Genomic DNA, 65,018 nt, shown 5'->3' on the forward strand with positions numbered 1-65,018 from the left:
GCACTCCTGGGGAAAGGAAGAAGCTGGCGCCTGTGCAGGGGAGAGAAAAGAACACTAAAGATAGAAAATGCACTTCCATCTTTGGTGCTGACTTATAGTTCTAAATTGTAACCTCAGGGTGGAGAAGCCTGGGCACAGCGTATGGTCTTTTCAGACACCCCAAGACCTGGCAAACTTGCATTAGGCTGTCAAATGTGGTGCTTTTAGCTGCCTCTCTGGTCATGGGCTCACAGGAGTGTTGCAAAAGATGCAGTTGTCTTGGCTGGCTAAGCCAGACTCTTTATAAACAGTGTGAAAAAGGAGGATAAAAGAGAAGGAATAAAGTGGGGGAAGGAAAAGGACACATGGGGGGGGGGGCTGGCAGGAACCCAAGTCTCACATTCCAGGTGGTGTTCAGGACTTAGCCAAAACTGGTGGAGGTGACTGTGTCATCTAGAGCTCACTCTCTGGTCCAGTCTACCCAGAACACCTTTTCGGATCAGGGCGATAAAGGCCCAATGGTGTCACAATGGATTCTGGGTTGGGGCATCATTTGCTATGAAGCAAGGGGGGGCAGTTGTCTCCTCCCAGATTGTTCATAAGTCTGTGTGCTCCATTATATCTTCCACTTTTGTGGGGGGGGTTGGGGGGGGGGGGAGATTTTGCAGGATTCAATTTATTCACATAAAATGTTTTATGCTGATGCAGGTTCCCCCACAACCCCTGGATTTATCTGAAATGACACCTCTGCCTAGGGTCCCAGGAGATGGTGACTGCCACGATGGTAAAACTCATTTCTACCAGTCCAACCATCCACAATTCCCACCAGAGTCTCTCTTTCTTTTTTTTTAAAGGACCTTAAAAGGGGGTGGTGGGTAGAATGGCGCATCTCCTCATTATTTCATTCACCGTTAGGCCTAATTTCCAATACACCAATTCCATCCTCCTTTTGTTTACCACAGATAATCTCATCACAGTCCTTGGGTGGTATCAGCAGACCTTTCTGTTTGGGCTAATTCAGGCTGGCTGTCTTTAACTGTGGGCTGACTTTTATAAACAATTGTATGTAAGAGGCTGAGTTGGACTTTTGTTACCTTGGACAACGTAGAGTACAGGCCTGTGCACAACACCACGCCATGATGTGGCACTGGGATAAAAGCATTAAACATATTAGTGTTTGTGGGGAGGCATACCCCATGGAGCAAAGCGGGGCAGAGCTGGGTGCTGGACAGAAAGGCACTAGCTGTGGCTTTTGCTGGTCAGCTTTGATACCTGCTATGGGAAAAGTTTTTAAGTGTTTACATTTTTTTCTTTAGTCTGTGGGCTACCAGGGGCCCACCTTATTGTGGGAGGATGGAGAAGGCCAAGATGCTGGTGGTAAGTCTTGTGCAATAGGAAAAGAGCAGGAAGGGTTGGTGCTTGAAACAGATGCCCTACTGCTGGTAGTTCCATGTGATTGCAGTAGCAGCAAAAGTCCATATAGGAGCCTGATCCAACTTCCATATGAGGGACAGGCAACTGAGGAGCCTAGAAAGGAAATAACATGCCAGGATGTGTCCCCAAGTGCGGTGTTGCCAAGATTCACCATTTTATTGCAAGTCTCACAATATATGGTGTTTTTGTCTTAAAACCCCAGCTACTGGAGTCATGTGACTACATGAGACCCCCCCAACTTTAATTTTGTTTAAAAAGTAAATTTCTAGTCTTCATGGTTGCAGTGAAAAGCTTATGTTTTAACTCTGATGATTTCTAAGCCAATCATGATTTGGGTTGTCAATACTGCAAACCTGATCATTAGAACTGGGTGAGAGAGTTCATCTTGCAATCAGAATGACGGGTTCTGGCATGATGATTGGTTTTTAGTTAACATGCAGCCTAACTGGCTCCCACTGTAGCTTTATATTGACGCTAACAGCAGGTTACGTGGATCTTAAAGCCTGGATTCTTTTGCTTTTGCTTTCTAAAGGAAACTAAAAACACCCAGGCACTTTGTAATCTTAATTAGAGCAAACCTCCTGCATTCAAAGCATTTGAATGATTCATTTTGGGTTGAAGAAAAACAGACAAGCCAAGAGAGAGCATAAAAAACCTTACATCAGATAAGGTTCATCTGGTAGTCTTTCAGTCTACTTCCTCTTCTATCTCGCTCCTCCACCTCTTGCTCATCCATCTAGGCAGGTTTTGACAAGACTGGCAAGTCTAGTTAGCCCTTTGTGTCCACTGATTGACATTCTTCAATCGCAATTGCAGGCAGTTATAAGTGGATGTAAAGTCCCTTAGTTCACAAAAGCACCAGGGATATTTGCTTCAGTCTTCATTTGCAGTAAGACACCTGGCTTACACTGTAAGCTCTTGAAAGCAGGAGCTGCCTCTTAGTTATGTCTTTACAGTCCCTAGCACAATGAGGGTCCTCAGGCCCCTAGGAGCTACCATAATGTAAATAGTAATATTACCTGGCTAGCTTTTTCAAGTTCCCTACTAGAAGAGAAAGTTGTAAAGTCTCTAGGCCACAAGCCTTGTTTCTTTATCAACAGCAAATTAGAAAGAGAATATGGAAAGAAACTGAGGAGACATGATCAGGTTGGAAGCCAGGTCTGTAAAGGTTTGGGTTAGGTTCAGAGAGGTCCAATTGTTATTAAGTTTAAGCCATGACATCAGAGAGTTTGGGTAAAGTAAAATGATAATCAATAGCACTCAGTCACATAAATGTTATTGCATTTTAACATTGTATATTAATAACAACTGAGGAAGAGGTCTCTTCCCAAGAAACTTTTCCTCTGCTTAGCATAACTTTAGCATGGCTGGGATCACAGAAGTGGGCAGTAGATGGTGCAGCAAGTTGGTAATAGATTTTTACCTCTAGGGCTGTCTTTCCAATCCAGCCAGCTCAGGAATGAGTAGGGCCCTACCAAATTCATGGCCATGAAAAACGTGCCACGGACCATGATATCTGGTCTCCCCCCCATGAAATATGGTCTTTTGTGTGTTTTTACCCTTTTACAGATTTCACGAGGGAGAACAGCGATTCTCAAATTGGGGGTCCTGACCCAAAAGGGAGTTGCGGGGGGGGGGTCACAAGTTTATTTTAGGGGGGCTTGCAGTATTACCACCCTTACTTCTGTGATGCCTTCAGAGCTGGGTGCCCAGCTCTGAAGGCAGCACCCCACCAGCAGCAGCACAGAAGTAAGGGTGGCAATACCATACCATGGCACCCCTACTTCTGCACTGCTGCCTTCAGAGCTGGGCGGCCGGAGAGTGGTGGCTGCTGACTGAGGGCCCAGGTCTTCAGGTAGCAGCACAGACGTAAGGGTGGCAATACCATACCAGGCCATCCTTACTTCTGCGCTGCTGCTGGCGGTGTCTTTGCCTTCAGATCTGGGCTCTCGGCCAGCAGCTGCCGCTCTCCAGCTGCCTAGCACTGAAGGCAGCCACTGCCAGCAGCAGGAGTGCAGAAGTAAGGGTAGAAGCACCGCAACCCCCGCTACAATAACCTTGCGACCCTCCCACAACTCCTTTTTGGGTCAGGACCCCTACAATTACAACACCGTGAAATTTCAGATTTAAATAGCTGAAATAATGAAATTTACTATTTTTAAAAGTCCTATGGCTGTGAAATTGACCAAAATGGACCTGAATTTGGTAGGGTCCTAGTAATGATGAAGAATCCTTATCTGACTGATGATCAGAGAACCTATACACAAAGAGTTGGTCTAAATAAAGATCCTAGTTGACAACTGTCCATGTTAGCCACCAGCATGGTTAGCAGGCTGGAGTGGGTGGATCCTTACTTAAAACTTTTCATCTTAAAACCTCTTTACAAACCTTAGCTAATTAATCATCACTGCCTCATGTGATGTAGATAAGTATTGTCCTTCCTGGTTCAGCAAAGCACATCAGCATGTTCAAAGTCTGAAGTCAAAGGGACTGCGCACATGCTTAACTTTAAGCATGTGCTTAAGTGCTTTGTTAAACAGAGATAAGATTGCTCAATTGCTTACAGGTAAGCATGTGATTAAGTGAGATTCTGAATTGGGGCCATTATCCCCATTTTGCAGATAATAAAACTGGGGAGCATAGTTTAAATGACTTCACTAAGACCACAAGAGGGAGTCATTGGCAAAGGTATATATAGAACTCAGGAATTTCTGGCTCCCAGACTTCTGTCTAAACTGTGATTAGACCATAGCTCCATAAAATTCAGTATAACTAATGTAAAGTATTGATTTCAATAGCCTGGTTGGTCCAATGTATAATTTATGCATTGTAAAAGTAGTGGGTGACTTATTTTTTTCCACATCTGATCTCTCCCCCAACAGATGGCTTTGCCATTTCACTGGGGACTATATCAAATTCAAAATGTAGCATACTTGTCTATATACTTTCATAGGCCTGATGCTATCCCCATTGAAGTCTGTAGTAAAACTCCCATTTGCTGCAATGGGAGCAGGATCAACCTGTGTGTGTATTATGAATAAAATACAATTTATTAAAGGATCAATCAGTCCCCTTTGTTGTGCGATGTGGAGGTGTCATGTATGAAGTTCACATCTGTGGCAACTCACTTTGTAACCTCTCATCCCTACTGTATTTTTCAAGCTCCTGCTACCAAGAACACACAGAAGCATTGAGTTATTTCATTATATTAACAATTCTAACCACTGCAGGATCAAGTTCCTTCACCAGAGGCCCTTAAATCATTGCATATTCTGACTTCATTCCTTTTCATAGTGCAAATGGAATTCTTGTTTTCTTTATGAATCTACCAAATAATTCATAATTGGCGAGAGAAGACTGGAAAAGAAATGTCATCGACCTGGTAACTTAACTGCAGAATGCTCAGTGATGCCCTGCATTTAAGCATGATTCTCTAGTAGCATAGCTGCTTGTAAATCCACCTGTTCTATCTGGCGCAGGGCGGGTGGGTGAATGCACTATTTTCTTCTATTACACTGCAAACATCCCATCTGCGAGGGAGGATGTTTCTCTTAAACAAAAACGCCACCAGGTATGAAACAGCAACGATAGTCCCCAAAGTGAGAAGCATGGTGAAGGTTTTAAAAGGGAACAGCTGAACGTAGACCCCGTCCACAAGGGAGCAGCCTGGGTAGTGGATTACAGGGGGGATTTTCAGGGAAGGCTCCCCTGCCAGCAGCCTTAACAGGAACCCGAAGAGGAATCCAGCAGCTGAGCCATATGTGTTGGTGTTGGGAATGAAGAGGACGCAGCAGAGCTGGGGAAAGAGTAGGGCGTACACCAGCTCGCCACTCAGGAACCACAGATCATAAATAGAATGGGAATAAAAAGCCAGGCCTGCAGCTGCTGTCCCCAAAACCACCATGGAGACCCTCATTATACAGACAACTTCTTTCTCCGTAGCCTGTAAAATAAGAGAGTATTGTTGTAGAAATCATCATTGGCTCATTTTTTAATCTCACCCTGAATCCAATCTCAAGTTTACAGTGATCATATAAATAATATCCAGATCCAAATTTTACAAATAGCTTGTGATGGGCCAAACCAAAATTCTAGATCTAAATACCTCAGAACGTAGGTGTGTTCAAAATCTGGATCTAGAACTAAATTCTTCAGCTGAAGACTATCTGTAAGCATTACTAACCTGGGCTGGATTTGAATTAGTCTTGACTTAGAAAAACTCTACATTCAAACCTCGGGGCCATGTTCATTTTGAAAGACATCTTTGGAATTAGAGTAGCTAATAATAATAAAAAAGTACATAGTAAAATATATAGTAAGAACTTACTATCAAATACTGGAGCTGAGCAACATAGAGTATGTCTACACAGCAAAGAAAAACTCGTGGTTGGCCTGTGCCTGCTGACTCAAGCTCACGGGGCTCAGTCTGTGGGGCTGTTTCATTGTTGTGTAGACTTCCAGACTCGGCCAGGAGTCTGAGCTCTGGGATCCTCCTACCCCGCAGGGTCCTAGAACCAGGCTCCAACCTGAGCCTGAAAGTCTATATAGCAATAGAACAGCCCAGCAGTCCATGCCCCGCAAGCCAAAGTTGGCTGGCATGGGCCAGCCGCAGGTGTCTAGTTTCTGTGTAGACGTACCCATAATCAAAACATCTGCCATTTTGAGTTTACAGAACTTCTGCAAACTTCCGTTGTTTTTGCAAAACCCAATTTGACTTTGGCAGCATGGGCTAGCTGGCTGACCACAGGAATGGGAATCAGTAGCTCCTGGACTCTGTTACCGCCTCTGACTTATATACCTTTACGGACTTGATGCTATCCCCATTGAAGTCTATAGTAAAACTCCCATTTTCTGCAATGGGAGCAGGATCAGTCCCTCTGTGTTGTATCAATAACATACAGTCTGTTAAAGCATTAATCAGCCCCGGTTGTTGTGAGATATGGAGGTGTGATCTATGAATTTCATCTTTTTTACAACATAATTTGTGACCTTTAACCCCAGTTACATTTATGTTTCACAACACTTCTACTTAAATGTTCTTACCCCTCATTTTAAAAGATGGGAGAACAAGGCTCCCAGAGGGCAAGGCACAGATTTTTAATGGTTTTTAGGCATTGCCAGTACTTAATTTGTGCCAGATCTCTAGGCTTGGCAGTTCATAGCCCCAGCACCTCTGGGCTTGCTGCATCAGTTATGAATGTAAAATAATTGATTGAGACCCGTCACCTAACTGCCTGAATCCTGGCACCTCTTTCTTTACAAATTAAGCACTGGGCATTGCTGTGCTCAGTGTTGCAGCACCTAACCAAATCTCATTTTCCAACAGGATTTTGGCAATTAGGAGCCAAAATACCAGGCAGCCAATGGGATTTAGACTCTTAAGGGCCTAAATCACTTTTGAAAATTAGTTTAGGCTCCTAAATCAGTTGGGCCTTACAATGCTGAGTACAGCAATTGACTAAATACCTTTAAGAATCTGGGCCTAAATGACTTGGACAAGGTCACATATCCCAGGCATGACAGACAAGTATTCAAGTTTGGGGTCTCCGGGCTTCCAGCAGAGAGCAGTGCTGTACTGGGGAGAGCAAATGTCATGTGAAAATTCCAGTCTCCCTAAATTTGACAATCAGTTGAAATTTTGGGAATCTGAAATCAGACACGTGAAATGATGGCAAAAAATGTGCACAGATTTTCAGCAGTTTCTCCCCGCTGTAAATACTAGTGATGAATCTGTCACCTGTTTCCTAAGAATTTTTCTGTAGATGTTGTGTGCAAACATAGAGCTGGCAGAGAGAAGGGCTGAATCTGCAGAAGACATGACGGCAGCAGCGATAGCTCCCAAGCCGCCAATGGAAATGTAGGCTGGGCAGAGATAATGCAGCACTAATGGCAGTATCATAGCTGACTCTCCTCTCTCCACTGGTGTTGGAAGACCATAGCTCGTCTGGTTCCAGTCTTGAACACAGAACAATAAAAGGAGGTGAAGAATTAAATATTTAATTCATGCTTTTGTTGCCTTCAGAGCTGTATTTCTACAAAGAGCCATCCTTGCGCAGCTAAAAACTGTGTTCTAGTACTTAGATTAGGTTGTTTCCTGACTCCAGCTGGTGATCAGTGTATGTGTATCAGTGATCATGTATCAGTATATGAGGAGAGATTAATAAGACTGGGACTTTTCAGATTGGAAAAGAGATGGCTAAGGGGGGATATGATTGAGGTCTATAAAATCGTGACTGGTGTAGAGAAAGTAGGTAAGGCAGTGTTGGTTACTACTTCTCATAACAGAAGAACTAGGGGTCACCAAATGAAATTAATAGGCAGCAGGTTTAAAACAAATAAAAGGAAGTATTTCTTCACAAAATGCCCAGTCAACCTGTGGAACTCCTTGCTAGAGGATGTTGTGATGGCCAAGACCATAACAGGGTTCAAAAAAGAACTAGATAAATTAGATAAACTATTAGCCAGGATGGGCAGGGATGGTGTCCCTAGCCTCTGTTTGCCAGAAGCTGGGAATGAGCAACAGAGGATGGATCACTTGATGATTATCTGTTCTGTTCATTCCCTCTGGGGCACCTGGCACTGGCCACTGTCGGAAGACAGGATACTGGGCTAGATGGATCTTTGATCTGACCCAGTAGGGCCATTCTTATGTTCATATGTCCTGAAGCACGAGAACTGAAAGTCCTTGGAAACCTAGCTAGAAAGCATGTATATGTTGTTAATGCCAAATCCTAACACAAATAAGGGGCACAATGGTTCAATACTGCTGGGTAAACTGGCAGTGAACTGAGTCAACCAATTGGAGGGATGATTGGTCCAGTGCACAATGTGCCTGCAGGCATGTCCCCTCTGCTGCTTCTGGGAACGAGGCACTGAGAGGTCTGTCCGCTCTCCAGACCCTGATTGCCCAGAGATGGGGTCTTTGCACTGATTTCTCTGACAGCTTTAGCCCATAAATATCAAATTCTTTTCTGATTCTTACTAAGCTATTTACCTCCACAAGAGCTTGATCCTGCTCCAACTAGGGTGGTTGCGATTTTTTTGGAGGGGAAGGGAGAGGGAGTTGTTTCTTTTGGTTTTATCACTGAACCTTTACATTCCTTTGTGCGTTTTCTCCCCTGAACATGATCAATGATACCAACACAACTCAGTGAAGATCGTGAGTATAAAGCAGTGAGGGAAAATAAGTTTTATTGGTCTTTTTTTTCTTTTTGCGCTCAAGTGTATGTACTGTACTGTGCACAGAATAGAAATGTGGCAGCCCCCTTCTTTACCTAACATAAAACATAAGGAAGACATTGATACTGTAATGGAGATCCCACAACTGAGATTTAAATATATATTAGGTACTTGAACACCTGAATCAGAAGCTGGAAGGCTCCAGCATTCTGATTCGGGCCCCTAAATAAGTGGCCTCAGTATCAAAAATGCTAAATAGCCAGCAGCTCCCACTGATGTCAGTAAGAGCTACTAGAAGCTCAGCATTGAAACCAGGCTGCTTTATTAGGTGCCTAAATTAGGACAATGGAGTCCTATCTTTAGGCCCTATTTTAATAATCTTGGCCACTGATTTTAAATCTTGAGCAAAAAAGTACATTTCTTAAAGCCACATGATTTAGTTTTACCTGTGGATGCTGCTACGGCCCCTATGAGCACAGAGGGGATGGCCATTAAAAAGCTCCCCAGTCCAGAGAGATAGGAAATGAGCCTTGCTTGTCTTGGTGAGGACGCTGAGAGAACTCGTTGGAAATAAGTTTGCCACGGGATACTACCAAGAACCTGAAACGTTCAAATGTTAATGCAGTGAGACAACATTCCTCGCCTATTAGTATTATTTTATTTATTGGTAGGGCTAGTAGCACCTTCTGTTATCAATGTTACCTGACACTTATCATTATAAGAGCTTAGTTTCAAGTTGCTTATACCTTTAACAAACTTTAACTGTTTGGGGTGAAATTCTTGCCTCCAGCTGATTTATTTTTTTTAAGTTCAGCCAGAATGGTCCAGCTGTTTCCTGAGAATGTGGCCACTGAAAAATGCCTTTTTTGTGACTCTTTCTTAGCGCCTTGATGCCTGGGAGCAGAGAGTTGAAGTTGGGCAGGGCGGTGGCCTTTGTTTCAGGGATGAGTCTTTTGCCAACTCTGTGGACTGGCTTTGGAATGGATGATGAAACCATTCACCCAGTCCAATTTCCCACCCCACCAGCCCATCCAAGAAAGATTTCTTACCAGATATAAGAAGTCATCCAGCCACCGTCCAAGATATTCTGTTTGTACTTGCCCAATCCAAGGGGCTTGGTAGGATTCCTGAGCAGCAGTGTAATAAATGCTTTCTGTTGCAGAGTTGAGCAGGGCAAATGGGACACAGATCCACTGGGATTAAAATGGAAACACTGAATCTCTTCACTAGCTTCCTCTCACTTCTATATCCTATTCAAGCGTCTTGGCCTTGCCTTTGCTCTAATTTCTCCTCTCCCACTCCTGCCTCCTACAAACATCCCAAGCCTGCTGCCTAACTGTCCTTTTTGTCTCCTCCTCCTGCTCATCTTCATTTCATGCCACCCTTTATTCCTGTTCCTGTATCTCATTCCCTCTCCTTTTTCCTAAGCATTTCCCTCAAGCTCATTCAAATTCCTTCTTGTTCTACAAGGCCTTTCAGTGCCAGCTAGACTGATGTCCTGATTTTATAGGGACAGTCCCGATATTCAGGGCTTTGTCTTATATAAGTGCCTATGATCCCTCACCGCCTGTCCTGATTTTCACACTTGCTATCTGGTCACCCTAGTGCCAGCCCAGTGTAATTCACTAATGCATTAAGGTTAAAATCTTCACTCCATGTATCATATCCTCTATGTCAAGAATGTGGTATGTCAATGTTCAGTTATCAACAGGAAAAGTAGAGTCCATCAGAAAGGGCCACCATATATGAATTATTATCACCGTTGTAATGTTGGATGAACTCAGACACAGAGAGACTGAGCACATTCTCAGCTGTGCACCAGGCACAAAGGAGGTGCAAAGAGTCATTTGTTTGCCCCCATTCTTGGGCCCAGTCCTGCATCTGCCTGGTCATCATAGAAGTGTAGGACTGGAAGGGACCTCAAGAGTCTTCTAGTCCAGTCTCCTGCACTCAAGGCAGGATTAAGTATTATCTAGACCATCCCTGACAGGTGTTTGTCTAATCTACTCTTTAAAACTTCCAATGACGGAGATTACACAACCTCCCTAGGCAATTTATTCCAGTGCTTAACCACCCTGACAGGAAGTTTTTCCTAATGTCCAACCAGAGGTTAACAAGAATAAATTTCCTCCTTGTCCTTGTAACAACCTTTTATGTACTTGAAAACTGTTACCATGTCCCCTTCTCAGTCTTCTCTTCTCCAGTCTAAACAAACCCAATTTTTTCAATCTTCCCCCACAGGCCATGTTTTCTAGACCTTTAATCATTTTTGTTGCTCTTTTCTGAATTGTCTCCAATTTGTCCACATCTGTCCTGAAATGTGGCTCCCAGAACTGAACCCAATACTCCAGTGAGGCCTAATTAATGCAGAGTAGACTGGAAGAATTACGTCTCGTGTCTTGCATCATGTAGTTAAGAGCATGGTTGCTTTATTTAAATTAATTGGTGTTTTTAGCTAGTCGTCTTATTGGGTTTTGTTTATTTCCAACCAAGGTAATTATGGGCTAGATTCTGCAATCTTTACTCAAATGGATTAGCATTTACTCATGTGAATAGACAGTAGACTACACCCATGAGTAAGTGCTACTCAACCCAAGTAAGAGTTGGAAAACTGGCTTTATGTAGTCCTGGGGCCTTTTTTGTTTTTACACCTAAAGTAGAGCTTTGGGGTCTGAGACCAGTGTCAATGGACCTACTTTGGACTGAGACCGGTGAAAATGCGAGAGGAATTTTGTCTCTCATCTTTAGTTGTTCAATATTGAGAAAACTGATAACCCAGAAATGCATTGAACTTACCAGGCTGAGCATAATAAAAATCAGCTGTATCACATCTGTGTATGCAACTGAGTACAGCCCTCCCAGTAAAGTGTAGAGTATAACAGTGCATGCCGATATGATGATGGCCAAATAGCCTCTGATATCCAAAATGACCCTCATTGTTGCCCCTGCAGACAAAGACAGTTTTGAATAATCATAACAGGTTTTATATGTGCAAGTTTCTTATTATACAAATAAGTGGTTAAATGATACCAATGGCAATGCAGTCTAGTGGTTATGCACCTGGATAGAAGCCAAGGATTCCGGAGTTTTATTTCTTGTGCTGCCACCAACTTACTTTGTGACCTTGGCCAAGTCACTTCCGCTCTCTGCACTTCAGACCCCATTTATAATATCAGGATGATAATAAATAAATACACAGCATTACCTAGTACTATGGAAATGTGAATTTTATATTTCCATCAGTTTTACTTTAAACATGCACAAGAAACATTAGGAAAGGGAATAAACAATATATTTTCCTGAATGAGCGATGAACACATAATCCGCAAAAGGTGGTGTAAAGCAGAGCTATCCATGGCTGGCTTTCCCTTGTCCTCTGTGTTTTGCTACATCGTCTTTCTATCAAATACAACAGCAGAGCAAATATATTTACCTAATGAAGCAAGAATAGCTGCAAACCAGAATAAATCTCCTATTAATGATGGAATAAAGAGAAGGCTTCCAATCATGTTCCCGTATTTTTCCTGGAGAGGATCCATCATTGTCACATAATTTTTGGATCTCATTGGAGTTACAAAGAAGAGGCCACCTATCAAAAATGATAATATTGTCATTGAATTTTATACAATCTCCTAAGAAATTGTCAGAACTGTCCTCTTGTTCTAAATGACATCTGTATTAAAGCCAGCATTAGTCAATGTTCACAGGTCACATTGCAATAACTTGCTAATGTTCCCCATTAAAATGTCCGTCAGCTGATCACCTCCACAATTCATTAAATATCCACATTTACCAAGCTTTTTAAAGTGCATTTCTCATCAATAACCATCTCCTTCAGGCAATGCAAGGCCCTAAAGAGTTTTCACTGTAAAGGGTCTTACATTATCTGAAAAAAATGTGTTTTGGCATGGGTGGTGGGTGACCCACTGGCTCAGGGAGGCAAGCCCCTGCCCGAGGCCCTGCTGGATCCCAGAGCCCCACCCTCCCCATGGCCGCCAGCCCCTCCCGCCAGCCCCCGAGCGCCCCCAAGCACAGGGCAGACAGTCCCAGCTCTGGCATCCTTCCCCCCCAGCACCGGGCGGCGTGGCCCCAACCACCCCAAGTCCTGGCCATGGCCACCCCAGCCCCAGTGTGCTTCCCTGAAGACGAGTGACCAGCTGGGCTGGGGTGAAGGGAGAAGGACGAGGGCAAGCAGGAGGGGGCTTTCCGGGCGGAGCGTGGGCAGGGCCACGCCAGGCTGTTTGGGGAGGCACAGCCTTCCCCTGCCTATGCTACCCGCTTTGGTCAATAGAAGACAATAGGTTTGTCCTTGATTTTGTGAATGCTAGATGCCATGCAATGTACTGAGATAAATGCTGCCCTCAGTTACATACAATGAAACCTGCAGCTCCCCTATGCCTCCTCCAAAATTAAATTATCTTGTTTTTAATGTCAGCATCTCATGAACTGAGCCCAGTCCTACACTCCTTCCTCATATCAGCACTCCTAACTCAAACAAGTAGTCCCATTACAATTGATGAATGTATGTAGTGCCAAATCCTGATGCCTACAGGACTGCTTGTCTGGGGATTACTGACATGAGGAAGGGGTGCTGGACTGGACCTGCAGTCTCTGAATGGGGTTTCTTGTGTTGGTAAGGATTACTCACATGAGAAAGGGTTGCCGTGTCCATAGGCTACTGCTTTAGGGCCTGACTGAAATGGAAGTCAATGGGCATCTTTCCATTGACTTCAATGGGCTTTGGCTCACGCTCATAGTTCTCTTCACAGGGCAGATATTTCCCAGTGTAAGAGCAGCTCTTCCTTGTCTCTACTTGTAGGATTCTGCTAAATTCCTACTACACACTTCCAGGGGAAACTGCCCACAAATGGCACTGTTGCACACCCATTACTCCAGCTTTATGTAATGGGCTGGTGTACGGCTGTATCTAATTGTGACCTGCCCTTGACATTGTAACTGCCATTTTGAAGAATGTGACTTGCATTGGAGTGTGTAGTTGTGCCTGCCTAGAGATGCCAAGGACAGACCAAGGCAGCTTATTGTAATCCAGGGAGCCCCCCTGAAGCAACTAACACAAGAGTCATCAATGGTGCTTGTCAGAACAATGGATTTGCTGAAACCAGTGGCCAGGCTAAAGGAAACTGGTTCTCCCAGTTTGTCTCCCAGGGGAGTAGGACTTCAACCACCTGACTGAGATGATGAAGCTGGTCAGTAGATAGCATGACAAAGGGGACTGAAACCTTATTTAAAGGCAAGATCTGCTCTTGGTTCTCACTCTCTTGCTGGACAACTGATACTGCAGAAGGTAAAGGGCCCACGGGGCCTAACTGCTGGACACACGGACTAGGCCTAAGGACTCGCAAGAAGGGATGAGCAGAGACGCAGGGAAAAGAGCATTCAGGCACCTGTTGTTTTCCTAGAGATCTGTAACTCTTGTATGTTTTGACAGCAAAGGTTACTGTGATTTTAAAAACTCCAAAGCAAAGCCTGTGTTCCTTACTTTACCTGCCATGTGTCCCCAAAGAGTTAAATTACAATCCAGAGCACCCAGAGAGGGGGCCAGACAAGAGGTCTGCACCCAGTAGTGGGCCTTAGGGTATGTCTACCCCTCAGTGTAAGCCTAGGCTTGAGCCTGGGCTCAAATCTAACTCCCCTTGCGTCCACACACCAATTGTGCTAACCTAGGGCTCGGACCTAGGATCCCAGGATCCTGCAGGCGCTGGAGGGTCGGACCCCATGTTAAGCTGGCACTGGGACCTGGGGTTCGAGCCCTATTGCTTTCCTATGTGCACGGGGTCCCAGCCTGTCTTGGGTCCTGGAAGTCCTCCGGCTGTATCCCAGAGTTCCTTGGGGCAACTTCCTTAGTCTTCTCTATGCCGACAATCTGTGATGTCATCTGTTGCACTCTATTGCAAATGGAAGCTGCACCTCCCTTTGCAAATGGCAGCGGGTCGAATTAGCGGGTAACCCATTGTCTACTGAACATGCAACCCTAGGGAAGGCGGGGGCCCTTGAGAGCAGAGCAAGGATCAAGCGACTGCCCTGCAGGGAGAGGGGAGAGCAGAGCTCCCAGCTCAGCATGGCCCGGGGACAGATGACCCCCATTACCCTGACTGCTCCCACTCCCTGCAGGGCAGCTGCTTGGTCTGCACTCCTCTCTCTGGCCCCCCTGGGGCTGCATGTGCAGAGTGCGCAGGCAGTGTGTGCTGTCAGGGCAGTAAGTGGGAGCCAGCCCCAAAACTTCCCCACAGCCTCCCAGGGATCTCTTATCCCTGCCTCCCAGGGCGTGTCAGGGCAGGGATAAGGGATCCTGGGAGGTGCTGGAGCACACGGTACCCCAAGCCCTGGGGATGCACTTCACTGCTCTGCTGCCAGCTGGGCTGGAGTGTTTTTCCTCTGAAACCCGCCTTTTATGTCAAACTTCGAAACAAACAGACAAAAGTAAATAAAAAACCAGCCAAATAAAAAGACCTGCACTGAACATCCCATTTTAGAAATTAAAAATTGCCAAGTTTCACTTTCATAGCTTGACAGCCCGGGAACCTGATGTGCTAATTCTCCTCCGGACAGCTGCACAGGGGCATTTTCCTGCCAAAGTGACTCAGCCTAGAGGTGGACAGCCTAGTTGTCTGGTTAGATGGTAGCTCAGTATAAAGCCGTCTCAAACCCCAGTCATTCTGTTGAGACAGCCACCAAAGGAGCTAATTATGCAGCTTATGTACTCATGTGATCCTTATGGGCACCCGAGTCCCATCAATAACTCCGCCACAGTTAGGAAACAGCATGGGCAGTAGAATTTTCTCACAGTGCAACACATTCCTAAGCCTAGAGTGTTGACACTGGGGTGTGTGTGTGTGTGTGTGTGTGTGTGTGTGTGTGTGTGTGAGAGAGAGAGAGAGAGAGAGAGAGAGAGAGAAACCCACACACCTCCTGGGTGTGGTGTTCTGTCCCATCTACTGGCACCAATACCACTTAGAGAGAGATTAATGAATCTGCTCTACAGCCTTAGCTAAGGGCCATATGGCATTTAACTCATGCAGTAGAGCAGGGGTAGGCAACCTATGGCACGCGTGCTGAAGGCGGCACATGAGCTGATTTTCAGTGGCACTCACACTGCCTGGGTCCTGGACACTGGTCGGAGGGGCTCTGCATTTTAATTTAATTTTAAATGAAGCTTCTTAAACATTTTAAAAACCTTATTTACTTTACATATAACAATAGTTTAGTTATATATTATAGATTTATAGAAAGAGACCTTCTAAAAATGTTAAAATGTATTACCGGCACGCGAAACCTTAAATTAGAGTGAATAAATGAAGACTCGGCACACCACTTCTGAAAGGTTGCTAACCCCTGCAGTAGAGGCTCATGTATTTAGCTCCAGAGATCCCAGGTTCAATCCTACCCGCTGCTGACCAGGGTCTGTCAGTGTTACAAGTGTGCGCACCAGGGGTCAGAAAATCCTTAACCTGGGGTTAAAATGCAATATAAAAGCTCAGGCCCAAGGTTGAGTCAGGTCAATTTGAGTCCCACTAATCTTAGGCTTCCATTGCTGTGTAGACATACCCTGAGAGGCCCAGAGTTAGAAGCAGTGACTGGATGCTGACCAGATCCAGCTGGCTTGGAAGCACATGGGCCCAAAATCAGTACAATTACAGCTGACTGGTGACTGTCCACTAAGGGACTTGGCTAGGTCTTCTATAACAAACATGCATTGAGATTAAAGGTGTTAGGAGAATGTATTTTGGTGGGGAAATCATGGTGATACTTTTTAGCTCCAGAAACATTTCAAAGAAAGAATTACATTTTGTTGAGGGCCTGATGTTCCTACTGCCAAAAGGATATTGGAGAAAAACACTATTCACAGAATATCACATGCAAGCAAAACACACAAGTAAGATTATTTTGCTGTAGATTGTCTCATGCAGGTGAATCTCTGCACTTGCACAGAGCCCCATTGAGTTCTGCATTTTAAGCCCTGATCCTGCAATTATTAATCCCTTGAATTCTCATCCCGAATCTATTGTATGTATGCAGAATAGTCCAATAAAGGCCAATGATATCACTTTTTGGATGTCCACTATCTGACACTTCATTCAGAATAATTTAAACAGCCCTGAGTATTTGACAGTTACCTGAGTGTAGAATATGTAATATGTCAAATGTATATTGTAGGAGTTGGGACATGTGAAAAGCTGCCTGCTTGTCTGGCAGGGAGGTAGAACAGACAGGTGAAAAGCTGAGCCAGCACGTCAATCAGATGAACAACTGGTCAGCAATTCAATCAGGGGACCATCTTGGTCAACAACCTGATCAGGTAAACAACTGAGTTAGCAAACTAATCTTAGTGTTAGGCAGAAAAGTGTTTATAGCTATAACGACTGATTTTGTAACCATGTATTTAAGGTGGGCACCTGAATGTGGGTATGCCCTTGCATTTAACCCTATGCTGTGCCCTGTTCCGGTGCACTGATCACTCACTGAATCAGCAAATAAATGACATACTTCTTCAGCTCAAGAGCCTCTCTGTGAACCTGTGTGTTCTGGGTAGCAGGGAAAAGACTTGGTCAACACTGGGAGACTGACATTTTTAGATCCATAACACTGGAAAAAAAAAAAAAAAGATTTATAACATTTTTTTTTTTTTTACCAATAACAAGGGACAAAGCAAATCCTATTGGCACCTGGACCCACACTAGTCCTTTTGTGGGAAGATAGACAGTTTCAGCTGTACCATTGATATATGCTCCTCCGACCCATGTTGCTGAAAAAAAAAGGGGGGGGGGGCAGGAGAAATAGCAATGAGACATATATTGCCTTACCACTCTCATAAAACATGTTGAAAAATACAGGGCCAGACTGTGAACCTCTATTCACACTGGTGAGTGTTTACTCACACTCACATTTACTCCAATGGCACTATTTCTGGAATAAGGTACTGTGCAATGTGGATAGGATGATCAGAATCTGACCCTAAAGGCTAGTTTACACTACACAGGTTCTGTGGATACAGCTATACCGGTACATTTATACTGGCAAAAGCCCCTACAGGGGATGCAGCGTAGGCTGACAGGAGTTTTTTTCTGCCGGAATAGTAACATCACTTTCCTGGATGACAGCTATGGCAACAGAAGCACTCTGGTGTCAGCATAGCTGAATCTATTCCGGGGGTTTTGCCAGCATAGCTGTGATGGCTGGGGGATGAGGGTTTTTTACACCCCTGTCGGACATAGTTATGCTGACAAAACATTGCAGTGTAGACTTGGCCTGATTAAAATTCCGGAGAGGCGATATTCAAAAGTGAATAGCCACATTTGCATGGAAAACTCATTAATGTTCAGAATATTTCTAGGCAATTTGAGTAGGTTTATTTTTATTTCTGTTTTTGTTAATGGTAGACACTGGCTGGAGCAGATAGCAAGAGCAAATAGCGTTACATTTATTGTTCCTTAATGATTTATAGAACATAATTCCCATGTATCATGGTCCTTTACAATAGTAAATGTGTGCTTAAGAAAATAAATCCCTTAAAACAACAGTCAAGCACATATTGCATTCAAAAAAGCGAGTCTTCAGCTTAGACTTAAACCAAGCAAATCTGTTGGCCAGACAAATGTCATTTGGGACTGCATTCCCCTAATGACAGGTAAGAGGGACAAATCTCTGACAATGGGAAAACACAGAAGAAATAGAAGAGGCGTCAGAAGCATAGTATGTAAATACCTCAAAGAACTATATATACATTCTTCTTTACAGGCAGATTTTGATAGACTTACTCATGATGAGTGGCACCGTATCCCACATAACAAGTAAGGTATTCAACATGAGTGAAGGTAGCAGAATCTGGCCCTAAATTAGAACCACATTCTATCCTCTTGAGTAGTATCATATTCCTCAGGGAGTCCCACTAATTTAAGTGGGACTACTCTAGACATTAGGGACTGCTCAGTGTGAGTAGGGCTGGCACAATCTGGCTGATAATGCTAATAAAACTTTAATTCCATATCCCAGACTTAAAAGAGCAAATTTATGTTGTGAATGAGAAAAACTCAACCTGAATGTTTTAATAAGATAAAAGAATTTCCTTTAAGAACACTTACCAGTTGCAGTGAATAATCCAATGAAAAAATTCATGTTCCTGCCCCCCACTATGATCATCTCACTTGGTTTCCCTTTCTTCTGGTACTTTTTGCTTTTCCAAGAAGCCCAAATTCCAATGGCTAAAGTTATTGCATAAAACACAATCAAAGCTACCAAGCCAGGTATATTCAGAGCCATTTTCTGCAGTTTATTCTGGACCACAGAGATAAATATGGATTCAGTAGTGCTCCTACACTACCAAAAAGAATTATGAGCCAAAATTTTGGTCAAGGTACTGGATACTATGTCTCTGTCTTTCAGTCTCCACCCTTCTTGAGGAAATATCCAATCCTGCCTTCTGGGTGGAAATAGGGTGGGGTAGATAAGGGATTGGAATTAAGGCAAATCAGCATTTATGTGTTGTATAATGTCAGTTTGATATCAATGAGGGGAAATGTAATATTTTGTATGATATGTGTTGGCATGGGAATAATCAGTATCCATTTTGTTTGGTTCTAGTTATGAGGTCAGCATATATGTGGATGAGAATCTCATCTGAACAAAGTTGACTGAAATTAAAAAAAAATCATTATAATAAAAAGAAATTCAGGAAAGAAAAAAATCAGTGATCAACTGAATGAGTAGCATTCCCTTATTCAAATCAAGCTCACATCAGTTTCATTGCTAAAGGCAGGCAGGGCTGTGTAGACAGTGTTGCATCGTACCATAAAACAACAGGTAACACAGCTGTTTCTCTGGAGACTGTATTTAACAAACTCCTGTTAGAATGTTTCTCAGGTAATTAGAAAGAGAAATCTTTCTTTGATCAATTTAAGAAGCTGTCCTTCAAACAGATAACAAACTTCCAATAGGAACCCCTTACATGGTAGGATGTGAGTAATTTATATAGTTTAGATGTCAGCATTTTGGTTGATCTATGGCTGAAATCCTGCTCTGGGCAGTAGACTTTCAGTCTTTCTCCTTCTGTCCATTGAGATATGATCCTTGATGCCAGGTAACACATTCCTTCTTTGGGGTAGTGGGCGTACGTTCTTTGCTGTGCCTCTCCTGAAAACCGGAATTTATCCTAGAAGTAGATCCTTGATGGTAAATCAAAGATTGTTTCTTGAACAGTCCTTCATTTGCATGCTTAGCTGGAATTTATAATTCCAAAACATCTTAACAGTTTCTTCTAAACACTCCACCTCATGCAGAGATCAAGAGGCAGCAATTTTGTGAAACTCACATGGCACAGCTCAAAGATGACCTTTAGTTTAACAATACACACTAAGAACTAACGTACATTGATTGCGGCTGTGGAAAGTCTTGAAGAGAAAGACCTGAAGAGAACCTTGGTTTTTTTGTTTTTTTTATTATAGCATTCTGTAAATAGTCCATCGGCAATCCCTCTGTGTACAGTGTTCTCAAAACATTCTGAAAGCAGTATGAAGCTGTCCTGATAGCACTGATAGCAGAATGAAGGCCAGTTCAAGGCCCTTCATGCTGCTGGGTTTGTGGCCCAAAAATCCTAATCTAACAGCAAACATTTTGTTTGAGTGAGAGACGCGTTCAAAGTGCAATTATATGAGGGGTTTTTACTAAATTTTTGACAAAACAGATGAATTTGACATCAAACTGTAATATGAAAAATTCATTAGAAATAGCAGAGGAAGCAAGATTTGTGTAAACTTTACAAATAAAAATAGTGTGGTTGTTTTCATTTAAAAAGGAAAAAGTCTAAAGGCCAAATTCTGATACCTTTCCTTAGGCTGAATAGTACTGTAGTCTATTAGTAATCTTATTAAAATCTGGTACTATTCAGCCTGAATAAGAGTATCAGAATTTGGCCCTAAATGTATAGATATAAAAAGCTAGGTGAGAAATACTGTACATTTTAAATATACATTTTCAGTGTGGTATGTTAGTAAGAGGCACCAACTTTCACCTTCATTATAGCATCTGCAAAGTCCTAGAAAGTGAAACTGTTCCAGGTAATGAATAGCATGGTGAATCTGGGCTGTCTTCTCTTGCTTACTGAGTAGAGTTTTTCTTGCTGTGAAGAATTTTCATGTTACTTTTTGGACAAGTCACCAAGATCCAGCCTGTGTGGGCATTAGATCTAAATTGAGTGTCAAGAAATTGTATTTGCTGTATTTAAACATAACTTCTAGATTCATAGATTCCAAGGCCAGAAGGGACCATTGTGATCATCTAGTCTGACCTGCTGCATGACAATATCTTTTAGAAAAACATCCAATCATGATTTTAAAATTGTCGGTGATGGAGAATCCACCAGGACCTTTGGTAAGTTGTTTCAATGGTTAATTACTCTCACTTTTTAAAATGTATATTTTATTTCCAGTCTGAATTTGTTTAGCTTCAACTTCTAGCCATTGGATCATGTGATACCTTTTTCTGTTAGATTGAAGAGTCTATTATTAAATATTTGCTCCCCATGGAGGTAGTTATGGACTGTAATCAAGTGACCCCTTAATCTTCTCTTTGTTAAGCTAAATAGACTGAGTTCCTTTAGTCTATCACTATTATGTGTGTTTTCTAATTCTTTGTTCATTATCTCTGAACCCTCTCCAATTTGTCACAGCGGTTGCCCTGCTGCCAAATACAGAGGTAAAATAACCTGGGAGCTGAACCCATATCCTTCCTATATGGTAAAAGTCATCAAGAAAACATTAGACTTGCTGCTGGAGAAGATTTTTGTCAGAGCTCATTTAAAAATGTCTCCTCAGTCCTGGAAAACATTGAAAAATGAAAAAAAAAAAAAAAAGAAGGAGGGGGAAAAAAAGAGTCTAAATTTTCCATGGACATTTTTTTTGGTGCAAATTTTAATACTCAAAAACTTTGGCCAAAACTGAAATATTTTGATTTAGAAATGCTGTCACAGTACTTCATGGGAGCTGTAGTCTGTGTGCCTCAAGCTACTGTTCTCTATGAGCTGTTCACCATGATTCCCCTCTTGGAGAGTGGAGGCAGTGCATCATGGGAGTACTGACCATGGTGCATCATGGGAGATGTAGTCTGGCCAGGGAGCCCAGCCTATAGAAGAGAATTGGAATATGAGGCAACTGAACTACACTGCAGCATTTGCAAATCAAAATATTTCTGTGTTTGGATGAAATATTTTGGTTTTTGGGTGCTCAGTTTTTTCAACAAAAAAATCTAAATTTTTGACAGAAAGCCGCCACTTTCAGTAGGAATTTTTTATCAACCTCCCATTTTTCTGTTGGAAAACAGTTTTGATGGACATTTTTTTGCCAGTTCTAATTTTCAGTGATTTGCTTCACAATGTGCCAGCTGTCCCTGCATAAGCTGGGTGGTGCTGGGTAATGATGGTGGAAGATCAAATGTCCAGGCTGATTCTCTTAGATCTCTCAGCTGCCTTTGATCCCTCTGACCGTGAGCAGAGCCAATTGCAGGATTGGAGCCTTAGGGCTTAATAATAACACAGCTGTAAAAATTCATTCCGTCTTGGAGCTGTACCAGCTTTCCAAACGAGAGTGACTGCTTTTATTGAAACAACAAGGAGTCAAACTTCTAAGAATGCTGTAGTTCTAAAATAACCAATTCTTGGAAACCCAGAAGAGTCAGAAATAATGTTGTGGGCCTGTATTAAATAACAGATTTATTTGGGCATAAGCTTTCGTGTGTAAAAACCTCACTTCTTCAGATGCTTTTATTGAATCTGGCCAAATTAAAACCTAGGGGTCTCCAAACACTTTCTTTCCTTTCCACGACCTCAAACAACTTAAACTGAGTGGTTTCGGACTATAATGTGGCTAATGTTTAAAACAAATAAAAAATATTTAAAGTACTGTATTGTCCTCCCTTTCTATTTAATCTTTTAACCCTTTTTAAAAAAGGCACATGAGTACTTTGTGGGAAAAGTGGCTACTGTGCTCATGCATGGTAACTTCTTTACAGAGAAGGGTTTAGACCAGGGGTCGGCAACCTTTCAGAAGTGGGGTGCTGGGTCTTCATTTATTCACTCTAATTTAAGGTTTCGTGGGCCAGTAATACATTTTAACCTTTTTAGAAGGTCTCTTTCTATAAGTCTATAATATATAACTAAACTATTGTTGTATGTAAAGTAAATAAGGTTTCAAAATGTTTAAGAAGCTTCATGTAAAATTCAATTGAAATGCAGAGCCCCCTGGACTGGTGGCCAGGACCCGGGCAGTGTGAGTGCCACTGAAAATCAGCTCGTGTGCCGCCTTCGGCACCTGTGCCATAGGTTGCCTACCCCTGGTTTAGACTTTGTTCACATGTACAGCAGTATATATACTCACACAAGTATCAAAGATCTACTTTTAGTGAGGGGGCTAAGGTTACTACTTTTACTGTCTCTAGGCAGATTTTATTTAGAGGATCTGGTCACACAGTGGGGTTTGGTACATACACACAACGGTAAAAAATGTAGTTATTGGAGGTGAGGATTAAAAAAAATGTAACTGAGAAACACATTGGGCTGGGATGAAATTGCATCTCAAGGAGAAAAAGTAAGTCAAAGGTGATTTGCTTGCTGAAGAGTCTATTGCATAAGAACACTTAGCATTTGTACAGCAATTTACATTTTCAAAGAGCAGTAGAAATGTGAACTAATTTGTCAAATTAAAGGCCAGATTTTAATCTTTTGAAGTCAATGGCAGTTGTGCCTTGGAGGGCATAATTTAGCCCTAAGTAAAGCCTTTACCTTAGGGCTTGTCTACACTGGCACTTTACAGTGCAGCAACTTTCTCACTCAGGGGTGTGAAAAAACACCCCACTGAGCACTCCAAGTTTCAGCGCTGTAACGTGCCAGTATAGACAGTGCACCAGAGCTGGGAGCCGCGCTCTCAGTGCTGGTAGCTACGCCCCTCGTGGAGGTGGTTTTTTTAGAGCGCTGGGAGAGCTCTCTCCCAGTGCTGGTGCCGCGACTACACAAGCCATGTTAAAGCACTGCCGCAGCAGTGAAGATGTGCCCTTAGTCAAGAATTCTTGATTTAAGACCCAAATGCTTTCTTCTTTTCTGTTTAACTCTGAATATAGGCAACTCCTCTGTAGAAAGACTAAACCTCCTCTGTCCTTCAGAAGAACAGACTAAACAGTGCGAATCTCTTCTTGAGTCTTTAATTTCTCCAATTTAGAAAACTTATTGTTTGATCATTTCTGTCCCTAGAACTTTCTTTTTCTTTCTCTTTGTGTCTTTGCAGTGATATAAAGTTCCAAAATGGCTAATTCTGTTTAATCATTGTGTTTTACATATTTCTACAAAAAAATGTGTTCTTATCATAGTCAGTCACTGCTGTCTTGGAGGCAAAATCCGCATCTTCCTCCACTGTTTTTAGAGGGGCCCTTCCCTGTCTACTTTCTATTGGACCTCGGATACATACCAACATGATTTTCAAAGGACTAGACAGTTGCATGATGGTGTACAGCATCTGTAGCTATATAAGCTAGGCTACATTTACAAGAGCAATCATTCCTAATGTTTCAAGGCATAAACTGATCAATTGCTTCCATTTAGGGTCTCAAAGAACTTTATGAACACCAATGAATTAAGCCTCATATGAAGAGGAGAAAAAAATTAATTCTCAATTTTATAGCTGGGAAAACCTGAGGCACACAGAACTGAAGTCACTTATCAAAGGGCACACAGGAAATCAGTGGCAAAGCAGGGAACAGAAAGCCTATGTTTTTCCCCTCAAATAGCAATGTAATATTACACAATTAAGTACATTATGGGAAGGTTACGTCTTTCTCTGAAGCAACTAATCTTGGTCACTGTTGGAAGCAGGATGCTGCTGGAATACATGAACATTGGTCTGTTCCAGTATTGCAAATCCCTATGTTCCTACAATGTTTATTACTGACAATAGAATGTGTGGGGGTCCAAAGCCACCACTTGTGTGACAGCAATGAGGATGCTGTTACTGACTTTTAAACAAGTGAGGTTTGTGTGGCGAGCAGCTCACTGTATATCTTTGCTCCTCTGTGAGAAAATCATGACTCTGAAGCACTGACTTGTAGTTTCTAATACATCTGAACTTAAACAAGGTTTGGAGGCTAAATGTGGGTGGCCCAGACTGGTAATGGATATGGAAATGTCACCAGTAGGTCGCTGTGTCAAATTCAGTCTAGCTTAGAGCTTACTGAATGTTCCTGCCATCTGATAGTTGCTTTGAGATACCCTTGTGAAATGAATGTGAGGTCTCAGTCCGGTTCTTAGTAGTGGATAGGTGTCCAGATCTTAAAAATCATTATCACAATTAATGCTAATTGCCTATTGTTGAAATCAGTTGGATTTAATCTGAGCCTAGAAGAAGAATACTAGGTCTGTATCACTAGCATGATATCTATGTCACATATGAGATTATGAGAAAAATAAATTTTAGCATTCTGCATATCTCAATTTCTCCTTCATCCCATAAATGCTCAGGGTGACAGGAGTGACAGGTGCATACAGAAACAGATAAGATAATAAGGTCTCTGAAAAGTCATTTGGCTTGCAGGTAGCCAAAGAAGAGGAGTACATGTGTCAGGAAGCCACCTTGGCTCCTCCTGGCATACTAGTATCCTGGATCTGAATTGCTTTTTATTAAGGCAGAAAAATTTGTAACAGGTGGACTACAACCAATATGCCTTTATATAGCGAGTGACTGATAGGTTTCTGCTCAAGAAACCATCTTTTGATGATGACAGTTTTGACAGCTGTTATCACTAAACTTCCTTTTATGAAGTGCATTACCGAGCACGTTGTGATGAAGCAGCTTGGGTAATATCTGGTGTTCTTGGCCCCTTTAGGTATAGTTTGAGGCTTGAGTATGGTATAGAACAGGGGTCGGCAACCTTTCAGAAGTGGTGTGCCGAATCTTCATTTATTCACTCTAATTTAAGGTTTCGCGTGCCGATCATACATTTTAAAGTTTTTAGAAGGTCTCTTTCTATAAGTCTATAATATATAACTAAACTATTGTTGTATGTAAAGTAAATAATGTTTTTAAAATGTTTAAGAAGCTTCATTTAAAATTAAATTAAAATGCAGAGCCCCCCGGACCGGTGGCCAGGACCCGGGCAGTGTGAGTGCCACTGAAAATCAGCTTGCGTGCCGTCTTCGGCATGCGTGCCATAGATTGCCTACCCCGGTATAGAAACTTCATTAGTCTTCCTGGTTGACCTTCTTCTGTTAATAGAAGGACATCATAGAGTCTAAGGCCACAAGGGACCATTGTGATCATCTAGTTTGTTCTCCTGTATAGTGCAGACCATAGAAAATTCCCAAAAGAATTTAATAAGGCCCAAATGATTATTAAATAATAATAAGGCTCAAATAATTTCTAGGAACTTTTCTTTTCTCCAAGTGCATTTCAGAGTCTGAATGTAGCTGTGGGTGAGCTTCAGCCTAGCAAGAAAAGTATAGTCCATTCAGAATGGAACATGCTTTATTTCAGTCTTTTATATAGAGTGCTGAGAGACGACACTAAGAAATGACAGGTTTCAGAGTAGCAGCCGTGTTAGTCTGTATCCGTAAAAAGAACAGGAGTACTTGTGGCACCTAGATTCATAGATTCATAGATTCTAGGGCTGGAAGGGACCTCGAGAGGTCATCGAGTCCAGTCCCCTGCCCTCATGGCAGGACCAAATACTGTCTAGACCATCCCTGATAGACATTTATCTAACCTACTCTTAAATATCTCCAGAGATGGAGATTCCACAACCTCCTAGGCAATTTATTTCAGTGTTTAACCACCCTGACAGATAGGAACTTTTTCCTAATGTCCAACCTAGACCTCCCCTGCTGCAGTTTAAGCCCATTGCTTCTTGTTCTATCCTTAGAGGCTAAGATGAACAAGTTTTCTCCTTCCTCCTTATGACACCCTTTTAGATACCTGAAAACTGCTATCATGTCCCCCCTCAGTCGTCTCTTTTCCAAACTAAACAAACACAATTCTTTCAGCCTTCCTTCATAGATCATGTTCTCTAGTCCTTTAATCATCCTTGTTGCTCTTCTCTGGACCCTCTCCAATTTCTCTACATCTTTCTTGAAATGCAGTGCCCAGAACTGGACACAATACTCCAGTTGAGGCCTAACCAGCGCAGAGTAGATCGGAAGAATGACTTCTCGTGTCTTGCTCACAAAACACCTGTTAATGCATTCACCTTAGAGACTAACAAATTTATTAGAGCATAAGCTTTCGTGGGCTACAACCCACTTCTTCGGATGCATATAGAGTGAAACATATGTTGAGGAGATATATATACACACATACAGAGAGCATGAACAGGTGGGAGTTGTCTTACCAACTCTGAGAGGGGCCTCAGGGAGGGGCTGAGCAAACAGTTCAATAACAGCCCAGGCCCTGGGTCAGGGTGGGGCAACAAACAGTCAGGAGCTTAGGCCCTCAGGCAGGGGCTGAGCAAACAGTTTAATATTAGCAAGCCCAGGCCCTGGGTCAGGGCAGGGCAACAAACAGTCAGTAGCTCAGGCCCTCAGGCAGGGGCTGAGCAAACAAATAAGTTTAGGAGGCCCAGGTCCTGGCTCCGAGCGGCCTGGGAGAGGGGGAGACTGCCACCCGTAAGGTGGGTGGCAGGGGGGGACGCAGGCCCGCCCACTCCACTGCGTCCCAGCCCGGGGCACTAGCAGCGGCAGGCAGCCTGCTGCTGTGTCAGTGGGGATCCTGGCCGCAACACACTGACATCGGCTCTGGGTGTGCTGCAGCCAGACTAGAGTCGGCTGCCCCGGGCTACTTCCTACCTCCCCCTCTAGAGGTACCTGCATCTGGACGGAGTCTTCCAAGGAATCAAGCACCATGGGCTCCTCTGGGTACCCGGCGAGCGGTAGGCTTGGCAGCTCCTCTGGGTAACTTGCCACAGGCAGGTTTACCAGCTTCTCCGGGGTCTGGTCGGCATCTGGCCAGTCCTCGGGTCGGCTGCAAACTGCATGAGTCTCCCAACCGGGAGCTAGGCCACAGGCGTCTGGCTTCTCCGGTGGCCGGGCCTCTAGTGAGCTCTGGGGTTGGGCTTTTGTACTTCCTGTCCTGCGCCCTGACCTCTGGGGGGCGGGCGCAAGCTCCACTGGCTCCGCCCACTTTGTCGTTCGGAGGGGCTCGTCCCCCTCCGGGGCGGCGGGGAACCAGGCCGCCTCACTACAGCTTTATATTAGGTGAAGGTTTCTAACCATCAGAGGAGTGAAGTTCTGGAACAACCTTCCAAGGGGATCAGTGGGGAAATAAAACCTAACTGGCTTCAAGACTGAGCTTGATAAATTTATGGAGGGGATAGTACAATTGTATGCAATGGCATGTAGCCAATCTGCGAGTGCTAGCAGCAGATATCTCCAATGGCCAATGATGGGACACTAGATGGGGAGGTCTCTGAGTTACTACAGAGAATTCTTTCCCAGGTGTCTGGCTGGTCCGTGAATCTGAAAAGGTAACAGCTCCAGTAGGCCATATGTCCTGTATCCAGTTTAATGCTAACACCATTCCCATCAACCCAGCTGTCATAATAGTTACCAAATTAGTTATTATTTTAGATTTCTTAACTCCCATCTCAGGGATGCAAAAGGCTGATCCCACTCTACCAGTTTTTTCATCTTTAGATCTGTCAGTATATAGTCATCAATGGTGGCTCTGTTACTGTATTCACACTCGTACACTTTATCTGTTATATAGGACGACTCTTTCTTTCCCTTTATTTTATTATATAATTCTAAATCCACATCCAGAGGGACAATTTTCCCAGTATAATTTACTGCCCCACAATCATAATTTTAATCTCTCCTAGTTCTTCCTTTTCACTTAACTCTTTTACCCACATTTTAACCCTAGGAGTATGAAGGAGTTTATTGGATTGGGCAAAATGTTGTCTGCTTTATTCCCAACATTCCTCGTATATTTGTCCAGTGTTCTTATCTGCACTATTTCCCTTCACTTCAGCCCAAAGTGTCAGATCTGACATTTTCATTCTTAAATTTCTCCAGTAGCTACCTACATTACACCCAAAGGTGTCCTAAGAAATACACTACCTGCAATTCATAGCTCTTGAGATTGAACTGACTCTAACTTTTTAAGGTCCAATCCAGATGCAGAACTCAATGCTTGACACCCATAATCTATGACTGATCTTATTAACGCTCTATCTAACATCACCAGGACTTTCTTATCGGCTACCAGCAATACTTTTAAGTAGATTAATCCTACCTTTACATTTGTTTATAATACTTGGAAGGGCCATATAGAAAGTAAGTTTATTATCAAACCATATACTCCAAAATTTAAAACTGCGTGCACCTGTTCTCCATAAAGATATAAATACACCCATCTTTAATTTTTCTGCTAGTAAAGTTCATTCCCTTTGTTTTAGCCTCTCTGGGTCTCTTTCTCACCGGGTCTCCTATAGGCCCCAGGTGCTGCCCTGCCCACTTATTTGGCCCATCTGGGAGCACCTGAACTGGAACAGGAGAGCTGAGCCCAGTTTCATATAATGGATCAGCTACTCAGTTACAGGCCTGAGCTCTAGACACACGCAAACCCCAGGGGACTGTGTTCTTACTCAGTCCCCTCGCTCCCTTTGGAGACGATCACAGCCAAGGTTCCCATCAGGATCTAGGGCAACCAGATAGCAAGTGTGAAAAATTGGGACGGGGGTGGGGGATAATAGATGCCTACATAAGAAAAAGCCCTGAATATAGCGACTGTCCCTTTAAAATTGGGACATCTGGTCACCCTAGCACAAATCAAACTAGAAAATACCTTTAGAATAATATTTAATATTTACAGATATTCATAAAACAAATGATCCCACGGTGGATAAGACAAACAAATAGTGATTTACATGAGCACATACACGTTACATTAAACACCTCTAATGCAGGAGAACTTGTAACAAAGAGATTACAGAAATACACTTAGCTTTTCTTACTTATGCTAGAGATCAGACAGGTCAGTTTCTTTCTCTGAGTGCTGGCACAAGCAGGGCTGACTTGTGCATAGAGACAGTCACCAGGCAGCAAAACCTTCAGTGACTGTTTATGTGAGCTGATCAGGATGGACGTTTTAGGCTTGTTAAGGTCAGTAGAACCCCTGGAGCTTGGACATGTCTGCTGGATTCTCTCTCTCACACTCTGACTACATGCTTGTGTAATCACTGATCTGCCTCCCTGACCCCTTTACGTGAGGGAATTGTTTGGGTTTTGGTTGATCTCCTGGCTATACCAGTTCTTAATAATGACATCGCACTCGGAGTTGTCCGAAGTCATAGAAACTGTCTTCAACAGCCATGTGGATTCTGACTATCTGAATCGAGGGGCTGCCATCTTCCCTTTGATGTCTGGTTGCCTGGGTCTAACAGACTATTCCTGAGCTGGGAGAAGAGCTGGTCAAATAAGCCACAAAGTAGTTGGCATATATTTTTGTGAATAAAAATGTTGGGTTTGGTTCACAGTCATGTACAGGGCCCTAATATTAATCATTCTCAAGTGTTTGAGTGGCTACTGGGAATTCATTTAAACTTCATGATTGCTGAAGGTTTCAGAAATATGCGTGTAATGCACTGGCTGTGGTGTGTGTTTGTGTGTGTGATTGTGCCTCCCTCTAATAGCTGGCCCCAGCAATTATAACAGCCTGTTGCATACTCACAGCTGAAGGAGTTACTCCTTCAGGTAAAATGGTAGAGCCTGTGGGTTTGGTGCTAAAAGACCTAGGTTTCATCCCTACTAGGGTTGCCAACTGTCTAATCGCACAAACCCAAACACCCTTGCCCTGCCCCCTGCCCCGCCTCTTCTCCTAGGCCCCACCCGCACTCACTCCATCCCCCCTCCCTCTGTTGCTCACTCTCCCCCACCCTCACTCACTTTCACCAAGCTGGGGCAGGAAGTTGGGGTGCAGAGGAGGTGCGGGCTCTGGGAGGGAGTTTGGGTGCAGGAGCGGGTGAGGGGTATAGGCTATGGGAGGGAGTTTGGGTGCGGGGTGCAGGCTCTGGGCTGGGGTAGGGGGTTGGGGCGTGGGAGGCGCTTACCTCGGGTGGCTCCCGAAAGTGACCAGCAAATCCCTCTGGCAGCAGCTTTTAGGGTGGGTGGGGGCAGGGAGGCTCCGTGCACTGACCCACCCGCAGGCACTAGCCCCGCAGCTCCCATTGGCCGCAGTTCCCAGACAATGGGAACTGCAAAGTAGGCGCTCAGGGTGGGGGCAGCGTGCGGGGGCTGCCCACGGGGGGGGGGGGGGGGGGGGGGGGGGGTTTTTGCCGGGGGGGGGGAAAAAGCCAGGGCCGGCCCTGGGAGAAATAGCATTAAGTGGGAGGCTAGTTGGGGTAGAATGGGTGCGGGGTGGTCAGGTGGCTGATGATTGGCTGTGTCGGAGCTGGAGTGATGGAGGAGGGTGAGTCTAGGAGCAGGAGCAGCCAGAAGCCAGAGCAGAGGGGTAGGCAAGAAAGAGGAGAGTGGGAGTAGCAGATAGTAGATGCTGCTGCTGCAGCAGCAAGAGAAGCAGGCAGGCAGTAGTGAAGCAAGCAGCACTACGGGCATGTCTGGAGAGTTGAGTGGTGCAAGGAAAGGGGAATCAGTGGCTTAAAGTCAGGCGAGGGTCAGGCCAGCTGGCCTAGGAGAGGACCTTCGTGACAGCTTGTGTAGGGTGGGGCAGACACATGGACCTGCGTGAAGAGGAGAGGTGGGTGAAAAGAGCTGGTTGCTAGCAGGTTCTGTCTGCGTAAACTAATGGCTGCAGCACAGTGGCTGTGAACCATTTGATCGCACGCTGGCTGTGAAGCACTGCTGAAGTGCTAGGAACAAAGGCCTGAATTCTCAGTTACACTGTGGCCCCTTAGTGTAACTGAGAATCAGGCTCAAAGGGTTTAATACACTAGAAGCACATTCATACAGGTCACTCTACAGCAGCTGCACATTTCTCAGGACATGACAATAAGCAACCCATTTAAATTGTTAAATGTAGGGTAATCTGCAGTGCGTTTTCATGCAGTGAAAGGACAAAATTTACACAATTTAGCCAAAGAAAGCGCCGCATTTTATTTCATTTTTCAGCAGTTTTAAAATAAAAAGATTGCTGCAGTAAAAGGGACAGTAGTACTGTGACCCTCATCTCTGATCATAGCCCCTTGCATACTTCACTGCATGCGAAGGTGGAACTTTCGGAGCCACTTAAAGAATTTGGATGCATCCAAATCCTTTATTTGTGTTTGAAAACCTCAGCCAACCTGTGTATTTCTCTCATGCTTTTTATTTAAGAGAATATGCTTTAAAACATGATGGGCAAAAATTTCAAATATTGGTGCTTAAGTTGCAACCCCTAAAATACACCTGTTGCCTGAACATAACCAGCATTTATTTGTTCAAATGAGGGATCTGCATGCATATGTCAGGTGACAGCACGAGTGACCGGATACTTCTGTGTGCAAATTCCTAATGGGCACAGGGGAAAATGTCCATTTGTGTGATCAAATGCCATAGTCAAAACATTTTTGAAAGAGGAAACAAAGGTTCCTCCTTTCGCAAAACAGATCCAAAGTAACCTAACTTTACAGTTATGCAGTTTTGAAGAGCTTCAGATATATATATGTAAAATATCTTACTACTTTTTGTCTTAAGCAGAAGAATCAGTGGCAACTGTAGGAATTAACCTTTGAAGTGGCCAATAAAATGTCAAAGAATTCACTCCTGAAATCACAGACTTTAGCAATCACACGGATTTAGCATTTAGGGCTTGATCTCACACTCAGCACTTTGTGGGTTCAATGCTTGCTTTAGTACTGAGAATGATGCCAGTTGGTGCCTTTCGGGGCTAGCTTCGGTTTCTCAGAAAAGCGTGCACAAGAATGATCAGAAATGCAATTTAAAAAAAATTAAATACTGAGTATGAAAATGTTCTACACTAGGATGTGCATATCAGACTCCCCTGGAAGTGAGTCTGACATTTTTAGGAGGCTACTTATTGACTAGCTGGTTGCTATATAACATGCCTTTGAAGTGCTGATTTTCAGTGGAGCATTGGCACTTTATAGACCACCACAGCCTCCTACAGCACACACAGAAGTGTGAGTGGAGGCTGGCTCCACAGAGGTTAAAGCAGGTTAGATACTGGCCAACTGCCTGCTACACAGGGCCTCCATGTGCTACAAATATTGGAACTATTTAAGCAACATTGCTACTGCTAGGTCCTGAAAATACTCTTTCTGAGCCAGACCTTTAAATGACCGAAGACCAGTGCTTATGTACCAAACTGATAGAAACAGACAGAGCATGACCTGAAGATGAGCTCTGTGTAAGCTCGAAAGCTTGTGTCTCTCACCAACGGAAGTTGGTCCAATAAAAGGTATTACCTCACTCACCTTGTCTCTCTAATATACTGGGACCAACACGGTTACAACGACACTGCAAACATAGACAGAGCACTGCCAGAGAATCCATTCCAGTTTTACACAGGGCCAGGACAGGGTTTGGGGAGTATTAATGAGCATCTTTAGACATCCAACCAGCGTGGATGAGTTCAGTAAAGCTGATAAATCTTTATATTGGCAATGATTACATTCAGTCCAGATTCCCGTATACAACAGTCAGCACTTCAAAGTGACATGCTTGCTACATAGGGCAGCACTTGCGGGGTAAGCAGTGAATTTTAATTGGAGAATGTTTGTGATTGAATGTTTATATATGCCAGGCACTCTTGAAAAGACAGCATCATGTTGCCAATACCAGAGATTTAGCCTGGGTACTTAGCGGAGACAAAAAAGAATCTTTGACCTCAAAAGTTCTAGATAATCCACCCCCCCATCCAGATATCTTTATAAAATATTCTGGAGTTGTTCTGAAACTCCTGAACATCTTGGGGTTCCTCTTTCCCCACAAATACAGCACAACATATTATGATTATACATGAATCCTCGCAGGTCTATGCTTGTCACTAGCATTCTTTGTAGGTGATTTACATTTCAGCAATATGTGTCTGAAAGGCAAGGAAGGAAAGAATGTCAAGTTAATTAAAGTTCCAGATGGATATCAGGCTTGCTACAGGAATCTTATTAAGTTAAAATAAATGGCAAAAAAAAACCCACAACCTCCTTGTGGAGAGAAATCGAAATGTAAAGGTGTTTTTCTTGCAAAAGAAGAGACTTGCAAGCCAAGAAAAGCTTTCTGCCTCATTACAACCCACAGATAACATGACCCTGAAACCTGTATGTCCATAGATGGGCTTTAATCCCTACATTTTGAAAAGTGACTTGTGACTTTGGGTGCCTCTGTTATTGAGTGCCCACCCTGAGACACTTGCTTTTCAGACGGTGGGTGCTAAATATTGTCTGAAAATCAGATATTTTTATGTAGCTCGAATTCAGTACCTGCAAATTGAGATTCCCCAAATCACTAGTCGCTTTTGAAAAGGTAGTCCTAAATAACCACAGCATCAGACCCTTTGTCCCCTCTCCATGTGGGAATAAATAGTGTTATGTTTTTTAAATGGGCATTACTTTTCATTATTTGTCCAACTATTTAAAAAGCCCTTGAGATTTGCATCATTTGTTTACATATCTGATATTATACACTATCAGGACAATTTACTATGGTTCTGTCAAAAGTGGGGCTAAAATTATCATAGAGTCTGAAAAATACTAGTAAAATAATATTTACTTTGTGATATCTTACATCAGATACTCACCTTTCTTTTCCTCATGCATGTGCCACATATGAATCCAATAAGTCCATTGATGACTTGAATAAAGCAAAGAACAGCTTCAATTGTACCAATCCCCAAGAGAAGAGAGAACAAGACAATATTCCACATAATAACGTTTTCAGGTTCTTTGCAAATGCTCCATGTTGTCTGATTAAACAAATAATTGTCTCTGTAAGTAGAAAAAATAATTGACAACTTATTATGAAGAGTGATTCAAAAAGACTTCATCTGTTAAGAGCTGTACCTCAAAGATTGGGTCTGATTCTCTCCTTGGTATCTTTAGAAGTCATTTTCAAAGTGTAAAGTGAATGTTAAACTCTAACATAGTGGTCTGGTAGCATATTATAGCCACTTTGGAAAGGTGTAATTGACAACTTAAGGTGCAGGGCCATGGAGCATTAGGCTTGCATTACATGGCTGCTTGCATAAGATCCTGTGTTTTGTTTCAGGACAATTTTAATGGCAAAATACAGAAGTCCACAGAATATCAAAAATGTGCCCATAATCTGTTGCAATATCTCACCCAGTTTCATCAGAATTCTCTAGTCTACTTTGCAAGATGTTGTCAGGGTTCACTTGCAAAAAGCTAATGGAGAGATTTTTGCATTGCTTTTCAGAGGGATGTGGGAGAGGGCTCAATTTGGCAGATTTCCATCCAACTGTGTGATGTTTTAGCCATGTGACTCCCTTTGACTTTAATAGGAGTCAAGGCTCAAATCTCATACAGTCCCGTGAAAGTATTGCACAGCCATCACACAAGTCTGGTCAATAGCGCAACAGAAACAAAGCACCCATGTCCTCCAAAACTAAAGCAGGCAGCTTCCCAGAGAATGAGCCAGAGAACTTGGACCAAGTGAAGGACGGCTGGGGCCTGCTCGCTCAGAATAATACAGATTCAGGATTTGATAGCGCAGAACATCAATTCGTTTAAGAAAAACCTAGATTTCCTGTTAGAAGGGTTCAAAAATTGGCCCTTGCAATTTGAAAGAGTCAGTACGTCATACTTACGTCAATGTGTCATTCCGGAAAGGGTAGATGTATTTTCCATCACCAGTGTCACAAAGAGGCCCACTAATCAATCCCAAGGATGAGATGACCACACAATATACCCCTCCTGCAGCTCCCAGCGCAGCCAGCAGCACAGAGAGCAGCATCTGAAAGGGAGAAGACCCTGAACATCATCTCTGTGGATACAGAGTATTATGGACACCTCAGACTGCGAATGGAAAGGGAATCCCTCTTTATCTGTTTTGCACTTTAGGCAATAAATAATAACAACCGTAATTTGGGGCCTGCTTCACTGCGGCAGGAATTTGAAGTTGTTGAATCTTTCCAACTCTGGTGCAGCTACCCCCTGGGCTGAAGAAAAGTGCAAATTGCATCCCACCTGCCTGCAGAGATGGATGAGGCCCAGATTTAGGAACATAGGACTGGATGGGTATGTCTACACTGCAGCTGGGAGCGTGCTTCCAGCCCAAGTAGATAGACTTGCACTAGCTTGAATAGCAGTGTGGATGTTGTGGCATCGGCAACGGCTCAGGCTAGAACCCACGCTCAGACCAGGGGGCCAGGTGGGCTTGGACTCGGGTGGCTGGCCTGAGCTGCCACCCATGCTACTATTTTCAGCGTGCTAGCTCGAGCGGAGCTAGTGCGAGTCTGTCTACCTGGGCTGGGAGGCTCGCTCCCTGACTGTAAAGCGAGAAGAGTCCATCGTGATCATCTAGTCTGACCTCCTGCACATCACAGGCCACCGAACCTCACCCAGCCCCTCCTGTAATAGACCCAGAACCTCTGGCTGAGTTACTGAAGTCCTTGAATCATGATTTAAAGACTTCAAGTTACAGAGAACCCACCATTTACACTCATTTAAACCAGCAAGTGACCCATGCCCCAGGCTGCAGAGGAAGGCAAAACCTTCCTGGGTTCTCTCCTAATCTGACCTGAGGGAAAAGTCCATCCTCACCCCAGATATGGTGATCAGTTAGATCCTGAGCATGTCGACAAAACCCCCCAGCCAGACACCTGGGCAAGAATTCTCTGTAGTAACTCAGAGACCCCCCATCTAGTGTCCCATCATCGGCCGTTGGAGATATTTGCTGCTAGCAGTCGCAGATTGACGACATGCCATTGCAGGCAATCATACCATCCCCTCCATAAATTTATCCAGCTCAATCTTGAAGCCAGTTAGTTTTTTTGCCCCCACTGCTCCCCTTGGAAGGCTATTTCAGAACATAAGAACATAAGAACGGCTACACTGGGTCAGACCAAAGGTCCATCTAGCCCAGTATCCTGTCTGCCGACAGTGGCCAATGCCGAGTGCCCCAGAGGGAATGAACAGAACAGGTAATCATCAAGTGATCCGTGCCCTATCGCCCATTCCCAGCTTCTGAAAATTTCACTCCTCTGATAGTTAAAAATCTTCGTCTAATTTCAAGCCTAAACTTGTTGATGGCCAGTTTATATCCATTTGTTCTTGTGTTGATGCAACTCTGATAGACCCCCGGTCATTGGCGGGTGGGATCCAACCTGGGACCTCTAAAGCAGGGATAGGGAACCTACGGCCTGCGGGCTGGATCCAGCCCGCTGCTTCATTTCATCCAGCCTGTCGCAAGTCTCCCCCTCCTGCACCCAAACTCCCTCACAGACCCCGCACTCCCACCTGCCCCCCAACCCTCTGCCCCAGGTTGGAACCCCACACACATCCAAACTCCCTCCTGGAGCCCGCACCCCGAACCTCCTCCTGCACCCAACCTCCTACCCCAGCCCTGAGCCTGCTCTCGCACTCCAAACCCCTTGGCCCCAGCCCATAGCCTCCTCCTACACCCCAAACCCCTCATCCCCAGCCCCACCCCAGAGCCCTTACCCCCCGTTGGTGCCCTTACCCCATCCTGCACCCCAACCCACTGCCCCAGCCCAGAGCCCCCTCCTCCACCCTGAACCCCTCATTTCTGGCCTCACCCCGGAGCCTAGGGGAAGCCTCGAGCCTCTGTGCCCTCCCGCGGGGCTGGAGTCATGAGCGCCAGCTCGCCGTGCTGCAAAGAGAAGCCCCGAGCCTCTGCGCCCCGCCTCAAGGCTGTGTGTAGCCACGACTGACTTTTTCTGTGGCTCAATGACCCCTTATAGAAAAAAGGTTCCCCACCCCTGCACTAAAGCTTAGTGCATGAACCTCTACTGGAGAGGTTTACAATCTGGGGGTGTGCCCCCTAGGGGAGTGCAGAGTAATGTTCCGGGGTGTGTGGCTGGGGCTTGGACCAGCCCCCACAGGGGGGCGGGGAGGGAGCACTGCCCAGCTCCACTTCTGGCTCTGGCCCTGTGCCCAGGGTCCCGGCTGCTGGCCCCGTGCTCGGGGATCTGCTCCTGGCCATGGCTACTGGTCCTGTGCCCAGGTTCCTGGCTGCCTGCCCCATGTCCGGGGTCCCGCCTGCTGGCCCCGTGCCTGGGGATTGGCTCCCAGCCATGGCTACCGGCTCTGTGCCCAGGGTCCCGGCTGCCCATCCTGCGCCTGGGGCTCTGTGCCCAGCTTCGGCTGCAGGCCTTGGCCTCTGGTCAAGGGTCAGCCCCCCGCCGAGGGTCCACTCCAACCCCCAGCTTTGGCCCCAGCCTTGGCCCACTTACCCCTGCCCACGTCCCCACTCTCCCGGAGCCATGGCCCCGCTCCCGCCTCCATGGGGTGTGTGAGGACAGGGGTAAGAGGGGACGTGAGGTAAAAAGTTTGGGGACCACTGCTCTACTGCATGAGTTAAAAGCTCCTAGCCAAGGCTGTAGCAGACTCATTAATCTCTAGGTGATCTAGGTGCCACTAGAGGGGGAGAGAGCACCACACCCAACAGGCATGGGTTACATCAACATTAGCACTTAAATAATTGCTCTGCCTCCCAGGTATTTATCCCTCTGATGTATTTCGAGAGCAATCATATCTCTACTCAGCCTTCATTTTATTAGGCTAAACAAGCCAAGCTCTTCTCATAAGGTAGGTTTTCCATTCCTCTGATCATCCTAGTAGCCCTTCTCTGTGCCTGTTCCAGTTTGAATTCATCTTTCTTAAACATGGCATATCAGAACTGCACACAGCATTCCAGATGAGGTCTCACCAGTGACTTTTTTTAATGGCAATAACACTTCCCTATCTCTACTGGAAATACTTCACCTGATGCACCCTAGGATTGCATTAGCCTTTTTCATGGCTGCATCACATTGGCGGCTCATAGTTGTCCTGGGATCAACCAATACACCCAGGTCTTTCCTCTCTTCTGTTGCATCCAACTGATATGAGGCCAGCTTATAGCAGAAATATTCACTGTTAGTCTTTAAGTGCATGACCTAGTACTTTGCACTATTAAATTTCAAGGTCCTCCAAATCTTCTGGTATGATATTCTGGTTCTCCTTCATATTGGCTATATCTCCCAACTTTCTGTCATCTGCACATTTTATTAGCACACTCCCACTTTTTGTGCCATGGTCATGAATGAAAATGTTAAATGATTGGTCCCCAAACCAATCCCTGAGGAACTTCACTAGTAACCTCCCTCCAGCCTGACAGTTCACCTTTCAGTATGACCCATTGTAGGCTGTAATGTCAAACTAACGGGCCTATAATTTCCAAAATCACTTTTTTCCCTTTCTTAAAAATAGGTACTATATTAGCAATTCACCAGTCATAGAGTATGACCCCCAAATTTATGGATTCATACCTGAAGGGACCTCCTTGGTCATCGAGTCCAGTCTCCTGCTTTTTCAGGCAACCCCATCAGATAATCCCAATCATAAATTTATCAAGCTCTATTTTAGAACTAATTACATTGTTTCCCCCACTATTCCTATTGGGCGGCTGTTCCAGAACCTCCCTCCTCTGATGGTTAGAAACCTATTTCTAATTTCCAGCCTAAATTTATTCATGGTAAGTTTATACCCATTTGTTCTAGTGCTAGTGTAACCCACACCCCTTCTGGGTGTGGTGTTCTGTCCCATCTAGTGCCACCAAGACCACTTACAGAGCAATTAATGAGTCTGCTCTCAGCCTTAGCTAAGAGCCAGTTGCTTTTAGCTCATGTGGTAGAGGCTCATGCTTTAAACTCCTAGAGGCCCCAGGTTCGATCCCGCCTACCAACGACTGGCATTACATTAGCACTGTCCTTTAGCTCAAGTAGTTCTTCTCCTTCCCTGGTGTTTACTCCTTGATGGCTTTAATTGTCTGGAGTTCCATAGCAGATCCGCCAGTGGTGGCAGCCCATCAGACTGATTCACTGCATCTCCTGGGTTCCCTCAACCAGCCACTTTTAATAATCTAAAAGTATCTGGTTGCTGTTTGTATATGGAAAACTTTTATAAGTGGTGCTACCCGTGGTGCCTTTAATTAGGGTTGCCTAATACTTCCTGCTATAAGATGCAGTTTTGGTTGCTTATAACTTTGCCAAACTTTAACCATTTAGGATAAAAATTTTCATGTTGGGTGTCTGGCTCAGCCTGGATTTATTTATTAGAAAGTTTTGGATAAAATGGTTCAGCCAATTCCAGGAACAACATTAGGGAAAATACATTGTTTTTCCACCATGACTGAGCATGCTCCACGCTGGCGCTGAAGGGCTGAGCAGGAATTTCCCTGCAGCTGCTCCTCTGAGCTACTGGGGGCTGCTGTGGTGCCACCAGGAAGATTGTCTGTCCAGTGATCTTAATGCTCCAGTTGCATTGGTGGTGGAGGAGAAGAAAGTAGCTTTGTGGTGGAGACTTACAGAAGCTGGGGAGGGAGATGAAGACTAAGACAGGAAGGGGCAGAAGGGGAAGGGTCTTTAGCCACTAGAGAACTCTCCAGTCCAGAACATGGAATCGAACCTGGGATTCCTGAGTTTCAATGTTCTCTGCTGTCAGCAAATATCTGTAAAACCCACTGGTAAAATGTGTCTCATTTTCCTTGAGTGGCTGATCTACATAGAGGATGTCAACCTACTACTGCTATTGGTTACTGCCTTAGGTCAAATGGCAGAGGTTTGTGTTGTAGATCTAAAAGTTCCAAACCTATTGGTGAAACATGTGGAGGTTATTATGGTTCCACATGATGAAATTTCTGGGTTTTTTTTCAGCTTGCTTTTTTAAAAACGTAGGAAGCTACAAAAAATTTACATTCAAGATTGAAACGTGAAGCACTCAGAAATTAGGAAATGCCAGAATTGAGGTTGCAATTCTTAATTTGGCCCCCTTGTGCATCATGATATATAGCAAAGAAGTTTTATGGTATGTTACTTCTGCATCATGAGGCATGAGACCCTGGCACTGTCCTCACATGAACAGCCACAGGAAAGGGGCTAGGCTGTGCCACCCTAGAGGATGGTATAGTTTGCCAACTACCCCTGTTCACCAGCAAACTGGAGCAGTGATTTGTTCCACGTGGAGTGGGGTAGTGCTGCTTTGTCCCACTCCACTCTACTTATTATTGTGGCTAAATGCCCCAAATCTGTCCTTGGGATAGGTCTTACACCTCTACCCCGATATAACGCGACCCGATATAACACGAATTTGGATATAACGTGGTAAAGCAGTGCTCTGGGGGGGCGGGGCTGCGCACTCCGGCAGATCAAAGCAAGTTCGATATAACGTGGTTTCACCTATAACACGGTAAGATTTTTTGGCTCCCGAGGACAGCTTTATATCGAGGTAGAGGTGTAGTTTATATAAACAGCTCCAATATATTAACATTCTTGCTTGCTAGATGAGGCTGCTCCTGTGATGGGCCAAGCACAGGGATTCTGCAAGTCAAGCCTTATTTCTGTATTGGGGGGATTGGACTGTCAGTGGTTGTGTGCTTTGTGCCTTTCCATCTGCTCAGCTCCCACTTAAGGGCTGTTGTTCACGGATCACAGTGATTGCCCTTTTCAGCATGTAAATTGTTGCTTACCCCACATCTGTTAGCGCAACATCCAGCTCCACCTGCGCCCAGCATCATAAATGCTGGCAAAATAACCTGTAAGTTAAGAACATATTGAATGAATGTGTGAGGTCTCCACGTACTCAGCTTTAGTTGGACAACAATGTGTGAATTAAGTGGGGTCATAGGATTAAGCTACTTTAGCTTCTTCTGGCTCTTCACTGTATGTTACACGAACTGAGACTCTCTTGCGCACAGGAAGAGTGACTTTAAGTAGCTCTATGGTATTCCAACTGACTCTAAGGAAGTTCAGTACAGTATTAAGGGGACTAAACGATAGATTCACAGCTAGTGTAAACCAATGTAGCTCCATTGACTTCAGTGGAACTACACCAGTTTACACCAGTTGAGAATCTGGTCCTAAATTAGAGTGAGGGAATTTAAATTGTGCCATCTTATTCATCATCCCTGAATTTGACCTTTTGTATTAGACCACAGGAAGGTGCAAACAACACAATTCAGTCAACACTCTCTGAGCTCAGCTCAGTTTGATCCTTGGTAATTATTAGCTGGAGTCAAGTTGTTAGGGTGTAGCCAGCAGTCCCGTCCATGACTGTGCCATGGCAGGATGTCCTATCATGCCACATAGAGTCTCCCTAGACCAACGGTTCTCAAACTTTAGTAACCCGAGGACCCCCTTTTTGATTTTAAAATTTTGCTGGGGACCCCCAATCCCCCCGCCCAGCCCCAGGCCCCACCCCCAGTCCACCGCTTCCCCCAAGGCCCTACCCCCGCCTCACCTTTTCCTGCCCCTGCTCCACCCGGGCCCCGCCTCTTTCCGGCCTCTTTCCTGCCTCTATCCACCCCCTCCCCCAAGCGCCCCCATCCTCCTTCCTTCCCCTCCCTCCCAGCGCCTCCTGCACGCCAGGGCGGGGGGGGGGGGAACAGCTGTTCTCTGGTGTGCAGGAGGTGCTGGGAGGGATGGGGAGGATTTGAGGGAGGAAGGGGGAAGAGTTGATCAGCGGGGCCCACGGACCCCCTGGAATACCCTCATGGACCCTCAGTTTGAGAAACACTGCCCTAGACAACACTGGTTGTAGAACTACATGGTCTGTCTGAGTCCAGTAACCAGCATAAAGAATCCCCCTTTATGTTCATAAAACAGCTGAGTCCACTGTTATTTTTGTGTAACTCTTTCATGCAGCAACATGGGAGAGAAAAGCATTTAACTGTGGCTGTCAAACCAGGGAATGGAAAGAAAGACGGACTTGGGGGCAGGTGGAGTACTTGAAACTACTAACTCTTTTTTTTTAACTGACTAGATTTCAGCCTGACAGTGCCCCTTTAACAGCTCATAGCAACACTTCCACAAGTGCTATGGGCAGAAAGCGAAGAATATAATGTCCATTGTAACTGAACCTCAGTGGGGAATTTATGTGAACAGAATGAAAATACTTCTGTTGGAATTTGGCTAGGACATTGGGATTAAAAAATCCTCCTGTTGCGAAAAGTGCAATGAGGTAGTCAACAGTGCAACCCCAGCAACATAGTGTCCTCTAGTACCCTGCTCAGCCATTTTAGAGTATTGACTGAGAGTCAAGAGTGCCATCTACTGAATCAGCAGCCCTGCTTCCCTCACTACCTTTGTTTTCCTTGAAGGCCTCCTAGCCAGTCTGTGAGTGGGCTATTTTGTCTCTGCTTGGAGCAAGTTCATTTGTTTGGAGTGCAGGGCTTGTTTGTTGCGTCTCGTTTTTTTGAGCATCTGTAACTTCCTGCCTTTTGGGGTTAGAATGAAAATTTGCCAGTATGCTGGTGTCAGTGAGGTGGGGTCTATGTGTTAGGTGGGGCTCAGTCACTTCACAATGGTGCCATTCTACGCGCAGATTGACTCATGATGAGTTTGCAGCATCGAGTACTCATAACAAATGAGTCATTCTTCCTTGCTTTAAATGTCTGAATTTGCAAAATAAGGAAATTGAGGGGTTTTAAGCAAAATAAAGTTCTCTGTTCTGTTTTAATAAGGGCATGTCTTTTAAAAAGCAGCCATGGGAGACAAGGAGAGAGCAAAGTTGAAATGAGCCAAAGCTGGCTACTAAATGGGAAGATTGTTCTTGTGGTTCAGGCACTGGCGTGGTACACAGGAACCTGGATTCAGTTCCCAGTGTGAGACTGACTTTCTGTGTGACCTTGAACAAGTTGTTTAATTTCTTCATGTTTCAGGTCCCTTGCTGTCATGTGGGGATAATACCCCCCTTCTCCCACGCTTTGTCTATTCACATCTCTTTCTCAGTCTGTCACATAATTTCATGGAAAACTCATACACTTAACAGCACTATTTTGCTGATCAAAAACTACTCATAGTGCTGTTGTCAGTGTTTTGGAGATCAGTGCAAATTCCTCTTCCCCTCGCAGTGTCCATTTTTGATGCGCACCATCCTGGCCACAGCCTAGCCTTATTAGAACCCTTAGGAGAAGTCATGTTGTGAACATGACACAGGGCTCTCATGCTGAACATTAGTCTTTTCTTTCATTGAAAGCCAGTGGCCCCTGGGCTTGGAATGGTCTGAATTTTTCACAAGTACCTGTGGTACAATTTTCAGCTTTGTTCAGACTCCCTGTTCATACATCCAGGCTCAGCATGAGGGATAGGCCTATCGAGTAGGTGGATGGCATACAAGAAGAGCCAGGCAAGCTATTCATAGCAGAGAATTTACTCATTTTTCTGTTTGTGAAATATGGGCCTGATCCAAGCCCATTATACTTAATAGGAGTTTTTCCATTGACTTCAGTGGCTTTTGGATCAGGGCCTTACTGAGAACAGACTTTGATTTTTATGGATTTGTTGTTCATAAATATTCAGTGAGGAGTACATTTCATCTCCTCCTTTATGTGAGGAGATGACAGCCTATTTAATGTCTGTGGTCTATTCACTTAGACTCTTTACTATTCATTATTTGTGGTATATGATTGGTCACCTCGGTTGCATGGCTTTTTTTCCTGCTCCTTGATTGCATGACTGAAAATGTATAGACAAGGACAAGCACTTCATATGATCTATTCAAACACAATCCATATACAACTGTGGGAATTCACACAAAGAACAGGCATTCCCCAAACATGCATTTGGACAAATACCTGGTCACACACATGTTCACAGAAAAATGACCAAAAGAAAAATAGGTTCAACCATTTTCATAACAGCTATTTGGAATTCAAACAGTGCTCACAAAATAGAGGCGCAGTTCAGCACTACTTGATTTTGACAACAGCTCCAATAAGGGCAAGCCCAAACAAGCTTCAGTGCCTCATGAAAGGTGAGAATAAAATCAATGAAAGGAGCAACAAGGCAACACAACTCAATAAATGTGAGAACTTACAACCCGAAGCTGAATTTACACATTGAGCCTCAATGTGAACAGCAAAGAAACTTGTGTGTGTGTTTACTACATAAATAATGAAAAGCCAAAGTTTTTGTTTCCTCTAATAATTGGAATTTTGAATTTCTTTGTACACCAGGATTTTCATAAAGAAGTTATATTTTTTTATATAGGTGATTTCCCCTTAGTCCTCCGGAAATCTGCCTTTTCAGTTTTAGACCCCAGATAGTTTTAGACTTTTCCCCACAGATAAGTTGTGTCATCTACAAATGTAAAGGCAGCCCCCATGGATTGTTATTTGGAATTGACAGAGGCATTGATAAGCTTTAAAAAGCTGAAATAAAAACAACAACAACAACAACAATGTCAAAACTTCTCTCTTACCAGTATCCCAGCTCCAAGAATGCCATGGAAAAACCAGACCAAATCAGTTATCTGGTCGGGCTTTATAACAGTTCCATTGGGGAAATACAGGAGAAGATTGGAGATTATGGCACATACAGCTAATGGGAACAACACGACCCCAATGCACTTTGAACACTTTCCAGTGCACATTGTAGCTCACCCCTCTGGAAAGAAATGAGAGAGGAAAGTATGGGTTATGGCACAGTTTAAAAAACAGTGAGACTTTACAAGGCAATAATTTTCTTTCTTTGTTGGAGAGAACTTTAAAGTATGTGACACTCGTTATGAAGCAAAATATTTTCAATTAACCATTTATTTAAGAAAGGCGCTACTATGTAGAGCTTTTTACCTCCAGTTCAAAACTGGCGCAGGTTAGTAGTAAACAAATACTGGTTGCTCAGTGTCCTATGTGAAATGGCTGTGTCCTATGTGAAATGGCTGTGTCCTATGTGAAATGGCTGTGTCCTATGTGAAGTGAATTAGTGATTTCATTCTAGTTCCTACAGAACGGCTGTTCACATCATTAAGATCACCACTGTGACTAGCACCCTTGCTAACAGTCTCAGGAGTGGGGTCAAGGACTGAATAGGCATGGAGACTGATATCCTCTTTAGAACATAACATAAGGACATAAGAATGGCCAGACCTTTGGGTCAGACCAAAGGTCCATCCAGCCCAGTATCCTGTCTACCGACAGTGGCCAATGCCAGGTGCTCCAGAGGGAGTGAACCTAATGGGTAATGATCAAGTGATCTCTCTCCTGCCATCCATCTCCACTCTAACAAACAGAGGCTAGGGACACCATTCCTTACCCATCCTGGCTAATAGTCATTAATGGACTTAACCTCCATGAATGTATCCAGTTCTCTTTTAAATCCTGTTATAGTCCTAGCCTTCACAACCTCCTCAGGCAAGGAGTTCCACAGGTTGACTGTGTACTGTGTGAAGAAGAACTTCCTTTTATTTGTTTTAAACCTGCTGCCCATTAATTTCATTTGATGGCCCCTAGTTCTTATATTATGGGAACAAATAAATAACTTTTCCTTATTCACTTTCTCCGTACCCACTCATGATTTTATGTACCTCTATCATATCCCCCCTTAGTCTCCTCTTTTCCCAACTGAAAAGTCCTAGCATCTTTAATCTCTCCTAATATAGGACCCGTTCCAAACCCCTAATCATTTTAGTTGCCCTTCTCTGAACCTTTTCTAATGCCAGTATATCTTTTTTGAGATGAGGAGACCACATCTGTACGCAGTATTCAAGATGTGGGCATACCATGGATTTACATAAGGGAAATAAGATATTCCCCGTCTTATTCTCGATCCCTTTTTTAATGATTCTGAACATCCTGTTTGCTTTTTTGACTGCTGCTGCACACTGCGTGGACGTCTTCAGAGAACTATCCACGATGACTCCAAGATCTCTTTCCTGATTAGTTGTAGCTAAATTAGCCCCCATCATATTGTATGTATAGTTGGGGTTATTTTTTCCAATGTGCATTACTTTACATTTATCCACATTAAATTTCATTTGCCGTTTTGTTGCCCAATCACTTAGTTTTGTGAGATCTTTTTGAAGTTCTTCACAGTCTGCTTTGGTCTTAACTATCTTGAGCAGTTTAGTATCATCTGCAAACTTTGCCACCTCACTGTTTATCCCTTTCTCCAGATCATTTATGAATAAGTTGAATAGGATTGGTCCTAGGACTGACTCTTGGGGAATACCACTAGTTACCCTTCTCCATTCTGAAAATTTACCATTTATTCCTATCTTTTGTTCCCTGTCTTTTAACCAGTTCTCAGTCCATGAAAGGATCTTCCCTCTTATCCCATGACAACTTAATTTACGTAAGAGCCTTTGGTGAGGGACCTTGTCAAAGGCTTTCTGGAAATCTAAGTACACTATGTCCACTGGATCCCCCTTGTCCACATGTTTGTTGACCCCTTCAAAGAACTCTAATAGATTAGTAAGACATGATTTCCCTTTACAGAAACCATGTTGACTTTTGCCCTACAATTTATGTTCTTCTATGTGTCTGACAATTTTATTCTTTACTATTGTTTCAACTAATTTGCCCGGTACTGATGTTCAACTTACCAGTCTGTAATTGCCGGGATCACCTCTAGAGCCCTTTTAAAATATTGGCGTTACATTAGCTATCTTCCAGTCATTGGGTACAGAAGCTGATTTAAAGGACAGGTTACAAACCATATTAATAGTTCCACAATTTCACATTTGAGTTCTTTCAGAACTCTTGGGTGAATGCCATCTGGTCCTGGTGACTTGTTACTGTTAAGTTTATCAATTAATTCCAAAACCTCCTCTAATGACACTTCAGTCTGTGACAATTCCTCAGATTTGTCACCTACAAAGGACAGCTCAGGTTTGGGAATCTCCCTAACATCCTCAGTCGTGAAGACTGAAGCAAAGAATTAATTTAGTTTCTCTGCAATGATTTTATTGTCTTTAAGTGCTCCTTTTGTATCTCGATCGTCCAGGGGCCCCAGGCTTCCTACTTCTGATGTACTTAAAAAACATTTTGTTATTACCTCTTGAGTTTTTGGCTAGCTTTTCTTCAAACGCCTTTTTTGGCTTTTCTTATTACATGTTTACACTTAATTTGGCAGTGTTTATGCTCCTTTCTATTTACCTCACTAGGATTTGACTTCCACTTTTTAAAAGATGCCTTTTTATCTCTTACTGATTCTTTTACATGGTTGTTAAGCCACAGTGTCTCTTTTTTAGTTCTTTTACTGTGCTTTTTAATTTGGGGTATACATTTAAGTTGGGTCTCTATTATGGTGTCTGTGAAAAGTGTACATGCAGTTTGCAGGGATTTCCCTCACTTTCAATTGGTTAGATCTTCGGGCTAAGTGTGAGGTACATAGATAGCATGGTTTGGAGCAGGTTACATCGCTGTTGCCTGTGGGGTGTGCTTGTTCGGGAAGAGGACTTCAGTTTCATAGAATCATAGAACTGGAAGGGACCTCGAGAGGTCATCTAGTCCAGTCCCCTGCACTCAAGGCAGGACTAAGTATTATAGGACTGTCCGACTGGTCCCTGTATGAGCGCTAAACATATTTAAAAGAAAACCAGTGCAAAGCTACATTTAGTTCTGTGGGTATTTGTGGAGAGCAGATATTTGCCTGAGACACCCATTAGCTAATAGTGCCAGGTCATCTCATCTTCAGGAAAGTGCAAAGACCATTGTATTGTGAAAAGCAGCGGCCCTATATTTTCTGGCTGTCAGGTTTTTCTGCTAATATATCCCATTCTATATTAAAAATATGCCTGGTATCTCATACTCAATAGTGAATCTTTACGCCATCGTTAAGCTATTGGAGGTCACTATTTTTCCACAGCACACATTTGGTATCAACAACAACGGTAAAGCTTCCCCACGCTGCTAATCCTGGAAGGATTCTCTCTAAGGCCTTGTTTACATTGAGAATTTCCCCTGATGCCAGCAACCAAGGGACAGCCACTGATGTAATTGCAGTGGTCTAATCCCAAAGTACAGACAAAGAAAGCCTCAGTTTGCACCAGCACCACTTATACTTGCTTGAAACTTGGGTAAGTCCACCATGCAAATCACTGCTTTCCTTGTCTACCCTTGAGCACTGCACCAGTGCAGCTACCTTGGCAGATGGCTATTAACTGCTAGAATTGGGGAAAGTTTCCAAGGAAGACAAGACCTCAGAGGGAGAGCATGATTTAGACTTCATGCCCATTCATTTCTTTGCTTCTCTACTCAGGCTAAAAAAAAAAAAAAAAAAAGACAGAGACAAGATGGGTGAGGTAATATCTTTTTCTGGACCAACTTCTGCCCCCAACCTTGCCAAGGTAATCATCAGAAGCAAGCTCCCCACAGATCAAACCCACCAACTCAAAGCAGCACCAGATCTTGCCAGATGCAAAACCTGCAGACACATTTCTACTGCTATGATGATCAACACTCCCCCACAACACATCTTTCAAGATCCATGGGTCCTATGCATGCCTATCCCAACATGTGGCATACCTTATCCAATGCACTAAATGCCCCAATAACAACTATATGGATGAAACCAGATTACTATGCTCTCAAACAAACTCACACAGAACAACGATAAAAGACAAAAAGCCCATATCACCCATGGGTGAACACTTTTCACAAAATGATCACTCTGTATCTGACCTCTCAGTCCTCTAAAGGAATCCTTCAAAAGATGAGTCATGGTCATGAGTCATGGTCAGGTGTTAACAGGCCATTCCACCTTGAATGGTCTCTTAGAATATGTGTTAACTACTTTTGCTAAACAATCTGTTCCAGCTTGTATTTACCGGAGTACCTTTCCCATACCTGAAGAAGAGCTCTGTGTAAGCTCAAAAGCTTGTCTCTTTCTCCAACAGAAGTTAGGTCAGTGGTGTGGTGTGGAGTGATATTACCTCACTCACCTTGTCTTAGCAATACAACAAATCTTCATTTGATTTTTTTTATTTTTAAATATTAACCTGACTTGTCTCTCTAATATCCTGGGAACAACACAGCTATAACAACACTACAAGATAATACCAATGGTGATTGAGGGGGTTACGGCATGGAAAAATATCCACTAAGAAGTGAACTCATAGTTCCAGTCCTTCTCACATAGGATACTGAAAGGTAACTTTCAGTCACTGTGGATTTGGGTTGGATTCACACCATTGATCTAGAAAAGAAAGGCTCCATATCCCAGGCCGGACAGCATCCTCTCAAGATGAAACCCATGGAAAGTTACAATGGGAAAAGGAAACTCCATGATGTTCCCACCTCAGAAATTTCTTTATCCTAACCCCTCTGATGTGAGAGGACTCCTATATGACCCACTTTAGTACTGTACAGACAGGGCCAGCTCCAGGCACCAGCCTGGCAAGCAGGTGCTTGGGGCGGCCACTCCAGAGAGGGGTGGCAGGTCCAGCTATTCGGCGGCAATTCGGCGGATGGTCCCTTACTCCCGCTCGGAGCGAAGGACCTTCCGCCGAATTGCCGCCGCAGATTGCAATCTCGATCGCGGCTTTTTTTGGGGAGGAGGGGGGGCTACTTGGGGCGGCCAAAACCCTGGAGCCGGCCCTGTGTACAGAAGATAGATTGATTGCATTTCAGTATGGTGTGCTTCTTCATCAGCTGGTTCAATCAGAATGAAATCTTTGGATAACATGTCCCTATCTGGGTTGGTGCACTATATACACAATCCACAGTTTTCAGAGGCTGTTGCTAAAATATTAAATAAAGAACAGAGACAGATTAGAGGTTTAATACTAAACTCACAGATATCACCAGTTCCCAAAGGAGGGAGGTCTGATTGATACTGGAACCTGATCCACAAATAGTTCTCCATGAGAGGTTTGAAGCTTGAGATTATTGGGATTGGGTTTCTGGTTTTTTAGATTTTTTGCATTCTGCTGTAACATCTAGTAGAAACCCACAATTATTATTATAACTGCTATTATAAATAAATATTCATATTGCCATAGTGACTAAAAGGATCAAGGACCCATTGTGCCAAACACTGTGTAAAATAGAAGTAGATACAGACAGGTAGATCTCTGCCTTCAAGAAGTTTATAATCTAAAAAGAGGAGCGATTTATAAAATGTAGGGGAAGGGGAAATGATCAAACTATATGCAATTTTTATACACAGACATACATTTTTATATATACGGTGCAAATATTTTTGGAATAACAAAAAAAGTCAATATCAGAATTACCCATTTGCTCCCACAATTGCGTGCCTGGAATGCTCCTCAGTTTAGCCATTATACCTTGGCTGATTTTTCATTGGTATTGTGGCAGAAATGGGTCTTGAGAAGGGATGTGAAGGAGGAATGCGTAGTAGCTTTAGAGATCAGTTCATGGAGGGTGTCCCAAGCATAAGGGGCAGTGTGGAAGAAAGCAGAAAAATATTTGAGGGAGAAGCAGACAAGCTGATGGTGGAAGCTGGCATTACTGGCAGAGAAGGGACATCAGGGCAATGAATTAAGAGAGAAGAAAGGACCAGTGAGTTGTGTATGACATGAAGTTTGAACTTGGTACAGTGGAACTGAGGGATACAGTGAAGGGATTCCAAGAAATGCAGGATGTTGCTATCACATAGTAGAGATTGCCAGTCTTTTTGTCAGTCTGCATTTCTACAGAGTGTAATGTGCATTGTTCGCCACTGCTACAAATTTAACAACAAAACTTAGCGTTTACGTACCGTACCTTCTGAGCATTTTACAAGCATTACATAGAGTAATTCCACTTTGAAACAAGTTATCTGTAATTAAACGCTTTTAGAGAGATATCTTTAAGAAAGGTAATTCTTGCCTCTCACTATCATTACTTACTATTCAGACAGTGCCCAAAATTGGGCAGAGCATTTTACAATCATTTATGAAGACAGTTCCTGGCTCAAAGAGAAAAAAAAATCTAAATAGACAACATACAAAGGAAGGACGGAGAGGGAGGGGAAATGGATGTAGATATTTTTCCTTTGTCAGCCTTGTGTATTTGCCTTTTTTTAAAAAATTAACTTTTGCCCATCTGCACTTACTTTGCATTTTAACCCTTGCTCTCTTCCTGTGCATGCCAACCCTTGTCTGTTTGCACTACCATTTTCTCAAAATAAGCACATACAGCTTAACTACATTTCTGTAAAAGTTAGATCATGTAGGGAAGTTTCATATTCCCCTTATGCAGCTTTTGGATATACCCATCGGGCCAGATCATTGGCTGATGTAAATCAACATAGCTCAATCAACTTCAGTGGAGCTAAAATGACTTACACCAGATGAGGATCCAGTGCACTATCTTTGCAATGTCTGACTATCCCTTCAGACTGCAAGGAGAATCAACCTAAGCAACGACAAGTTCAGCGACTGCTTCTCCCACTGAAGTCAGTGCAGCTTGCACCTGCCCACATCAGGGCTGAATCTGATACAGAAGAGAAGACATACCAGAGAGGCTTGAACATCTTGCCAATCTTACAAAGAAGAATCAAACCCGCTCCCTTCAACTTCAATGAACAAGACTGTGTCTGCAGTAGCCTTCTGCTTTTTAATTAGAGCTCTCAATACATTAACCTATGTAAAGCTGAAGAAAGTAAGAAAATATCTCGGCTTACCTGGCTATACAGGATTAAAATAGCTACCAATGCTTCAGCGCGCCGAACAGCAAAGTGATTTTTCAGCTGGCTTCAAGTTTTATATTTCCCCTCTCCCTGTACCAGCCTCAGAGAGGTACAGAAATGTTCATGAGTGATAGATTCCATTAAACAAACAGGAGTTTCTCCCCAAAGAATGAGGAAATACCCAAAACTATCCCTGGTTGGCCAGTATACAGGCTGCATGTCACCCTGCAGTATTGATTTTTTTAAGGCACTGTTCCACTGGTCAATGCCCCCCCTAGGTCTCATTGATTTGCTATAGGTCGGTGCAGTCCTTTTTCCTGCCACAACCTTTTAAGTTGTGCATGATGTCACAAATTTGGAAGGCCAAGAAAAGAAACAAATACAATGCACAAAATAAATATGAATGTATTAAGCCAAGAGAATATACGAGATGATGGCAAAATACAGTGAGACGCTCTTAGAGAAAAGTCTTTTTGTTTTTCACAGAGCAGTTTTGCAATAGGTCAAATTCTGACCCAGGCTTTGCCCGTAGTGTAGAGCTGGTTCCATAGTCAGCTGATACGTGGGGGCTTAGGCCCCAAGAAGTTTGATCACCTCTGGGTCCAATAAACTGCTATTGCTCCCTGCAATATCTTCTATAGCCATTAGGAAGGAAAACACAAGAGGCAGCAGCTTCTTCCTCCACTTCTTCTGCAAGGCCCATTGCTGAGCAGGGACTGGAAGGAATTCTGCTTCTCACTGCAGAGTGGTCAGGAGTACCATTGGCTCCCAGCCTCTCCCCAGAACTGTGACTCTTCCGATTGGTCAAAGACCAGCCAAGGAGGGGGGAAGAGAAGGAGGAGAAACAGCAGATAGGATCTCCGATGTGGGTGAGGGGGTTGGAGCACTGGGCCAGGTGAGAGAATAGGGGTTTGTAGGATGGCGGAGGTGGGGAACTGTGGCTTGGGGAAAGCAGGCAGGTACTGCAGAGGGTTGATAGTGGGTTGTGTGCATATGTTGGCAGTGTATACGATGAGCGTGGGGTGGTTCATTTGTGTGACGGGAGGGTGTGACCCTAAGAGCATCCCATGGCCAGAGGGCCAGGGGCTTGCTGGTATCAGGTAATGAGTTTCAGATGGCCTGACCAATTCAGTGTACCCCAACTCACTATGGTTATAATCTGTATCTAAAAGATGTCATGTAATGTGTCATTGGAAAACTAATAACTAACCAATGGTTAATATTCTTGCATGTTGTATGTAGTTGGTGGGTATTAAGAGTTACGGATATATGCTGGGATCATGACTAATGTTTAGTCAGGGCATGTCAGGGGGAGTTGGTAAATAGATTGCCCTAGACAAAGGAATGTGTGTACTCCTCTGACCAGCCCAGTCATTAGGCAGAGACAATGAAGGTCCATTTACATATTAGGTAAACAAACCTAACAAGCAGGGGAGGAAGAGAAACTTTATCTGGTCTATAAAGACAGGGGGTCTGAACCTCAAGTGGCAAGCAACTGAATCAACTGCTTGTATACAATATTACTGTATTAGAAAAATATAACTAGTGAGGTGTTTTATGAAAGCCTATGACACACAGGTGATTAATATACGTAATTGTGAATTGTATGTATTAACACTACCTAAGGAATTGTGGATACTCATTGATATGATGCTTTACAGTCTGTGACCAAACAAAGGGAAAAACAGATTTTACCCAGAGAGGAGGGAAGGCAGCTATCTACCTGTCCCAAGTGAAATTAAATAAGGTATGACCAAAAACAACAGAAGCCCCATTTATATAGAAATCAGCAGGGGGATGGGAAGTCCACAGGAAGGGAAGAACAGCATGAGGTCATCCTGCCTCTTGAAACAAGATCATTGAACTTTGGAAGATATAAGCAAGGACAGAAGCCATCTTTGGCATCCATCGCTAGACAGACACAAGGGAATAGCGCTCTTGCAAGCTGAGACAGATGGGTCCTTCAACCAAGGAGGGGTGAAGTCTCTACTGAATATAGATGAGAAACCAGCTTAGGCAAGTATCAGAGGGGTAGCCATGTTAATCTGGATCTGTAAAAAGCAACAGAGTCCTGTGGCACCTTTAAGACTAACAGATGTATTGGAGCATAAGCTTATGTGGGTGAATACCCACTTCGTCAGCTTAGGCAAAGATCTTTTACTTAGGAAACCATGGGAAGCCAGCACCTTGTACTTCTGTGGAAGGTCCTGACTGTGAGAAATTCAGCCATGACTGGGACAAAGGAAGATTGGTAAGAAAAAAACATCTTGAACAAAGCCTGTACCTTGCTAGGTTAAGTTTTAGTCACTAGGCATCACTTAACCTATGTTGTATTGCTAATAAAATGGTTTTATTTTTACTATAAACCAACTCAGTGCTATGTTTGCAGGGAAGGGTGGATTTACCTCAGTTAAGTTAATAAACTGTGATGTGCTTTTGTCTCTTTAAAGGAGCAAACAAGATGTATTAATTCTCTGCGTGGCCCAGGAGAGGGCCGGACATTTCAGGGCAGACGGTTTTGGGAAAATTCAGGACAGGGTGTGTGTTGGGGTCACCCTGCAGGTAGTAACCACAGCTGGTGAAAGCCAGGGTGTGGCTGTCATGCTGATCCAGGGATGTACCACATACAGATACTCAGGGTGTGACCTGCATACTGGTCTGCTGGTGTCCAAGTTGTGAGCTGCAGCAGCAGGGCGTTTGAGGCACTCAGGGTTAAGGGGCAGGCAGTGACATAACCCCTCACTGGTCTGAATGCTTCAGAAGCATTTGTGTGCAAGTGTTTGTGAGGCGGGCAAAAGGTGCATGGTGAAGGCGTGCAGTTCTGTGGGGTGGGACGAGGTGAGCTGTGGAGCATAGGTGCCGACTCCATGGGTGCTCCAGGGCTGGAGTACCCACAGGGAAAAATTAGTGGGTGCTCTGTACCCACTGGCAGCCAAACTCCCTTCACCCCCCGCCCCACCTCCTTCTCCCCCTCACCCAGCGTCCTGCATCCCCGCTCCTCTGCCTACCTCAGGGCAGGGGTGGGAACAGGCAGGGCACGGGTGGGGCCTCATGGAAGGGGTGGAGTGGGGGCAGGGCCGGGGACAGAGGTGGGGTCGAGCACACAGGGGAAAGCGGGAAAGTCGGTGCCTATTCCGTGGAGGTGAAGAGGGGGAAAGTGTGAGTGAAGACAGGGAAAGAAAGAGGGAGTGGAGGGATATAAAAGAGGTAGAGTTTTGAGTGTGTGTGTGTGTGTATGTGTGTGTGTGTGTACGTACACACAGGGTGTGGGAGGGAAGCAAGAGCACAGTCCCAAGTAGGAGAAACTGAGAATATTGAAGGGAAATTCTACACAGGGCTTGGCAGGAGAAAGTGGGGGCGCAGAGGGCAAAGAAAGGCCTTGAAGGAACACAAGAGATGGGCTCAGAGAAAAATAATGCCATGAAATTTTAAAATAAATGTTAAACACAGACAAATTAGACTGAGAGAAGAGACACACTGAGGGAAGGGGAGCATGGCCAGGTACTTGATTTGATAGAAAATGTGATATCAAATTATTGGTAAAATATACACATAAAACACTGTAAGTAACAGGCCATGGCTGGACTTGCACCAGCCCAGCCCACTAACAACCACCAAATATCTGAGAGCTCCCTGCTCTCTGATAATCCCTGCCCCTAGAGCAACTGTAGTGCTGAGAGGTGGCACTTGCCTGACCATCTTATATCTTCTGCTTCCTTCTGCCTGGGCGATAGCACTCTGACAGCATTGTGGTAGTGGTGCTGCTGCTGCTGCTGCACACTTGCATTAGCAAGTGTGTTTGATTTGTTATTTGTCACACAGCACAAATCACTGAAATAATAAAATAGGTATACATAGTGGGAGGCACCGTGGTCTAGTGTATAGCGCACCACCAAGGACTCAAGAGACCTGACTTCTATTCTTAGCTCTGCCACTGGACAGCAGGGTGGTCTTGGGCAAGCCATTTTACTTCCCTTTGCCTGAGTTTCCCCATCTGTAAAATGGGGATAATGATACTCACCTCCTGTGTGAAGTGCTTTGAGATCTATACGAGAGCTAGGTTATTTTTAACTGGAATATTGTAATGGGAAATGCCAGCGATATGAAACCTTTCCAGTCTGTACTCCGGTGGCTTTTAGTGTTCTGCAGCCCATCCCCCACTCAAACAATATTTTCACTAGCTGCCTAGGCCTGCTCCACAGTCACATCTGTGACTCCTAAGGGTTTAGGAGCCCCCCTCTGAGTGCAAAGCCCCCTCACTGCACACAGGCAGAGTCTGTGACTCTGGCTTCAAACTGCCGTATATGAGCTCCCCAATATCCATGACTCGGGGTAGGGGAAGGACAGTCTTCCCCATGGCTGACTGACAGCCAGGGAGAACTGAACAGACTGCATGGCCCATAAAATGATCTCACTCAGGGAGAGGATGGGCTCCACTGTGGTAAAACTACTCCTCCAAACCCAGTCATGAAGGGAGGGGGACTTAGCCTTCCCACTACACCCCAAACCCCACATAACACAGTAAGTGTTAAGCAAGAGCTGTAAAAGGTGACGGCATCCTACAGCTTTAATTAATAACCTATGTGGTCTCAGTGAGGATCGGGTAGAAGAGCAGGTCAGGATCCACAAAGGACTGTTAGGGGGGTTCCTGGCCCCTGTGAACCATGACAGTTTACAAGTGTTGGAGTGAGTGCCCCACTGTGCGTTGGGTCTCATACTCAGGATCGGTCAGGTCAGTGTGCATCCAAGATAGGAAGGTCAGGAGCTACTGCTTCCTTCAGTGAAGCACACCACAGGGCCAGGATTTGTCCTTACAAATGGCAGTTGTGTCATTTTCAATGTCATGTTAAAAATGTTTAACACAGACAAGAGGGTGACAAGCCTTGTGGAGAGGGGGGAAGCAGTAGATGTGGTATATCTTGACTTTAGCAAGGATTTTGATACCGTGTCGCATGACCTTCTCATAAACAAACTAAGGAAATGTAACCTAGATGGAGTAACTATAAAGTAGAAAGCCATTGCCAGAGACTAGTTACCAGTGGTTCACAGTCAAGCTGGAAGGGCATATCAAGTGGGGTCCCACAGGGATCAGTTTTGGGTCCAGTTCTGCTCAATGTCTTCATCAATGATTTAGATAATGGTATAGAGAGTACACTTATAAAGTTTGCAGACAATACCAAGCTGGGAGGGGTTGCACGTGCTTTGGAGGATAAAATTCAAAATGATCTGGACAAACTGAATAAATGGTCCGGAAACAAGAAAATAGGATGAAATTCAATAAGAACAAATACAAAGTACTCCACTTAGGAAGGAACAATCAGTTGCACACATACAAAATGGGAAATGACTGCCTAGGAAGGAGTACTGCAGAAAGGATTCTGGGGGTCATAGTGGATCACAAACTAAATATGAGTCAACAATGTAACACTGTTGCAAAATAAGCAAACATCATTTTAGGGTGTATTAGCAGGAGTGTTGTAAGCAAACCACGAGACGTAATTCTTCCACTCTACTCTTCACTGATTAGGCCTCAACTGGAGTATTGTGTTCACTTTTGGTGCCACATTTCAGGAAAGAGGTGGAAAAATTGGAGAAAGTCCAGAGAAGAGCAACAAAAATGATTAAGCATCTAGAAAACGTGACCTCTGAGGGAAGATTGAAAAAATTGGGTTTGTTTAGTTTGAAGAAGAGAAGACTGAGAGGGGACATAACAGTTTTCAAGTACCTAAAAGGTTGTTACAAGGAGGAGGGAGAAAAATTATTCTCCTTAACCTCTGAAGGCCAAGAAGCAATGGGCTTAAATTTCAGCAAGGGTGGTTTAGGTTGGACATTAGGAAAAACTTCCTGTTAGGGTGGTTAAGCACTGAAATAAATTGCCTAGGGAGGTTGTGGAATCTCTATCGTTGGAGATTTTTAAGAGCAGGTTAGACAAATACCTGTCGGGAATGGTCTAGATAATACTTAGTCCTGCTATAAGTGCAGGGGAGTGGACTAGATGCCTCTCGAGGTCCCTTCCAGTCCTACGATTCTATGGTATCCATCCATCCATCCATTCATGCATTTATATGGCCCACGTCACCTGTGCTTGTTGCAGAAAGATTCGAAACAGCAACCAGATTCATGACTATCTCAGTCCAGGTGTAAGCTTCCTAAAGAAGATCTTGTGTTCAGACCAGTACAGCTTGTTTTCTAGATAGGCATATCAATCACTTGCCATTCCCTACCCTTTTTTTACCTTTAAGGCCTGGTCCACACTAACCCCCCACTTCGAACTAAGATACGCAACTTCAGCTATGCGAATAACGTAGCTGAAGTCGAAGTACCTTAGTTTGAACTTACCGCGGGTCCAGATGCGGCAGGCAGGCTCCCCCGTCGATGCCGCGTACTCCTCTCGCCGAGCTGGAGTACCGACGTTGACGGCGAACACTTCCGGGATCGATCCGGGATCGATTTATCGCGTCTAGACAAGACGCGATAAATCGATCGCAGAAGATCGATTGCTTACCGCCGGACCCGGAAGTAAGTATAGACCTACCCTAAGTCTCTTCTTTCTCTCTCTTGCACAGCAACCTCAGTTTCTAGCTATCCGTGGTCTAGTATAGGGTAGTGATGTCATGTGTTGGCTAGACCCATCAGCAGCCCTCCTGTCCAGCACAGGATTAGCCTCCTACAATCCTGACTGCCTGTATCTACCCTCCCACTACACTGCTAAAATGACAGTCTCCTATGCTGCTGTTATCTATAGTACTCATCATTGATTTTAATGAAGCGATGCCAACTTACAGCCAGCTGCGGATCTGGTGTTCAATGTGCAAGAAACTTTTTACCTGAGATAACAGAAATAATGTGCTGTTGCATGTGGTCTGCAAGTGACAAAACTGGCTCAAAAAATGGGAGAGTGAAATCATTACCCCACTTAAATCAATGGTAAAACTCCCATTGACGTCAGTAGGGCCAGATTTTCACCTTGGATGTCTGGAGCAGAAGTGCTCAAAGACCAAAGAAAGGGAAGAAAGAAAGAACTTAAGTCATAAAAATCACAGGGCAAATATACGTGTGCTAATGCAATGCAATGCATATTTTCCAATGATAAAGTAAACAATAGCACCTCACTCATTTTCACTAGTAACTGGGAGATCCGTTGTGACAGCAAGAAGCAACCAAATAAAAGTCTGGCTTAATGCATCAAAAATGTCTTTGTTCTTTAGATTTATTTATTTCTGATAAATAGCATACTATAACAGGAAATATGCAGGAGTGCATTGTGTAAGTAATGAAATCTCAGGCATGTGAGACTATTATAGCATCTACTATCGGTCTTTGCTGAGAGGGCAGTAGAGAAGGCTAGTTCTTTGGTGAAGACAATGAGGTTTTGAGGATTAGTGAAGTGAGAATTAGTCAGGTTTTATTGTAATGTAAAATGAGGAGCCGATAGGAGTGCATTTCTCATTTCTAAAATGGATCTCTTTGGGTCTGTAATCCCATTGATGGTACTACAGAAAGCATTGCTCTGCGTGAGTCAGAGTGACTGAATCCAGCTCACAGTCTGGGTCTGAAGGTAGTGATCTTTATTTTTTCAGAAGATTAGTTAATAATATGTAGAGTATTCAATAGAAACACCAAAGAAAAACAGCATTGTAAAAATCCCAAGATAGATTGTGACACATGAAATTGCCTTTTTAACATTTGCCTTAAGAAATGGTACTTTGCCAATTAGTTTGGACATAATACAGAATCAAAATGGTGACGTTCCAAAAAAACCCCAAACAGCGCTATAAATACTGATTATTTCCCTCTTTTCTTCACTACCAAATGAAGAGCAATAAGCAACACATTCCCTTTAAGGCTTCTTAAAAGCAAATAAAAGGTTCAGTTTGAATATAGAACCCCTGTTTTATTGTTGTTCCTCTTCCATACCCTTTGTGCTCAAAGGGAAAGGCTGTTAAATACATGGGGGCAGATCCTTTGCTGGTGTAAATTGTCACAGCTCTTAGAAAACTAGCTCCAGAACTCTAATTACATCAACTGAGGATCTGCCCCATTAAACCGAGATAGATCAACTTACCTTCCTGTGCTGGTCAAAACAAAAATGTAGCATAGGATGGTTCAAAGACAGCAGGATGGCTGTTTATGCTTCCAATCGCCAAACCAAAAGTCTGTCTGTGCTAGTCTTTGGCTGACTTCCTTCAAACTTTCTGGAGTGATTAATTTGCCCTAAACAAACCAAGAATTTGCTTTAAACTATTTAGAAAAAACCCTGAACTTTGTCTGTGGAGTGGCCGGTAACCAAACTGAGTACATATATGTGTGTGTCTGTTTGTCACCCTCCAGTATTGATTTTTAAGGCAATGAAAGCATTGCTCTGTTCCACTGATCAATGTCCCCGGTTATATTGATCAACTGTACATCAGTGCTGTATTTTTTTTACCATAAACTCTTTATTAATTTTCCAGTTATGCTCAGTGGCACAAGTAATGAGAAAGGAAATGTAAACATATACAAATATATATATCTACACCATATTAAGAATCAGAATACCAGCTGTAATATTACCTTGTATAGTATAATGTGTGATTTGGAACCAAATTATGCCATCATTCTGTCTTGCAGGGCATATTTGATTGTCCACTTACTCCTTTAATAGCTCTGTTCTATTATTAATGTAGAGATGGTGTACTAACTACAACAGGTCCTCTTAGTTGTTTACATTATATTTAAACAACCAAATTCTGCTGTCATTTATACCGGTATAAATCTGGAGTGAAGTCAGAAACATTACTCCAGGTTGACACTAGTATTACTGAAAGCAGAATTTGTTCTAGTGTTGGCATCATCACAAACACTTTGGTTTTTCCGATCTTATGATGATCTTCTATTGTTCAGGTATTTTTTCAACTCTGGGGAAGTGAGGGGCTGTTTTTTCCTGGGGAAGGGTCTGCCATTGCCTCCCCCCAGATTTGGGGGACAAACCCACCTCATGTTCTAACATATAGGGAAATGATTGTGAGTTCTTCACAGAAGGGATTATGTCTTCTCTGTTTGGAAAGTGTGTAGGTGCTACCAGAAACGGCAATAATACATGCAATAAAACAATATAACACAGCAAACTACTTTGTTTAAATTAAGAATGAACATGAATCCTAATACATGGAATAAAAGGACTTTCAGACTAGGTTTTAAACATGCACTCTACCCTCTTTATAAGTGTGTGTGCTACAATCTCTTTCTTATAAAGATGTCTTGGCTTCCGTTAATATTGTTATTGTTAAACTGATATAGAGTTCTCTGAATGTACATGTGCTTGTAACAACTTCATAACTTTTGAAATAATTGGTCCTTCTTTCACCTTTAATGTACCTGTCTCCATTATATTCTTTCAAACTGCTCTCCCTCTGTTTTTCCCTCTCTTCCTCATACTCTTCCTTTTTGTATCCCTTCCCATACCCTTATGCACCTATCTCCATTCTCTTCTCCACTCAGACAATGTACAAAGCCTGGCTTACGGTGAGAAATGGCTAGCCCAATCTACTCTTACAGCAATGGTTCAACAGGCAGCAATGATACAACTAGGAGACAGACCTTGGGAAGCAAGCCACATATTTATCCATTAACAGTATGTTGCCTGCTGTATGATCTCACTGAAACCTTCAGTTGTTTGCACAGCCAATGGTTGTTTGCAAAAGCCAAGGTGAGTAGTTAGAGAAAAAGGGAGGGGGTAGGGGAAGGGTTGACATGGGTTTCTGTGAGCTAGACTCAATACAACCAAATGTTTATCCAAAGATCTGTTATGTGACTATGTGTCCACTTGCTTTGTCTCAAAACTCATTTTACTTAATTACACAGAAGTGTTGCTGAGACAACATTGTGCAAGCTTGAAAATATTTTGGAGATGGTACTATCTGGTGAACTCTGACCCATGGCCAAGGGTTGCTTGTACACCTTGCTGTATGCAAAATTGTTTGACAGGTAGTTTCCTCTCATAATTAGAGTTATGCAAAGCTTTAAGCTTTCAATTTGCAGGATTTCAATGCAACACTTTTTTCTGGCTTTGTTTCATATGTGTTTACCACCCCTGAGTTTCACTTTGAATTTGTTGTTCACTTGGGTGCACTGAACTGAAGAACTAAAAGCAATACACAGAAGAAATACCCAGTTTTGCCTGGTTTCAGGGGGAAAACATGCACCCTTCTTCCTGAGTTCCAAATCCCCTCTCTTTCTTCAAATTCATCCTTATAATGCACTGCTTCTCCCATGAAGCCTTCAGTAATGACCTCTCCTAGATATTCCTACAAGCTTGAGCATATGTAGCTAACCGTTGTACTCAATGACTACTGTCTAGTCCATATTCTGTCTTGGCTAACCCCCCAGATAACCCCATCAAAATCAACGTGTAAATCAGGGCAGAATTTGGCTCTGTGAACTTGATCCAAGACTTCTGGAAGTCTTTCCATTCACTTCAGTGGAAATTGGATCAGACACTTAATTTAAAACAACAACAACAACAACAACAACAGAGGAGTGGCATCTAGTGAATAAAGCAGGGAACTGGGATCTATTTCTGACTATGCCACTGACTCACTGTGTTATCTTGGACAAGGCACTTAGGGCCAGATTTCCAAAAGTGGCTTTTTATTTTGGGTGATTCAATTTTCAGGATCCCAAATCAAGACACTTAAGGTAGATTCATAGATTCCAAGGCCAGAAGAGACCACTGTGATCATCTAGTCTGACCTCCTGTATAACACAGGCCACAGACCTTTCCCAAAATAATTCCTAGAGCTTAGCATCTAGAAAAACATCCAGTCTTGATTTAAAAGTTGCCAGTGATCCAGAATCCACCACAATCCTTAGTAAATTGTTCTAGTGGTTAATTACTCTCTGTTAAAATTTTAATGTATACCTTATTTCCAGTCTGAATTTGTCTAGCTTCTACTTCCAGACATTGGATTATATCGTACTTTTATTGTCTAAAACTGGGCACCTGAAAATGGAGGCACCCATACTTAGAGGCCACATTTGAAAATTTGTGGCTAACCCCTCTGCCTCTCTTTACCAACATGTAAAATGGGGATAATAATACAGTACTTGATACCTCTCAAGGCTGTTATGACTGAGGTTTAATTAATGTGTAAAGCACCTTGCAATCTTTAAATAATAGGTTCATGCAAAGTTTTAATAATTTTTAAAATGATACAGCAGTTTAAAGTTCCATAAAGATGTGATCATAAATGATGTTGGTGATCTGGAGTTCATTGGGCAATGCTGCCTTTTCATTAAGTTTTTATTGACAGGTTTCAGAGGGGTAGTCATGTTAGTCTGTATCAGCAAAAACTACAAGGAGTCCTGGTGGCACCTTAGAAACTAACAAATTTATTTGAGCATAAGCTTTCATGGGCTAAAACCCACTTCATCAGATGCATGGAGTGAAAAATACAGTAGGCAGGTATATATATTACAGCACATGAAAAGATGGGAGTTACCTTACCAAGTGGAGGGTCAGTGCTAAGAGGCCAATTAATAAATAAAATAAAATAAAATAATAAATAAATAGGCCACATCCACCCTGTTTGAATTGGCCTCGTTAGCACTGACCCCCTACTTGGTAAGGTAACTCCCATCTTTTCATGTGCTGTAATATATATACCTGTCTACTGTATTTTTCACTCCACGCATCTGATGAAGTGGGTTTTAGCCCACGAAAGCTTATGCCCAAATAAATTTGTTAGTCTCTAAGGTGCCACAAGGACTCCTCGTTGTTTACGTTTTTAGTGATAACCCTAAATTTTCAAAAGTGGCTGCTGATTTTGGAAAATGTCTTAGGTTGGGCTCCTGAAAATTGAATTGAATCTCCCAAAATCAGAGGCCACTTTCAAAAACGTAGGCCATAGTCTGTTAGGTGTCCAGGAGAATGTGAACAGAACTTACAGCTGAGGCCAGACCCACAGAGATAACAGAGACAGACCTCAACTGGTAATATCAGGGTGACCACCTTTTCAAAATGCAAAAATGGGACACATGCAGGAGCCCCGCCCCCTCAATGACCTTGCCTCTTGCTTCTCCTTTTCCTCCTGAGGCCCCGCCCCCTGCCCAGGCCAGAAGCTGGAGCCAGGCAGTAGTAAGAGACACCCATGGAGCCTAGGTTGCTGTGGGGAGCTCAGACCCTCCACCTGCCCAAGAGCAGCACCTGGCCCATGTCCCTGCCCCCCGGCTGTGCCGCCTAAGGCAGGTGGAGGGTCTGAGTCTCTCCACAGCAGCCTAGGATCTCTGGGTGGCTCTAACTTCTGCCCGGCCCCTGCTTCTGGCCTGGCCAGGGGTGGGGCGTCAGCCCCATCCCTCCACCCCCCCACCGGGAAGAGGCTGGCACCACCACTGAGCCTCAGGCAGGCGCGGAATGGTGCTGCAGGGAATTCGGGACAAATGTTATCCCGGAGTCATTCAGCCTTGGATGGGGACTTGAAATGTACTAGGGTTACCAAATTTCCACAATCAAAAAAGAGGACACTGGGGGGGAGCCCCGCCCCCCCATCCACTCCCTCCCACTTCCCACCCCCTGACTGCCCCCCTCAGAACCCCCAACCCCCTTCAACCCCCCCCGCTCTTTGTCCCCTGACTGCCCCCTCCTGGGACCCCTGCCACTAACTGCCCCCTAGAACCCCACCTCCTATCTAAGCCTCCCTGCTTCTTGTCCCCTGACTGCCCCCTCCTGAGAACCCCCCCCACCCTAACTGCCCCCCTAGGACCCTACCTGTCCCCTGACTGCCCCGACCCTTATCCACACCCCCACCCCATGACCCTTATCCACACCCCCTCCCCGAGACAGACCCCCGGGACTCCCACGCCCTATCCAACAGCTCCCCGCTCCCTGACAGGACCCCTAGAACTCCTGACCCATCCAAC

General features: G+C 43.9%; 2 protein-coding genes across 3 annotated transcripts; both read right to left on the reverse strand.

The window, feature by feature from the left end:
* Positions 1–4,456: 4,456 nt before the first annotated feature.
* Positions 4,457–18,870, reverse strand: LOC112112680 (high-affinity choline transporter 1-like). Its single transcript, XM_026651663.1, has 8 exons — positions 18,693–18,870; positions 17,243–17,356; positions 12,026–12,181; positions 11,389–11,537; positions 9,642–9,785; positions 9,039–9,192; positions 7,151–7,368; positions 4,457–5,356 (listed from the first exon to the last, which is right to left on the reverse strand). The coding sequence occupies exons 1-8, from the start codon at positions 18,868–18,870 to the stop codon at positions 4,880–4,882; spliced, it is 1,590 nt and encodes a 529-aa protein (XP_026507448.1). The 3' UTR covers positions 4,457–4,879.
* A 12,053-nt stretch (positions 18,871–30,923) lies between these two features.
* Positions 30,924–60,394, reverse strand: LOC112112682 (transmembrane 4 L6 family member 1-like). Of its 2 annotated transcripts, none has more exons than XM_024208682.3 (6): positions 60,187–60,394; positions 44,968–45,152; positions 41,237–41,302; positions 35,355–35,500; positions 34,329–34,515; positions 30,924–33,620 (listed from the first exon to the last, which is right to left on the reverse strand). In XM_024208682.3, the coding sequence occupies exons 2-6, from the start codon at positions 45,136–45,138 to the stop codon at positions 33,600–33,602; spliced, it is 591 nt and encodes a 196-aa protein (XP_024064450.1). In that variant the 5' UTR covers positions 45,139–45,152; positions 60,187–60,394; the 3' UTR covers positions 30,924–33,599. The 2 variants fall into 2 exon arrangements, with proteins under 2 accessions (XP_024064450.1, XP_024064449.1); XM_024208681.3 differs by lacking the exon at positions 60,187–60,394 and adding an exon at positions 52,116–52,269.
* Between the last annotated feature and the right edge of the window lie 4,624 nt (positions 60,395–65,018).

Source organism: Terrapene carolina, unplaced genomic scaffold (assembly GCF_002925995.2).
Source record: "Terrapene carolina triunguis isolate 2854851 unplaced genomic scaffold, T_m_triunguis-2.0 Scaffold97, whole genome shotgun sequence".
Classification (NCBI taxonomy): Eukaryota; Metazoa; Chordata; order Testudines; family Emydidae; genus Terrapene; species Terrapene triunguis.

Excerpts from the sequence above, each read along its gene's own strand:
- LOC112112680 (XM_026651663.1), bottom strand. The coding sequence starts at position 18,870 with ATGGCTCTGAATATACCTGGCTTGGTAGCTTTGATTGTGTTTTATGCA. Across the intron at positions 12,182-17,242 it reads TGCTTTGTCCCTTGTTATTG|GTGGCCTCTTCTTTGTAACT; the intron begins GTAAAAAAAAAA and ends CATTTTTGATAG. Across the intron at positions 9,786-11,388 it reads TTTTTATTATGCTCAGCCTG|TGGATCTGTGTCCCATTTGC; the intron begins GTAAGTTCAATG and ends TTTTAATCCCAG.
- LOC112112682 (XM_024208682.3), bottom strand. The coding sequence starts at position 45,138 with ATGTGCACTGGAAAGTGTTCAAAGTGCATTGGGGTCGTGTTGTTCCCA. Across the intron at positions 35,501-41,236 it reads GTTGCGCTAACAGATGTGGG|ATGCTGCTCTCTGTGCTGCT; the intron begins GTAAGCAACAAT and ends TCTCCCTTTCAG. Across the intron at positions 34,516-35,354 it reads TTCCGGAATGACACATTGAC|AGACAATTATTTGTTTAATC; the intron begins GTAAGTATGACG and ends TTCTACTTACAG.